The 72,089-nt window shown below is 41.4% G+C and overlaps 1 long non-coding RNA gene across 1 annotated transcript; it reads left to right on the plus strand.

The window, feature by feature from the left end:
* Positions 1-20,483: 20,483 nt before the first annotated feature.
* On the plus strand, positions 20,484-29,751 carry LOC103677314. The gene is made up of 4 exons (XR_572370.2): positions 20,484-20,886; positions 21,017-21,189; positions 26,970-27,137; positions 28,405-29,751. It is a non-coding gene; the product is annotated as an uncharacterized LOC103677314 (long non-coding RNA).
* The last annotated feature ends 42,338 nt before the right edge of the window (positions 29,752-72,089 follow it).

A 72,089-nucleotide genomic window follows, 5' to 3' on the forward strand; every position in this document is an offset into this window, starting at 1 on the left:
CGCCTCCAATTCCCTATCACCACCAAAACAGCTACAATAAATCTTTATGGACCTGTGTAGACTCCGAGATGTACACCCACAATCCAGATCTTTGGGTTCTCGACAAATACGTATGATCTGACTGGGAGCTGCCCCTTTGCTCCGCAGCGTGACCGCACCCACGGCAGCAGTGGCGTTACCGCACTCCATAGCACACATCACGGTCAGAAGCCCCAGCCCATTACCTCTTCACAATGATGCTCATGAAATGGCATTGACCCCCTTGTGCTGAATGTCAGGTTCTATTAGTTTGCACCCAATCTCTATGCATTGGGATCCAGAATAAGGCAGGACCATAAATTCGCTTGTTGATTCTCTTCCCTGTTATTTACACTTTGCTATGGTTCCTCCAATGTCCTGTCAGTTAATCACCAAACTTTTAGAGATTTATCTATGCTTTTTCGTTGCTCACTCTCGTTCATATTTCAGATAAAATCCCTTTGGAACAGGTTAGGAATTCTCCTGTCAAACACAGTTTTCCTTTTTTCATGGGCTGCCCTTTATCCCTTGCCAAGGCTCAGATGTTCTGGCATGAGAAGCCATGGTCTCAAACACTTTAAAACCATTTCTGTGGCCAATGGTTCACTTCCCCCATGCCTTTTTTCTTGTCCAAATTCTCCAAATGCTTCAATTTGTAGCCTGGGCTTCAAAATCGCCAGTGATACATTCCAGATTTCTTTGGCTCCTATATAATTAATTCCCAAAGAGATCAACAAAACAGTCAGTCAGTAGTCGGTGGGTTTGCGGAGAGAGTCAATTGCTGCTACTTTTTCAGAAGACTCACTCACCCCTTCCTCTGAGTCACTTTTTCTACACATCAACTTCTTGATGTTGGCTTCAATTCCCTTCATTCGCTTGGGATAACTTTTCCTCCTGACTTCTCTCTTGGATAACTTTCTCCATCCTGTTGAAACTGATATGGTGTTTCCCTGTTACAACTGTCCACCTAACTCAGGAGTTTAAACACATAGTTTGTTTCATAACTTCACATGAATCTTATGATTCCAAGTCCCTATTTGTGATGATGGCAGAAAATTAATCCAGTCACTTTCAAAAACTTCCTCTCATCCAGTCAAATTCAAAATTATTATCTCATTAACAGTCCAGTTCACATAAATGCATCTTTCTCTTCTTCTCCAAGCCAGTTTGGCATCGACTGCTCTGGGGAGAACAAAGGGTAAGAGTACCTCACCTCCTCAGTATCTGTCCCGTACTCTCTGTTCACAGGTTCTCCGGTTTCACACAGCCTGGTCCCAGGATCAGGTGGGTAAAAATTGGCTGGTCTCTGGCAACCATTCTGTCTCAGAGAAGATCCGTGGTTCAGTTGATTCCAGGAAGCTGTAGCCACTTCTGCCTCTTACCTCAGGTCGAAATCAGTGAGTATCCCCTGGTGTCTCTCTGTCCCCTTGGTTGGCCAGATGGGCTCTCAGAGTGGGTGAATAAATGAATACTACCAGCCAACATCAAAGGCTCTCTGGAGCCACGAGGAAATTACGAAGTCCCACAATTGCCAACCTTGAAGGTAAATTGGAGGTGGCAAGTTGGGGAATCTTTGCTCCCTTTGAGCCTAGCTGCCCTGTTTCCACGTAGCCCTGTAATCCTAGGGCTGTGCTCAGTACAATTCATTTAAGGCAATGGTATTGTTTTATCCACTGCTGTTCACAGAGGGACCTATCTAGTAACTTTCTCACCCCACCACACCCCCTTTAACATAGCACCACCACCTCCATCACCACCACCCCCTCCCCTCCCTGTTTTGCATTTTAAAGCATTTTTTTCTGGGGCACCTGGGTGGCTTAGTTGTTAAGCGTCTGCCTTTGGCTCAGGGCATGATCCTGAGGTCCTGGGATCGAGCCCCACCTCAGGCTCCTCTGCTGGGAGCCTGCTTCTTCCTCTCCCACTCCCCCTGCTTGTGTTCTGTCTCTCTCTGTCAAATAAATAAATAAAATCTTTAATAAATAAATAAATAAAGCATTTTTTCTTTGTTAGCCTTCGTCCGCAGCTTGTCAGTGTCTCCTCCCAGGGCAGGGGTTGGAGGTGCAGCAGGCATTTAGAGGATTTCTTTGAATTAGGTAATGACCCAGGATTCTGGGTCATTATCTTTGAGGTAGCTTGTATCCAGAGCAACCATTTCCAAACAAACCTCCCGGTGGTGGAGAATGGACCTGATAGGGGCACATTCCACTACTCATTTACAGATCACCCTGCTGCTGCATGTCTTCTCCATAAAGCCAGCCGGGAGAAAGACCTTCTGCAAGCAACGGTTAGGACAACTTCTCATATACTGCAAAGCGAGCTCTTGAAAAGTTCACACTGAGTTAAATCTCCTGTGGTGAAAAACTCACATGCTCCTGAAATATGGTGATTTGCCCTAGTACAAAAACTCCATCAGGCTGGTGCAGAAGGGCAGGACTAGGTGGGACACACTCTGGGCGAAGAGCATGAAACCCCAGGCCTGGCTCAGCCCTCTACAGGTTGCTGTTCCGCAGGCCTTTGTAGTATGATTGGTGTTTACTGATTTGAAACAAGAGTAAGGAACTTTCATTTCTATTAAGAGCCTGAAAAAACTTCCAGATTCTTCATAATGCAGTCCAAGTAATTTGAATTACTTCTTTTTACTGTACTTGTCATTTCCTATATATATATAAAATATCTATATCACCATGCACTGTTAATGTATAATAAAGTATCAGCATTGAAGGAACCATTTGTGGGGCTTATTTATTACAAAATATGATACTTCCCCTTATTAGGAAACTTTGTAAAAGACTTAGAATGGACAGAAATTACTAGACGTCCCCACTGTTTTTCTCTTACCATTGTAACAAATCACCAAAACCTAGTGGATTAAAACAACACAAATTTATCATCTTGTATTTAGGGAAGTCCGAAGTCTGAAATGGGTCAAAATCCAAGTGTCAGCAGAGTTGCAGTGCTTCTGGAGGACAGAGGGGAGAATCTGTTTCTTTCCCTTTTCCAGGTTCTGGGAGCCCCCTGCATTTCTCGGCCAGTGGACTGTTCCTCCAACGTCAAAGGCACCAGTGCAGTATCTCCAAGCCTCTGACTATGACCTACTCCTCTCACTCCTTTTTTTACTTTGAAGGACCTTGTAGTTACCTTGGGCCCACCTGGATAACTCAGGACAATTTCCTTATCCTAAAGCCATCTCATTAACGAACAGTTCCATCTGCAATCTTCACACCCCTCTTCCACATGACAGTTTCTGGAACTAGGAGTGGCCGTGGGGGTGGGGGAGCCTCATTCTGCCGGGCACAGTGCTCCTTCAATGGAACGCTCATTGTTATCTATGCAGCGGGAGTATCGGACTTGACGTGGATGTCCTCCTTGTCTTTGACAAGTCTCTTTTACAACTCTGTAGACTGAAGACACTGAGAGCAATGCAAATAATTCTTCTCTATAGAAATACGAATACATTGTGCTAATAAACATATAATGTATTTCTGCCCTATAGAAAAGATAATTCTAAACTATATCTTTTGCTGTATTAATGTTAAGTAGTTCTACATCAATTAGTAAATGTATTTCATCACTGCTGATTATCTGTATGTGTATCTGTTCTTCAGACTCTCACCTGAATCAGTTTCAACATCACATTGATTCCTTCACTAATTAAATTATATAAAAACTTGATGTGTTCTTTTTAGATCTGTATTACAGTGATGATTTTATTTTTAAAAACTGAATTTCAACACCCTTGGAATCACCCAGTAGCCAAGAATTAGCCTCCTGGAAAATATACCAAGAGCTGACACTCTCTAGAGCAGTATTTCCCAAAGGGCACTCCATCTAACACTAATTCTGAGGATGTTAATAAAGATTCCCTGAAAGAAGGGTTTTATTTTAAAATAATTTGAGGAAACGTTTTATTCACAGAACCTCTCACAGAGCTGGTGTTCCATGTAAACATTTTAGAAAATTCTACTCTGGATGACTGGATTTTTGCCACACTGGGAACCAACAACAACAAACCAGTAGCCAAGACTCATAAAATTATTATGTTCGTGACAAAAAAAAATTAATTCTCCATATAGTTGTGGGTCCATGTCTATGTTTTGTATTCTGTTCCATTGATCTATGAGTCTGTTTTTGTGCCAGTACCATGCTGTCTTCATGACTACAGCTTCGTAGAACAGCCTGAAGTCCAGAATCGTGATGCCTCCCGCTTTGTTTTTCTTTTTCAAAATTGTTTTGGCTTCTTGGGGTCTTTTGTGGTTCTATACAAATTTTAGGATTGTTTGTTCTAGCTCTTGTGGAAAATACTGGTGATATTTTGGTAGGGATTGCATTAAATGTGTAGATTGCTTTGGGACCCCAATGTTTACAGCAGCATTATCAACAATAGCCAAATTCTGGAACGAGCCCAAATGTCAACTCAACTGATGAATGGATAAAGAAGATGTGCCATAATACAGAGTGGGATATTACTTTGTCATAAAAAGAATGAAATCTTGTCATTTGCAATGACTCGGATGAAGCTAGAGTGTATAAAGCTAAGAGAAAATAGTCAGAGAAAGACAGATACCATATGATTTCATTCGTATGTGGAATATGTATATATTTTTAAAAATTTCGTTCTCTCAGTTCCTTTGTCTCAATCCTCCCCGCTTCAAAATGCTCTTGGGTGTCTTTAATTAAAACCTGCTTGCAACCAGGAAGGTTGTAGATATATTGGTATATTTCAGAAGTGAGTCTATCTCTAATTTCTATTTTATTTATTTATTTATTTTTTAGATATTCAAAAGGTGAGATTGGATTCAGTACACCGAATTATTGACTTATAACAGATCATCAGTGACCCCAAACTCATGTCCACCATCTAAGTTTCCACCTTCCTGGTCACAGAGGGCATGGTAGCTGGTAGACAGATGACTCCTTGGTGATTATGAATCAAAGAAAAAGGAGGTATGCCTTCTTTCAGATCAAGGAAGATAATAAACACTAATATTATTATATGTTTACCATTTCTAGGCACTGTGCTGAACACTGTGCATGACTTCGTTCGATACCTAAACTAGCAATATCCTCATCTTACTAAAAAAGAAACCAAACCATAGATCCAGTAAGTGGTTTGTTCAAAGTCACACGGTGTGTGAGTGGCTGAGCTGGCACTGAGACCCACACGGTAGTAGTGTCATGATACACAGGCCCACAGGCCCATAGCCAATGGGGCCAGCTATATTTCACATTTCATAATTTTTACAATTTTAGAGAGGCAAACAGTTTACATAGTGTACATTACAACACCCCCAGGAGGATTGGGGTAGCATCTCACGATCAAACACATGAATAAATCTGGAACCAAAAATAGTCACAGTGAGGTAAACGAAGACTATAAATTGTCTCATATCCATTCAGATCACATTTTGTTGCCAAATGAATCAGAAAACAGTTTCCACTTTCAGTGTTTGGGATTTGGGAACTGTTCATAAAGGATTCTTTTTTTTAATAATATTTTTTATTATATTATGTTAGTCACCATACAGTACATCCCTGGTTTTTGATGTAAAGTTCGATGATTCATTAGTTGCGTATAACACCCAGTGCACCATGCAATATGTGCCCTCCTTACTACCCATCACCAGTCTATCCCATTCCCCCACCCCCCTCCCATCTGTAGCCCTCAGTTTGTTTCCCAGAGTCCATAGTCTCTCATGCTTCATTCCCCCTTCTGATTACCCCCCCTTCTTCTTCTCCTACCGATCTTCCTACTTCTTATGTTCCATAAATGAGTGAAACCATATGATGTTCATAAAGGATTCTGGACCGACGCTTCCTTTTACGTACCCAGCTCTGTTCACTAAATTTAGTACCTCCCTGTTTCCTGGATAGCGCAAACAGAATGCTGCTGATTTACTTTTACTTCCGGTCTTACCAGCCACCAGCCTTCTGATACAGGTTCCTTTTTCAGTCAGGGCGAAATACAATTAGCCTCCAGGGGGAGCTCCAGGCCTCGGGTTTCATCCCCCTCTTGTCCAGCCACTTTGCACACCCCAGTGCACACACATCTGGACATGTCAAGAAAGACTTTTATTGAGGCACCAGACTAAGGGTGTGGTCCCTTTTCCCCATTATTGTCTTTCTTGGGAGTCCGTCTTTCCTCTCCATACCTGCTACAATAGATGATCAGAAGCAGCTGCTGGCCATGGCCTACCCTACCCTGACACAGCGTGGGGCGGGCAGTCTAGATAGACCAGTGTCCTCTAGCCCTGAGGAAGATGCAGGCTGTGCTTCCATTTTCCGCGGCAAGCTTTTGTACTGCTTTTCCTTACCGTCAGTGTGGTGTAATGGAGAAGACGGAGGCTTTGGTCTGAGCACAAACAAAAATGAGAAAACTAGGTCTTCCTTAGACGTATCACGGGGAGGTCTCTGCATCCTCGGTCTGGTTTACCAGGCCACCCCATTGGAATGTGGGATAAAAGTTCTCAGACGGAAGCACACGCGTTCTTGTCCCTGATGCCTATGTCCCACAGGAACCTCAGAGGGACGCAGCTGTCAGGAGACTGTTAGCTAGGTCCCTGGACAAACACTGTGTCATATCCATTTAGCCACAATTTATAAATCTAATTGCCTAGATGTAGGCTTTCTTAGTTTCTGTCACATTCCAGGCCTGCTTCCTTCTGTCTACACCTTGCACTTGGGTGCTTTTATGCCCACATTTGTGGGAACTCTTTTGGGTATTTCTGAAAATTGCCCTGAAGATGGATGCATTTGTGTGTTATGCTTTACCAGCTTAGCTCTCAGAGGGTAATTGTGCACCCAGAGTTGGTATTCAAAACCCTGAACAACTAGAACGACACAAGCAGCAGCCAATCAGAGCAGATGCTAGCTATGAGCACCCAAAGGGCTGTGCTGGTCAATGCTGGTGGCCCCTCAGCCTGGCTGGCCTATATCCATCTAAGAAATTAGCCTATGATTCTAGTCTAGTTCTTCCTCCTTTTTTATTTTATTTATTTATTTATTTGAGAGGGAAAGNNNNAGAGAATCTTAAGCAGGCTCCACACCCAGGGCAGAGCCCAACGTGGGGCTTGACATGAGGCTCCGCACGGTGCTTTATCTCACAACCCTGAAATCATGACCTGAGCTGAAATCAAGAGTCAGACGCTTAACTGACTGAGCCACCCAGGTGCCCCAAGGTCCTTCCTTTTTTGGCCCACTTGTGAAATGTGTCTTCATGTAACATTAAGGAAGAAGTCAGAAATTTTCTATTGCAGTAAAACCATTATAATACATGCTTCAGTGGGAAGAAACCAGTACACGAAAAACCAGGGGTGATGCTAATTATTCTTACCACTATTTATGCGTAGTGTGAAAGGAGAAGCTGATGTCTTTACCTAGAAGGCAGGATGTGGCCTCAACAAATCTGCTTTTACTTCTAAATGGACAGGTCCTAAGAGGCAAGCTTCAGCTCATAAAGAATTGCTGCTAGAGCCATTCGGATTACTCACTGTAGAAAGCTCCAAAAATGTATTTCTTAAACCTGCTGACTATAACCTTCTGCTCAGCAACCAAGACTACCAGAAGCCAAAAATATACATTTGTGTCTCAACAGCTTTGAACTTCTGAAGCATTAATAAGCTACCCATTGTGCATGACCTAAATGTCTAATTCAGGGTCTTTTCCACACACATTAGTCAATGACACCTCCTGACAAAGTATGCCACTCAACACTTGGGGCTCTACTAGACATTCTAAACAGCAGGAAAATAAAAAAGATGAGAACTAAGGTATGGGAGTTATTGCAAATAATTGTGAGTAATAGCAAGTATCAGAAGAAGCAAGCCAAGGGCTTCTACCAGAGAGATTTCTCTGGTTCATGACAATATCCAGGCATGGAGTAGGCTTCCAAAGCAAAAGCACAAAACAGTAACATTGGAACAAACATTAATATAACTTACCATTCTGCAAAGGAGAAAACAAAATCTTTCAACTTTATCTCAACTTTAGTTAAATCCTTTAGAGTCTTCTGATGAATACGCATACACCCTTTCTAAAAATCAGTTATATCCCCTTTGTGTTGGGATATTTCTGTTGCGTAAAGCATGGATGACTGCTATTGGACAAAATTTCTCCTTTATCCTTCTAGATAACATAAAGTATAGAGTAGAAGACCCTTTTCTCCTTTCCCATCCTGTCTCTCCTTCAGATGCTCATTTTCGGCCATCTTTGTAGTTTCAAGGACAGCTCTGCCCAGAAGTTTGAAAAATCCAACTCCCATCAATTCCAGATCTCCTGACCCAGCATTATTCAAAGTATGTTCACACACCACTGCTGAGTTTTTCTTATCAGTCCAGGACAGAATTATAAAGAAATTGCGAGTAGCATTCAGAAATTTTTCATCAGTTTTTCATAACAATTTTAAATCTCTTAAAGCGAATCATAGAAAAGACGGGTTTATGCTTTGTGTATTCATCCATTAAGAATCTCACCAATTTCATTCCCTACTACTGTATCCCTTAGAATTTCATGGTTTGTGTTCAACTATACATAGATTTTTAGATACTCAGTTCAGAGATCTTCCAACTCATTTTAAAGAACCCTTCTCTCCAAACAAAGTTTTACACAGAGGTCCATTGTTTAAAACAAAAGAACAAACAAATGTCCAGGTCACAGGAACAAGGCAATCTGGTTCCTAACACACTCAAGGCTTGCCCGCCCCCACACACACCCCAGAAGAGCCCCTAAAGCACTTCCTCAGACCCCTGGAGATCCATAGTGCACAATGTGAAAAACACTGTCTTTCTAATAGTGGGCAATGTGAACACCTGGCAGTAGGAACAGGTTTAACCAAAGTGACCAGAACTGACAAAAAAAATTGTAAGTTAGAAAAAATAAAAGGCAAGCATACAGACTTTTAGGAGCATAACTACTTCTGAAAATTTCCAAGAAGTGATGGCCAAAGGTTGTTACATTTATCTTTGAAAGTCTGACTTGTAGTGAGTTATCCATAACCTTCCATTGTTTTTACCCAATTATGCTTTTGACATGCTTTGAGAAAAATGCAGAATTTCCTGCTAGGGACTGTGGTTTTAGTTGGTTGTTGATTTGGTGATCATCCAAGGTCAACTTTCCTCAAGTTCAAAGACAGGAAAACACAAGAAACCAATGAAGAAGTCATACATTTCTTGATAATCTTTTGACCCTTACAGGGATCCGGTAGTTGGAAACACTAATCTGATTAGTCCCAAGACGTGCACTTCTGGAGAAGTAGAAAGACACCTCTTCAGCAAAAATATTTGAAAGAACAGGCTGCAACCTCAGGTCAGGTGTCCACTCGCTCCTCCCACCCCCATCTGAAAGGAGCGTGTTCCTGGGAAAACTTGGCATAAAGGAAAGAAGCAATTACCATCACTTTATATGGGAAAATTTTTGAGCATTCCCAGACCAAAAAAGCAACCTCTCTTAGGCTTTTCTGTTACCTTAGGACAAAACTTGCCAACAAATGCATAAAATGTCAAGATAAAGCAGAGATGCTCACAGACACAGTTCAAAGTTCTGGTGGCTTGACGCTGAGATACTGAGTGCAGTTCCTGGGACAGGAGCTTGGTGGGGTCCCTGGCACTGCTCAGGGTACACATCGCCCCTACAGAGGCTCACTGCAACATGAACACTGAACACTATTTTCTCTTTCCATCTGTTTTTATAAAAACAATACACGTCTTTGGATTTCATTCAGTTAGCAAAGCAGGTACAAATGTAGGTCTTTCATAAAAGCCAAGTGGCATAATGCAAATGTTTGAAAAGCAGGGGATACCTGTACTGGGCAAAATATTGGAGCCCCAAGAAATTTGTCCTGGTTACAGTGCTTTACGCTGCATGGGGAGCTTAGGAAAATGAAGACCCTGAAAAGGCAGAATCCCAGGGGCCCGTCCACAATTGAAAGTGGGTTCATATTTCCCTTGGGTCAACTGTCAAGATGAGAAGTTCAGCGTTAGCCTTGAATTCCTGGAGAAGATGGAGCATGCATTTCATTCATAAAAGTTCCAAAATAGTGAAAAGATGACAGCCTTTTGTTCTGACCTTCCTGATCCAGTTCTCTTGTCTATGTGGCAGACAAATGCCCCTTATGACCTGCCAACCTCAGTATAGTTCGGAATTAGCAACCACTACTTCAACGTACTGTCATTTCATTTGCTCTCCCTCACAGATTTCTCAATTTTTTTAAATTGAGGAAGCTTTAATATATAGGTTGGAGGATTTTTGTCACTCTACAGACAATGTTTTGGGTCTGGAGAAAATGGAAGAGGTGAATAAGAAGGCACAAAATACCTAAAAGCATCTGAGAGGACATCTCTTCAATGTCTAAGATAGCAGTTATGTTTGACATCATTTTTCCTCTGCTCCAAATGACCTTCTCTTCTCAAATCATGTAGACTTGTACATCTTAGAGCAAAGCCGTACAAAGTGACTTGTGAGATAGTGACAGATAATACAGGAGTTCGTGATTTCTGCATGATTTCATCTAGAATGATCTCAGTGTGGTTTGCAAGATTTGTATCAACTCCCAGCCATGAATTATAAATTAAACAATCATATTTTGCAATAACAATTTAAGGGCAGATAACTTCAATATTTCACTTTGCTTTAAAATCATATGTTTGAACATCAACTCTGATGTTGATAAAGAAACCTGGAAAATGTGTCTTTAAATTGAAGCTACAGAATATTTCATTAAGACTCGGACTGGCTGGAAGCTATTACTTTTTCCCTTTCTACATATAGACAAAATTTAGACCCGATAATGTTAAGGGCTTTCATAAATTCCATGACTAGACCCCAGATTTCCACATTATTGACTCTTAACCTGGCCATTAAGTCAAGCCTTCATTCTAATAGGATTCTTTGCAGAAGTAAGATATTTTTCATAGTTTTTCATAACATTTAATTTTCTGTGCCCACATAGATAATCAAAAAACAAATCTGACATATTCTAGAACTGGGAAAATTTAACCATCTTCCAGGATATTTGGGGATTTCCAAACTAAGTCTATGCTATTAACAAATTTTCGGCTACCCACAGTATTATTTTGAGGGCAAGAGCTCTTTAAATATTAGCTATTATTTTGAATTATTCTCCTTTCAACAAAAAGACCTAAAAACTGCACGTGGACTTAGTAAGGACTCCAGATGCTGGTAGCCATATAACCGGTGTGTTCAAGTCTTAAAAAACATTTGATTTTAAGTATCTCCTGGGAGAGATGACAGGGTGAAATAGAGAGGAGTGCAGGTCATGATAAAACGTCCATTTCCATATGGACATCCAGAAACATGAGAGTGGGAGGAAGTCATGAACTGCATGATGGAACATCTTCCATGGAAGTAGAGTGTCTGTTGGGCAGTAGGTAACCTGAGAGGAAGTACACCGGGTTCAGTGCAGAAGAATTCCATGGAGATGTTGCCAGATTTCATTCATTCTCCCAGAGCAGGAGGAAAGGAATCAGGAAGGGAAGAGGCAAGCTGAAGTTTCCTCCTCTACAGTGAAGCAACTCGTTGATCATACAAACTCTTGATACCATCATATAAAAGGATTTACGTACTTTCGATGAAAGCCTATGTTAGCTTGAGATCAAAGGCAGGTGAAAGCTTTGGGATTCTAATCGACCTTTATCCCCCCTCCTTTGATGCCACAAAGATGGACTGCAATCCCTAGAGCCAAGAAGATGCATTTTGCTAAAGCTAACTCATCTTGAATGATAATAGGTATGAAACCCTGCAATTATGATTTTCTAATGGCTTTCCACAGCCATTATGAAAAATATGGCAGTTATACCATGTAAGCCAACCAACCAGGGTTTATTCTGTTAGGTTTCAGTTTGTAATGCAAACATTATGATCAGGAGTCTTTTCATAAAAGACAATATTCTTCCTATTGAATTGCTTTATAAGTATTCAGATATCACAGTTGTCTGTGTCGAGTTACTTCAGTGGTGTGGGGCCAGGGACTAATTAGGACAAGGTCAAAAGTTTGACCTCAGAAGGTCAGCTGGCCTTTCTTCATTGTGTGTCACTGTCAGGATGAGTAAGAGCTGCTGCCCCTAAAAGATTTGTCATTTTGGAAGTCTTCTTACAGATGCTAACGACTGTGGTCAGCATTCTCATAATCAAAACGCATAATTCTAGAAGGAGGTCTTGCTTATGGATTCACTCAACAAATATTTATTGAGCAATATGCTAGGCACTGTGCCCAGTACTGGGAATTAGGAGATAAATAAGAGAAAAGGGAACAAACATTTGAGAGCCTCAGCTGTCCCAAGTATTATGCCAACCAACTGACACGCAAGAGGTCTTTTTATTCTTAATTAACCACACAATGTACACATCATTTTCCCATTGATCCTTAAAAAAAATTAAAAATTCCCTATTTTAGAAGTTATAAAAGTATTATATGATCACTAGAGAGAATATGGAAAGATACAAAGGAGAAAATCAATAGCATTCTTAATAGCAACCCCCACAGATAAGTACTATTAACTTGGGGGATCTTTTCTGTATGTGAATTAACACTGTTCTGTGCCTGAAAGGTGTCATGTGTCTCGAGGAGATGCAGTCTTTGTAGAGATGCTGATGGGGGTTAGAAACTGGAGGTCCTAGAGCTGACTTTGCTATTAATATGAGACTTTGGGAGATTCGTTCTCCCCACTTCCATGCCTACCCCACTTCATCCTCCTTTAAACCTAAGGAAATGTCTTTCCCTCTGGCAGCTCTTCCCTGACATTCCTCCCATACATTCACCCACTAGTTACCGTTCCCCAGTCTGTGCTCCCTGGGCACCCTGACTTCTGTGTAGCTTGAATTGTAACAAAGTACTAGCTCCTGTTGGCTTCCTGTTCACTTCTCCCACAATCCTGTGGGGGAGCTTGAGTCGTGCCCTTCTCTCTTACTTACTGTTGTGTCTTCACTATATAACAAAGTATCAGGCATAGAAAATATTGTTTGGATTAACTGAATAAATAAAAAGTTATGTAAAAGACCTAAGATTCTACAGGAATTCTGTCAGAACCAGAGGCCAAGAAGTGGGCTAGCAGCTGGTGGTGCATGCATTGAGAGGGCAGAGGAGGGAGAGAAGGGCATGCCAAGGTGAGGGCAAGGTGACACGGAAACTCAATGTGGAACTTGGGGAGGAGACTAAAGCGTATATTGGTGGACTTGATTTACACAATAAACTTCTGAAGTTCCACTGTTTTGGGAAATGGATTCATTCTCCTGTTGATGTACGTCCAAGTCGTGGGTACACACACACAAACACACACAAATCTAAAATTAGCATTTAAAAATCATATTTAAGAAAACCTAATGGTTTCTAAGTAAAAGAATATCTGAAAATAACTCTATAATAGTCATAATCTCATGTAATAACTCAAATACATTATCAAATATTCAGCAGCATAGAGAATAGAGAAACCCTGGAATCAGGAGATTGGGAAAGAATAAATCTCTTATTTCTGGAGAAGCACTTGGGACTTTTTTTTTTAAAGGAATTCATTAAAAGGAGCACTTTTGAGCAAGTGTTTTCTTATGATATCTTTTACTTCCTGGCTTCTTTCCAAACCAGATGAGAAGTATCAACTGAGAAGTCTAAAGTCTGCTGCTTGGAATTTTCTTACATTCATACAGATGCAGTTGTTTTATGAGTTCTGTCCTCCTTACTGTTCCTCCCTTAGCGTTCTCCAGGCGTTGTGGGTGTAAGCGGTGGCAGAGCTGGCAGAGCTTTAGCGATTACCTAATCCAGCTCCATCACTTTGTAGTTGATGAAAACAAAGAGGCGAAGAGCCTTGCTAAACACACATGCTAGTTGCTGGCAACCCTGGACACCCTGCCCCTCCAGTGTCCTTGGCCTGGACCATTTGGTCTCCCAGAATGAGCCATGGTCGTCTGTGTGTTGACAGGAGGGTGAGGCAATGCTTAGGATTCAAGGGTGACCTATCACTTATGTGACCATGGCCACCATCAGGCTGTGCACCCTCATGAGCCGGAGGAGCGCCCTGTTCTAGTACAGACGTGAGGGCCTTGAGATGCTACCTACCGCTCTCGGCGAAAGAGCTGTGACAGCTGGAAGGAGCTCAGATCTGGATTCACTATCCTAAGTGATTATCCTAAAAAGGAAGAAAAGAAAAGTGACAGAGAAGCGATTTGGAATGATATTAATTCATTCTTTAAATTGATTTTACATTGGCTCTGCATCAAATCAACATTTGGAAGAGTATATTTACCACTTTCTTTAGAGTGCATTTTGAGAATGTCAGTAATAACAGAAAAAGTAATATCAGACCAAAAAAGGGAAGACCTCCCAAACCTCTCCACATATACACAACTCCTATTAAATTAAAAGAAGATAAGATACAGAAGTCAGACTTGGAAAAGAAATAGCCAGGGCCATTTTACCACCTCAAGTCCATTCTCTGGATATTGAGTCACACACAGAACTTGAAAAACATGCAAATGAATAGAGGCCCACCATATCTGTCCTATGAGTGTAAGTGTATGTGAAACCACCTAAGGGGAGATAGCATGCAATGAACCAAGCACCAAGCCAGCTCTTCTGTGTTGAGTGAATGCAGAGAGCAGACTTTCACCCTTCTGCGAAGTAAAAATAGAGCTGAGATGGGGCCATGTGCCTGGCTAGCTCACCCCTGGAGCTCAGCACATCTGGGCTCTGGCTTTACAGAGAAAAGCAAGAACAATATAATCCTCATGGTCTTTTGGCCACAAAGATCCTCAAACCCGTTCCCAATCTGTCAGGGTGCTAATCTGTTTTGAACATTCAGTCTTTCTTTCCAGAAAGTCTTCCCAGAGTAACCCAGCCCTTCCAGCAAGCTGCCAATACGGCCTGCCTTCTGCGTTCCTTCCTTTGGAATTCTACTCCACGTACATCTGGCTGGCTGCTCTGTTTCCCTAGTAATGCAGATGCTGCTTGACAAAAATCTGACTCGTGATGGATGTATTGGTCAGCGGCCTGCAGGACTCGGTTTCTGAATGTCCATAAAAAGATGCAGCTTTATCACGATACCCATTAGGGAAAAGCGGCTCCTACAGGATGAAGGGTCATTGTGCTCTCTCTAAACTCTCCCAAACTCTGGCTGCAATACAGACTTTGAGGTGGTGAGAGTCGTGGGGAACAGAGGGTTAAAGAGAAGATGATTATTATTTAAAGGATCCTAAGAAACTAATTTACATGATCTATTTTTAATCTCTCATATGTTTGCCACCCATGTAAAGTGAGGCCTGCTTACTCTTGTTTTGAAGCCAGGTGCAGCCAAGACATTTAAACCACATCACTCTGACTCAGAAGGCTTTCAAAACCTTACTAGATTGTTGTAATTTCCTTAAAACTTTCTAAAAATCCTCTCTAGACATCTTTTCTTCTCCCCAAGTTTCATATTGACAAGGGCACCTTCTCTCAATTTTTGGTGAATAGAATCCTCCATCTAGTTATATACTGATGTGTTGAAGAACAGATTAAATCTACAAAGAGAACCCATGTAAATTATCTCACTGTTTAGCTCAATGAACATGTATTGAGCGCCTGCTGTGTACCAGTCACTATTAATCTAATAACACAATCCCTGCCTATCGATGATGAAAATAGCACAGCAGACAACACAACTGTCTCATCTTATATAGGAGAGTCTACACTCAGAGATTAAGAAGGACATTTTGCTGTTAGTAGTGGTAACATCTGACCTAGACCCAGGACCATATAACTTTTAGATCATTATTCTCTGGTTGTCTATCCAAGAGTGTGTTTTTTGCGGATTGAAAAACATGCGCTATTAAAAAACAAAAACAACAAAATCCTTTTGGTTATACTCAATTAGAATTCTTAAACTGGCCTAAAAATGATTGCTACAGCCAACCAGATTTTGAAATGGTTTTCTAGAGAAAGAAAAAAAGAAAAGAAAAGAAAAGAAAGAAAGAAATGGTTTTCCATATGGCATCTTCGCTCCATTGACCCTCTGTACCAGCGCTATCCAATAGAACTTTCTGAAAAGATGGAAATATTTTGTGTTGTCTGTTACACTGGTCACTAGCCACAGGCAAATGTTGAGCCCTTGAAATCTGGTTAGTTGCAACTGAAGAATGGAAGCAATACATTGTATTCTATTCTATTGTATCGAATTTAAATGTAAATAGCCACAGGAGGCGGTATAGTGTGCGGATTACGGCAACACTGAGGATAACCAGGGAATTTTATATCTTCTACAGGAGACTATTTCCCTTTACAGATAGAAGGGATATTGAACAGATAGTTAACCTGTTTTATTATTTCGTGGGGTGAGGTAAAGGGCAATAGAAAAAGAAATGGACAGGTAAAGATGCCGACAGGCAGAGCCCAAAAGGATGCAGCCTTTCACAAAACAAAAAATGTAAATAGAGATGGTGACTGTCCTCCCACATGCTGACCACTGGTCGGAAAAAGATCATCTCTCTGCAAAGACAGTTTTACACTTGCAGTGTTGGGGAAAATAAGCTTGTGCTTACAGAAGCTTGCAGAAGCCTCTTTCTAAATGAATTGGCTTGGCTATTTTTATCCATTCAAGCCTACACATATTACTTAAATATTAATGAATTCTGTGGCCTAAAATGAACTGGATGAATGTGGAAGGGAGAGAATTTTTGCTTTTTTCCTCTTAATAAGAGACACACAAACCTGAAACTGTAGTTCTGACCTGTGCCCACCAAGTTAGGGTTTCAGACCTTAAAGATTCAGGTGTCAGTTCAACAGATGACAAAACGTTCTTTTTCTGTCACTAATTCTCATAATCTCCTGGCTTGCACATGTGGTATCTGAGGACTTTTCTAATAAAAGCACACCTGCTTTTCCTCATTCCTTTGTGCATATCCACACTAGAAAGACCTTCACGCTGCTCAATGTGACAAAGTTCCACCATTAGCTCTGTTCCGGAGCTGAGGCTACCCCAGAGATACGGTGACCGGGGTCCAGATAACTTAATACAAGAGAGAAGTTTATAATGGAATCACTGATACCAGTTCAGTTCCAACAACCCACATGGATGCCATCACGCCGAGGGCAAACAGAAGCCAAGACTCACAGAGCTCTCCCGGCACCATAATTTTCTTCCCTTAATTATAAGGAATTATTATAGGCTCCAAGACACAATATATAATAATATGAAGGTAGCAGGATGGGAATTTTTAACTTGTTTTAATTCAGAAACACCACTACCTGTTTTCTGTTTGTCTTTGCTTCCCTGCATTTGGAGGAGTGATTAGACCCATTCCAGAAGAGAGTGAACTTTCTCTGCCCTTTCCCCATTCCCATCACTCTCCAACCCAGGAAGGAAAGCAAACACTTCTCCTTCCCCCTAGCAAGTGTCTAATGAGTGAGCCTCCCTGCTCTGGAAAGTGAAAGTAGCGAAATTGCTGACAATTTTGACTCCGAACTTCGTAGCCATTGAAGATTATTGCATGAAAGAAAAGTACATAGTGTGGGGCTTTGGATAGAGGGTCCATCCTGTGCAGCTGTAGAAAATACTAACATTTGGGGGCAGTGGGAAAGACAATAGGGGAGTCACTAGATGGGGAGAATTATCTAGGAAAAAGAAACGGGGTGGAAGGGGTGAGGAAAGGGCACACTGGCATGGAAATACAGGTGAGTAATTAGAAAACCGTCTTGAATTTGAGAAGGAACATACTGCTCTTCCCCTACTACCCAGTGTGGACGTGACAGTCATCCCAAAATCTGTACCTGGAACTTCAGAGGGAAGTTTTCTCCATCTGTATCAACACCTCACTAAACTGGCTGCACAATGGACACAACAATACCCCTGCCACAGAGCTTTGCCCTGTTATTCGCAGGGCTCCTGTGCAGACCATATTGTTACTCTATCAATCCCAGGGCATGTTAAGCTCAAGGGCTCCCTAGACCCTTCTATGAATCCTGGGGAGGTGCTTCTCTAACTTTACTTGAGAGGACTGAGTTGAGCAAGCTTACATCCTGAGCTAAGACAGGGGCCTTTAAGTGCAAGTGCTATATGTTAGTGGATCACTGATTGCCTCTCTGTATCCATTTCTTCTCTGACCTTCTACAAACAGATTGCAAATATTTTTTTACCTCTTTTACACCTCTTTTCTTTTCATCTGTTATTTAGGAGACCCTGACCCTATCTCTGTTTTCAGTTGATGGACATATGGTAATCCTACCCCATTGTCAGTGATATGTCCAGAACGCAGGCTTAACCCATTAGCCCATGGGATTCCCCCTTGTGACAGGTACTGGTCCAGGGTTGGGGTGTGTGATCGCTCTGGACCCAGTCAGACAGAAAGAAAGGATTTTCATTTTATGATTGGAAAAGATGCTATTCCTCTCACCTGCTGGACATGAGCAAGTCACTTTGGTGCCTAATGACAGCCATTTTAGAAACACAAGAGAAACCAATCTTAAATTGATGCAAAACCTTTGACACAGAAAGAGATGGAAAATATGTTCATGTTTGAAGACATTGTTGAACCACTGAATTAGCTATTCCTGAAGCCCATCCTACCTAAAGATATATCCATTTCCTTGTTTAGATCAATTTACTTGGAGTTGTCCATTAATTGCTGCTGAAAACTAGCTTTAAATACTTATTAGAAGTACCCAGGAAGCTGATAGGGAACACTGCTTCTCTGCTCTTTCAACGATTAGCCAGAAAGGAAAACCATTTAGTGTAAAAGAGGTAGGAAGTTACTTAAGTAGCCATCGCCCCTAAAGGCATGTAAATTTCCTCTTAAGACCAAATGTAGACAATATCAAACTGTAACTTGATTGATTGATTGATTGATTTTTTAAAAAAAGAACTTTAAGCAGACTCCGTGCTGAGCACAGAGCCCAACACAGGGTTCGATCATGACCTGAGCAGAAACCAAGAGTCAGATGTCTAACTGAATGAGCCACCCAGGTGACCCTGAAACTGTAACTTTAAAAAGATTTTGTTATATGGCAAAGGGGAGCAATAAGGGCATGAACACAGAACATACCAATAAATAAACTTCATCTGACTTTCAAAGTACGTAACTCTGCCGTAGCAAGCTGGTGTCTAGGTTTACAGATCTTACTCTGCTTTTTTTGTCCTAAAATTTGTGCCCTTTACCAAAGGCTGATCCAGCTACCCATGTGATCCTGTTCAGGCTTCTAAATTCCCCCTAACTGACCTCAACATGGCTACCCCATTTTAAACTTGGCCCCCGTGGAATTCCATCTTAGGCCTTTGATAAATTTCAACCTAAGAGTTCTATTCAAGTTCTATTTAAGAGAGCCCATCTCTGGATGTGTTTTTCAAAGTCTAACCCAAAAGTCCTCCACACTGGAGTCACCAGGACTGACTACTTAAAATGTAAATTCCTGGGTTTTGCTCAAGGGGATTATGATTCACCAAGTCTGGAGTAGCACCCAAGGACCTGCATTTAAACCAACTCCCCCAGTGACTATGATCAAAATAAAAATGGAAAACAGTGTTCTAGGAATATATTTAACGTTTTCAAAACTAGTAATTAGGATAGCCTATCACTTATACTGTCATGAAAAGAACATCATGCAAATACAATTCCTCACTATTTATGCATAAATGCATATATAGCACTTATTGCAGACTTGCAAATCTGGTTTGTCACTACAATTCTACAAGCCACTTTCCATACCCCCTCTTTTTCTTAACCAATACAAACATCCACTTTTCTTTTACCCAGTAGAATAGGTACAATGCTGAAGAATGTTGTATCCTTGCCTTCAAAGAATTCTAGTTGAAGCCCAAACACACATTTGCTTGCAAAAAGAGAATGTCACAAGAACAATGGAAAGATATCTGACCCTGAACATAGACTTCTAGTGAAAATCTATTTTTCCAATAAATTCTAAAAATTTCTAAACATGCTCAGAATCAGGATGCTAACACATTTGAATTCAAAGGTGACTAAAAATAAAAAGGAGAAGTATTTCAAGAAGTGACCATCCATATGCCAGGGTCACTCCTACCCATAATAGAATAAGAAAGTCCCTCCTATTCCAGAATATCTTCCCCACCCATTTAGTCACCCACTGCCTTCCGTTTTCACATCACATTTCTTTTATTTATTATATTTAGGGCTGCTGTAACTTTGAACCATGCTGGGGGAAGGAATCGTGTATCAACCAACTGTAAACACTTTTGCCAGAGTGTATGTAACAATCCCTTGGGATAACTGATGTGATAGCACTCAGGTCAGACAAGTTTCGGTGGATAGGAGGTTGTCTTAAATTGGGTTCTCCCAGAAGCAGTTACTGAGACAAAGATTTAAGTAATGGTCATTTATTGGAGATCAGATCAAAGAAATCACGAGTAGGGAAATGGGGAAGTGAAACAGGGAAAAGAGAAAAGCAATAGAGGGTGTGATCATGAGCAATGAACAGCTATGGCAACTGGGGCTTGTGCCGCAGGGTACCTGCAGGACCTTGCATAGCACATCTCAGAGTTTTCTCAGCCAAGGCATAAGGAGCTGGGGTATTTATTCACCATTGCTTGAGGGATGCTCCAGGACACAATGTCCCCTAAGCACCGTGAGTGTTCCACTTGTATGGAGCGGAGTGACCTGAGTCTCAGGGGCTTGAAGAAGAAAGCTGTCAGCACGTAAGAGACTGACGAGCGCTGAGGGAACATAGATTGGTTCCAACAGGGTCTACGGCAGCTTCCCTCAGATCCCCTTGGGCCCTGTGTTATGCTGACTCAGTCCTGTTGCTGATCTTCAAGGAGGTGATTCATTAGAACTTCAAACGAGAAAAGAAACAAGACAACAGACAGGTTGATGGGGCAGAAACAGTGTCCAGTGGTGCAGTTGGCCCCAAAGTCGTAACTGGTAATTATCCTCCCCATCCTCTACCGCTTGTTTGGCTGTCCATCTGGCCTTAGCTGCTTGCTTGGCGCGGTAAACTAGACCCTCAGCCCTGAGGGGTCTGAGCCATGACTGCCTTGCTCTCGTCAAACAGAGACTGCTTGAATTGGCTGTTCGTGACTATCGTCATGTATGAAATCAGTAAAAGTGCCCTGGTGGATTTCCTGGGTTCCAGAGATCTTCTTATTCACATCTTCAAAATGACATTGCAAAAGAAACAACGAACAAAACCCCTAAGCAATGGGATGGGATTGGAAGAACTTCCAGGTTGGTACACTCGTTGAAGGTGGAAGGGTGGCATGAGTGGAGAAGGTGGGGAAGCTCCATCCCTCCCCTCCCCCAGCCCCAAGGCTTCACCCCACGCATCTCTACCAATCGGCTGTTCCTGAGTTGGATGCTTTATAACAAACCGAGAATACTAAGTAAAGCACTTTCCGAGTTCTGTGAGGCATTCTAGCAAATTATTAAATGTGAGGAGGTGTATAGCCAGTTGCTCAGAAGTATAGGTGGCGATCGGGACTTGGGACAGGCATCTGGAGTTCGGGCAGTCTTGCGGGACTGAGCCCTCGAGACTGGGGAACCGGACACTAACTCTGGGTGAATCGTAACACACAGAGCTGGGAACCAAAGAGCTGGAGAACTGGTAGGTAGTGTGGGAAAACCCACACGTTTGGTGTCAGAAGTATTTATGAGTAAAAATAGCGCAGATCAGATATTTTGGCAACAAGTCCTTTATCAGAGATATGTGTTGCAGGCATTTTATCCAACTTGGTAGCTTGCCTTTTTGCTACCTTTTGAAGAACAGATGTTTTTAATTTTGATGAAGCCCAACTTTATAAATTTTTAAAAATTGTTTATGCTCCCTGGAGTCTGAGAACTCTTTGCCCACCCCAAAGTAGCAAAACTTTTCTCCTGTCTTTCTTCCTGAGGTTTTGTAATTTTCGTTCTATACTTAGGCCTTTGATCCATTTCAGATTTATTTTTGTATATGTTGCGAAGAGTTGATGTTTATTAACTTTTCTCATATTGATATCTGGCAACAACTTTTTTAACAGATTTTTTTTTCCTTGTTGAGTCACCTTGGCACCTTTGTAATAAAGCAATTGACCGTATATGTGCGGGGTCCATTTCTAGTCTCTATTCTGCTCTCTGTTTCTCTCTCTCTCTCCCCATATATGTATGTATATCCATAGATGTATTCGTCCATATCCATATATGTATACATATACCCATATATACATAGATATATATTAAGTCTTGAAATCAAGTAGGATACGTCCCATAACTTTGTTCTCTCTTTTTGTAAATTGCTTAGGTTACATCCATATATAATTTTGAATCAGCTCTCCAGTTTCTACAAAAATAGTTTGTTGGAATTTTTATTGATATTTTATTGATATTTTATTGAAAAATTTGGGGATATGAAATCTTAATGATATCAAGTCTTCTAACCCATAATCATGGTGTGTTCCTCCATTTATTTAGGTCTTCTCAAATTTCTCCTAGTGGTATACCACGTGCACTTAAAAATAATATGTATATTGTAGCCGTCTGTAGTGCTTTACAAATGTCAGTTAGGTCTAGTTGGTTTATAGAGTTTGTTATGATCTACCATGTTTTCATTAGTTTTTTGTGGTCTAGAGTCCTTAGTAATTGTTGACGGAAGGGAGTTGAAATTGGGTATGACGTGTTGAGTTGTCTATTTCTCTTTTATTCTTTCAATATTTCTTTCACATATTTTAAGTCTTATGACTGTTATATCTTTCTGAGGAATGGTCCTTCTAGTTATTATTAAATGTCCCTGGTAACTGATTACTGGTAATATTCTTTGGTTTGAAATCTATTTTATTACCTGGCACTAATATAGTCACTCTAGCCCTCGTATGCTTATTGTTTGCATGGTTTATCTTTTTTCTAATTATTTGCTTTTAACCTGTGTCTTTATATTTTAAATGTATCTCTTGTAGGAAACATTTAGTAAGGTCTTGCTTTTTAAAATCTATTCTGTTCATCTCTGCCTTTTAACTGGAACATTTGGACATTAGCATTATCCTCTGTCTCCTGTTAGTGGTCCAGGACTAGGGGTTCGTAGGGTCATTCACTCACTGACATTCTTGGTCTGTCCGTCCTGCCAGGCTGAGCACGGTCTTGCAGTAAGAGGCTGTCAGCATGTAGAGTGGGGGTGAGGGCCAAAGAGATGTAGGGAGGGCCTTGACAATGTCTTCTTCAGAGGAAATGAAGAAGAAAAAAAAGGAAGCATATTTTATTTCTTTGTCCGAGGCACGCAATGGTGTTAGGGGAAATAAGTTTGGGGATATCAGAAATGTGTGGGTTGAAAGGTTGAGGACAATGAGCCATTAGGAAGACACCAAAAAGGAAGCACAAAGGACACAGAAATCAGTCTTAAAAAAAAAAAAAAAAGCTAACTTCTTCAAGTGTTGGTTACGTTTTACGCCTTTACTTCCAGTGCTAAGTTACTCATTTTTATCATTAGATTTAATGTTTACAACAATCCTATGTGTTAGGTGCTATGATTTTACAAATGAGGAAACTGAGACTTAGAAAAGTAACATCCCACAGTGAATAAAGACAGAACCAAGATTCCAAGTAGACTATCAGAGGCTAGATCTTGTGCTAGGAGGGGCTGGGTGGGATAAGCTTTGCCCGTTTCACAGACATCTGTCTGTTTGCCATGGGTGCTCTGTGGAAAGCAGCCTTCAGAAACCTAAATTCTGTGAACAGACTCTGACCGAGGACGTGCTGCTCAGTTCATGTGAACAACACCCCGGCACCCAGACAAGAGCCAGAACAGGGATCGCAGGAGAATTCAGAGTCATCTTCTGCTGTGGGCCCTCAAGGGCAGGCTCCTGCACCTGTCCCAGGTGCTCCCGTGCCCCACCCTTAGGATGATTAAGGGGAGGCCGTGCAGAATCCCTATCGCTTCAGCGTGGGGGCTAGGGTCCAAGCTAGCTGTGGAACTTCAAGGATGGCTCAGTTCATGGGGCCCAGGTGGGAGCTCTATCCTTCCATGCGAAAGCTCAAGGCCCCAGGTGGTGTCTCTTGGGACTGATGTTCTTTCAGGGTAGACCATTTTTCTGGCTTACAATATTCTTGGTTATAATTTATATTGACTCAGGTGCAGGCACTCTAGCTGACACAGCTGTGTCATCAGCTGAAGACTGTGAATTCCTCATATAAATGGAATCTATCAGCTCTGGTCTGGGTCTGTCTGGAAAATAAGTGACCAAGATCCCCCCTCCCCAAAATTACATAGGAGTCGCAAACCCACTGGCAGGAGGCTACCACATAATCTAAACATCTTATACTGTTCACTGCTTTACTAGCCAACCTTCAAATTGTGCCACTCGGGTGGTTTTCTCTCATATACACTCCTTCTACCAACTCCTGGCCCTCCACCCTGCCCCAGACGTTTCTGTAAAATATGTGGGATACAGAAAGAGCACCTCCATTTTGTAACAAGGAAATTGAAGTCCAGGAAGAAAGAGAATCTAGCCCAAGGTGAAGCAGGACCAGAACTCTGAAGCAAGAAGTCCTTACTTAGTGAACTTTGCAGTAGAGTACTGCCTGGGGTGAGCACCGGAAATATTTTGAGGGACCACGATTCACACCCTAAAGATACCCCATGGCCTATTCCTTCAGATTTATTTGAGTCATCTTGGGCTTGGTACACGTTGGAGTCAAGTAGAATACCGGAGTCCATCCTAATTGAAGTAAGAAAATTAAGGAGTTTCTGCTACGTGAAAAGAATTGAGCCAGGAGATATAAAAACAAATGGCATCCTGCTGACCATCTACGTGTATAACTGTAATCTATTAACAGGTGCACGAGTAACTGACCCAGGACACTGGTGAGGTTCAAGTACAGCAGCAGACATGATGCCACCATCCTTTGGGAGATGTACTTAGCATATTTGAGCATTGTTAACAACAACAACATTAGTCTCTCCTAAAATCCCACTCATAGTTAAAGGAAATGGCATTATTTCCTTTGCCCTTGGTGTGGACTCTAATATCGGAGATGAGAGTAGCAGACTTAAGACGTGTCAAATTTGACCCTTTTGAAAAGATTTTATGTGATGTATATCAGAACTTGGGCCAATTTCATCTCCCTTTGATTCCTGTGGCCACTCTAAATTAAATGTGGGGCTCGGAAAACAAAATAACAAAAAACCAAAAACTTGTCACTATATCAAGTAATCAACATTGTAAATAATTCCCAAAGGCAATGAAGAATCCAAAGATGGGCCTCAGTAAATGAGCCCTATAAAAAAACTACCACTCCTATCTTTTTTCCTATGAAGCTAAAAAAGGAGTCCCTAGAAACCAGTACCAGATCCCCTCAGGCTCCACACTTTCTCCTGGTTAAGAGACTGCCCCATTTCACTAACATATTCTGTCAATATGGGTTTCAGGAGTAATTCACTAAGCAAGACCCTAAACCACCAGAATCTATAGGAATCAAGGTCAAGGAATGAATTATGTCTAAAAATTAAGAAGTGCCAATTGCTTTTAATCCCACCCCATATTCCGTTCCATTTCTCCAGATATGGCAGTTGATGTATTCCTCCTATTATTCTGAACCCTCGGCTCAGCAAAAGTGTGCCATTCTTATAAGCAGAGGCTGTTCGATTTTTCTTGATGCAACAACTTCTGAAAGATAGTGTTTGTGTGGAGAGAAGAGGAGAAATAAGTCTATACCTTTATGTATGCATATTCTTCAATTTTGCAAGAAACATTAGAAAAAGTTCAACCCTCTATAATTCTAACAGAGTGAAACTTAAAAGCAAGACTTGAGCAGAGCAGTGAATTTTACCACTATTTTGTTGGCATGAATTACAATTGAGATCAGAGCCCAAGACACCTTGGATTGGGCTTCCCAAGGGGAGAGAGAGAGAGAGAGAATTGGTGGTGGGCGGGGAGAGAGTAAAACAATACTTTCTGAATTGGGTAAATGTCTGCCCTGATCAAAGGCCCTACTTGCCAAAGCATCTGGCAAGGGCAGGTGTTTCAGAGAAAGGAATTAGGATGGAGGCACCCTCAACAAGGGACTTGATTCAGATTCTAACTTAAAATTGCATTTTCAGACCCAAGAGAAAGATGCTTTCCTGATTGATTCTCCCTGCTATTGCCATGACCAGAATTCTTCTGATCCACATCCATGCTTAATTGGTTGGTTGCATTTCATCTAGGACCATGAATCCCACTAGATGATTATAGCCTTTAAGAATGGTTCCCTGTGGGAACTCCAGTCTGGCTTTATAGATGGGAAGCTGCCTTGTGGCTTTTGGTCCTTTTACAGCAATGCATTTCTTCCCCCCAAAGTAAGTCTCTGTATGCCCTTCCCAGTCCCCCTTATGGTTCTCCTTTGGCCTTCTGTCATACTGCAGAAATTTTCTAAGTTGTCACCTGGAGATTTCTTTACTTAGAATTGCTTATCCCCAAGGTCACAAGACTATGGGAGATTCACCCAGTCCCCGACCACGTTTCCCTTCTAGGATGCATGCTAGACACCTTCATCATAGCTGCAGCTACAGCAGCATTTCTTGTATATGTAGCCTTGTATCTTTGATATTTAATGAAATAGGCAATATGTATTCCCAAATGCTGCATTTTCTTGGCACACTTTCCAAGTGCTATGTTCCTTCAGATATGGTTACTCAGTCCACAAAAGTTGTGCTCCTTAGACTCTCTGGTCCTTTGCTTTCAGTCTCTATTGTCTGTGGGAAAACCAGGAAAGCCCCGGGTCACAAGGGCTACTCTCCTTTGCCCATCACTTCATGATGCCAAATATCATCCAGCAAAAATTGGAAAAAGGCTATACTACTTCTCTTCCTATTGTGCCTCGAGGGCCAAACTAGCACATACAGAAAAAAAAAAAAAAAGCAAGCTATAAAGTACAAACGCTATTGGAGGAGAACTAGAGAGGGGTAGAAGGTAGTGGTTTTATTTGACCAAATGATCATGCTCATATGTTCGGTTAAGGCACATTTGCTTTTTTTGTTCCTCCTGTGTGTTCACTTTAATGAGTTTGTCTCCGAGTGCGAGATTTAAAGAGTCCAGGCACACAGTGTCTTCTTGGAGAACCTATGGATCCCAAGAGCATGAAGTCATGGTTGCTCAGTTCACATGTGAAGATGATCGTAATGAGAGGAATCGCCTGGAGCTGATGCCAGTTAAAAAGAAAAGTTAAAGAAGGTAAGTGTTTGTTTTTCAAATTTTTATTTAAATTCTAGTTAGTTAACATGTAGTGTAATATTAGTTCAGAAGTAGAATTCAGTGACTCATCACTTACATACAACACCCGGTGCTCATCACGGGTGCCTTCCTAAATGCCCATCACCCATCTAGCACATCTCCCACCCACCCCCTCCACCAACCCTCAGTTTGTTCTCTGTCTGTAAGAGTCTCTTATGGTTTGCTTCCCCCTCTCTCTCTTTTTTCCTGAAGAAGGTAAGTTTTGAGGTCAAGCCTGGCTTCTCTGTTTTCTCTCTTCCTGAATTTACTTAGGTCTCCTTTATTATAGTGCCTTTTTAAGACAAAGAGAAAGCTTCTCTATGGACATAAACTTTCAAAGATCAGAACTCTTCAGTCATTGCTGTGACCACTCTCTAACCTCAATAATTAAGTCTTTCACTCTGGTCACATTCTTTCACTGGGAAATTTATGTAAATTCAAGAAAAAAAGAAAAGAGCTAGAAAGTTCAGCTGTGTTTTACCTACCAGGGACAAAAAAGAAACTAGAACTGAGCCTAAAAAGATGGCTCCACTACAACAGAATGCAGGTGCTTATCAGAGTAAGGCCCTTCTCAGATATGAAATGCATTCCAATCTGAAGAAATATTTAAAGGTAGAATAAACCAGCACTGGCAAAAATAGTTTGAGATATTTGGAATGTTGTTTCTATCTGAGACTGGAAATAATTCCCTGGTGAGTACTTTTTTTTAAAAATAGAGTTTATTGAGTTTGCTTTTTATGATAAAACCAATTCATAATCACCAGAAAAAAAATGGAAAAAATACAAAAAATGAGGGAGGAAAAAAACCTACCTATGGTTCCCACTAGATTGGAAATCATTTGGGGCATCAGTGGGATTTGTGAAAAGGACACAGCCTTTGGGATCAGAAAGATCTGGATATAATTGCAGTTCTAAGTTGTGTGACCTTGTGCAAATTCCTGCAATTTGAGCAGATGCTTAATAAATGAAAGTCGAACTAAAATAAATAGATAAATAAATAAAAAGCCTGAGTATTTTTACATTCCAGAGTCATTAGAGAGGAATACTTCCCTTTCTTCATCATGTACGGCAGTGTTTTATGATCAGTGTTTAACCATCTTTAATGTTCTTCTTTGGACTTGTTTATTCTTCATTGTTGTGAGCGAAACTCAGCATTCCTGGCTTTCTCACTTGGCACTCCCATTACAACCTTATTTTAGCTTTTTTCTTTTCTTTTTTTTTTTTTAAGTAATCTCTACACCAAACTTGGGGCTCAAACTCACAACCTCAAGATCAAGAGTCATATGCTCTTCTGACTGAGCCAGCCAGACGTCCCTATTTTAGCTTTTGCCATGACTCTCATTGTAGCTCTTGCTTTCCTCCCTCGAATCCCTCCTTTAACCCTATCCACGACACCTTCAGTCTCTACCTACCAGCCTCAGCCATACCAATGATGTCTCACTGTCCATCTAGAAAGAGGATGGGCAACCCATGAACTTGAGTCTGCAAGTCCTTCTTCATTCTTAAAATAAATGAAGGTGAAAATAAAAATGGCTGTGATAAACCATATTGATGCTGTGTTTCAAAGAACTTACCATCGTATTATATTAACCTGATAAAGTAATGCAGAATTCAAACACTGGAAAAGCTACTCCCTCTCATGCGTACTGTACTGTGTCATCTGACTTCCGTGTGTGCTTCGGGAGAGCACCCACTGCTCCACGAGTCTCCTCACACTGCTTGCAAAGCAGCACCCAAGAGTCCTGGACACCACTCTCCTGGGCAGGAAGAAATTGAGGGTCTACATACAACCTCTTTCCTTTACCCAGGCTACGGAGAGAGCCTTCTGGAGCTCATGGGCAAAATTCAAAAGGCTCATGCAGTGGTGAAACCTTAATGCTTATCAAAAACCAAAGCCAAACAAAAATTGACCTTACTTATCAATATGTTTCTTGGGATGAGATGAAGGAATACTTTATGAAAAACTACAGGTTGTGAAAATTAATTTGGTGGGCGGAGTTCAGCATTTTTTTTAAATGAAAGAACATAATAAAACAGAAAAGTCAAGGTATTAAGTAGATGGTATATGTTTCATGAACTTTATAAAAAATGTGTGTGTGTGTGTGTGTGTGTGTGTGTGTAAGGCAAAACATTTTTTCCATGGCCACAATCAGAAATGTTTAAAAAACCCTGTGATAAGAACGTGGTCCAGGGTAGAGTGGAAGTGATTCTAGAGGCTTGAAAGAGGCAGGTTGGGAAAAGCAGGGCAGTGATGGGGTTAGGTGGGCACCAGGACAGGTACCAGAAACAACCCAGTCCCCCCTTTACAGTTCTGTCAAACTCACACACACCACACCATACCATACCCTACATACACATCTGCACATCCCTAACACCACTCTCCTAAATTCCTAAGTCCCACCCCTGTCATTGTTGCCTCTGGCATAAATGCCATAGACTCCTGTCTTGATCCAAAGGAGTCTTCTTGGAAAACATCGGTCCGGAAGGATGTCCACAGGAAGAAGTTCAAGAACAACCAGAGACTTCTGTTTCCTTCCTGGATTGCGTGTCATGAAGGGGGGACGGACCCATTTGTTTTTTACATGGCTTCCTATTTTAGAGTTTCAGCTTTGGAATATTTTTTTTAAGAATATCTTTTTAAGTAACCTCTACACTCAACATGGGGATCAACCCACAACCCTGAGATCAAGAGCCACGTGCTCCAGTGACCCAGCCAGCCAGGTGCCCCTGCTTTTGAATATTTAGATTAATGATTACATGCATAGACGGAGCCCCCGTGCTAGGTTACATGATAAGCAGCCATGATTCAAACATGAGAAAGCCTGAAGCTTTACGTTCTTAGTCGCCTGTATCACGTGCCCTACAAATGCTGCAAGCGTCTTTCCTGAGGAAGTGTCCAGCTAACCCTCGCACACCCTGGGTTCTCTCTGAATTGCACAAGGAGAGGCACGCGGTTCGCTCATCCTGTGTTTGATCTCAGGCAGAACCTTCGAAAGCTGCAGTCCAGGCAGTTGAGCTAAAGCCACAGGTCTCTTTACCTCCCTTCATCTGGGGAACTGACATTTTCTCACCTTTCTTGCCAAAATGTAAACCTCACAGAGAGAGTGTGAGAATGAGGTTGAGAGGGTCCGGCCGCGGGAACTGAGAAGCACTCAGCAGCTCCCCAGGTCTCCTCAGGTGCGGCTGCGGCTGCAGGGGGTGGGGGGGTGGAGGGAGGCTCCCAGCCCCCAGTGGGCTGTGAGGTGTGGGGTGTGGGATGCTCAGACCTGCCCAGCCCTCTTCCTCCTCCTATGGGGCCGAGAGGCAGCCTCCTCCCTGCTCTTTGAGCTCCTGTCCTGCCATGACTCCCACTCCCCGCCCTGTGACACACACGGCTACAGGCAGGAGGCTCCTGAGAAAACCAACCTGTGATCTTGACTTCATTTATTAGCCTCTGAAAATTTAATTTCTACAACTATTTCCCTTAACTTTGGTCTGTCCTGTAGGGTATTTAATCGTTAGTGCTCCTAACCCAAGGTCATGAAGGGGATTGCTGGGGTGCCAGTCTTGTTCCATTTCTTGATCTAAGTGGTGATTTCATGCGTGTGTTCACTCCGGTGTTGGTCCAGTAAGCTGAATACTTGTGATTTGTGTGCTTTCCTGTATATATGTCGTGTTTCAATAAAATGGTTATTCCTATCTTGACTATTCCCTGAGAACCTTAATTTCTGTATGTCTCTTAACATACAGCAAAATGCCTGGCACTTAAAGACTTATCAGGAGGCAGTGATTGAAATGTTAGTCACCCTTGGGGTGTCTGGATTGCACACAGTAGGTTAAGTGGCCTACTCTTGGTTTCGGCTCAAGTCGTGATTTCAGGGTTGTGGGATCAAGTCCTGTGTCAGGCTCTATGCTCAGTGTGGAATCTGCTTAAGACTCTCTCTCTCTTTCTCTCTCTCTCTCTCACTTTCTCTCTCTCTTTAAAACAAATAAATAAATCTTTTTAAAAAATGTTAGTCACCCTGCTATAGAGGTAGCAAGGTCCAGTGGGAAAACACTGGGCTAGAAATATGAAGACCTGAGTTCTAGTCCTGGGCTGGATGTCATTTACTTGAACTAATCTAGGCAAGTTATCAGCCTCCCAAAGGTCAGCTTGTACATCTATAAAATGCACCCCCCGCACCTGCCTTCTTGACCTCGCAAGGAACCCTCTAGGGATTGGATGAGGTCATGGCATAAAAGTATGTAAAAATAAGACCCGCAGGACAAATGTTAGATCAGTTTTCTCAGGAGCCTCCTGCCTGTAGCCATGTTCCTTGGTCCAGACCGGATTGCAGGAAGCCAGGGATGGGGCCTTTGCACCTCTCTTCATGTAGGAGCAATAATGAAGAATTATTTTAAAAGAATGTCCCCACATACCCCAGGATGGCTCTCTAGGTCACCTCAGAGAGCCTCCCCCTGCTCTCGCCGAGTCTCTGTTTGCAATTTTCCATGAGGTGTGACTCATGAGGAGCCCTTCTGCCCTCCCCCTGGGGCCACGCACTGGACTGGCTCGCTGCCCGCCCTGCCCTGCAGCATGCAGACAGCTGGAGCTGGGCAGGAAGCAGCTGTGGTGGACCTAACTAGTGGAAGGAGGGGGGGCAGGAGGGAGGAACACGGGGTGTGTTAGAGGGAAGAGGAGCATGCAAAGAGCAGGGCCGTCTCAGCTCCACCTCCGGCCCGAGTGAAAAGGAGGGGCTCCCCTTGGACCGGAGGCTACTGAACTTCTGCTCAGAAGCTGACTGCTCAGTCAAAAATAATTCTAAATGGCCATTCTATTCCGAGTGAAGATGAGGGGCCTCATCAGGACTGAAAATCTAATCTAAGGGCTGGGAGGGGCAGCATGATGTGAAGGCTCAGGGACCTCAGTGATCAAGTGGACCTCAGCCTGAAGCTTGGCTCCGTAGCTTCTAGCTTTCTAGCTTTTCTAGCTAGAGACCTTGACCTTGACCTTCCTAAACCTCACTTTTCTTCATCTGAACACGTGTTAGTAGGTATCTGATGAATTTTTCATGACATAAAATGAGAAAACACAGGGACTCAGCACATAGTAAGCTCTCAGTAACTAGTAATAATTCTTGTTACTATTAAATACAAAGGAGAGCCGCCTGAGTGTTTGACATAGAACACAAAGGTAGCCCTGGAGGATGGAAGGACAAATAGGGAAAAACCCCACAGAGCCAGCATGTGAATCTGGGTGTGAGATTTGGGGGAGTGGAGAAATTGAATCAAGGTACAGAACTTATGCCATGTCGAAGGATAACACAGATGGTTTGGTTTGTCAGATGGTTTCCAGAATTGTTAGATGGCAAGTCCTTGTTAGCTTTTAGGCTCCAGCACTGTGGAATGACATTCCCTAACTTTAAACTGGCTGGATCCGGTAGGCAAAGTATCTTAAACAGATCGCAAAAACAGCTAACTCTTACAGGAAAAGATGAATTAGACTTCATTAAATTTAAGAACTGCTCCTAAGGAGACACCATTAAGAGCACAGAAAGATAAGGTATGGACTGGGAAAAGATATTTGCAACCCAAGTATAATCCAAATTAATAAAATTTTAAGGGGGAGGGGCAAGTGGCAAAAGACTTGAACTACGCAAGGAAGATATCCAAATGGCCAGTAAGCAGATGAAAAGGAGCACAGTCACCGGGGAAATGCAAATTAAAACCACTCCTTGTCCTATAAATGGGGGGAAAAAGATATTGGCAAAGATATGGAACACCTGGAACTCTCGTACATTGCTGCTGGGACTGGAAATTGGTATTAAACCCTTTGAAAATGGGTAAAAGTATCTACCGCAGCTGTGCACGTGCATTTCCTAGAATCCCAAATTCCACTCCTTAGTGTGCGGGTTAGTCAGAACGGCGTTGTTCGCAATAGTCCCAAATTAAAACAGTCCGAATACCCATTAACAATAGAATGAACAAGCCAATTGCGATACATTTATAGAGATGGAATATTATTCCTCATTGAAAGCGAACAGAGAACTGCTAACGTAACAACATGGACGAACCTTACAAACATAGTGCTGAGCGAGGAGTCCAACACAGGGTGCAATTTCAGGTACATAGAGTTGAAATGGCCAAAGCGGTCTATGACGACCAACGGCAAGGCAGTGGTCATCTTTGGGGGAGGGGAGACGAGTGAGAGGAGCAACAAGGCGGCTGCCGGAAAGATTTTCATGATCTATTTCTTGATTTTATGAAGGTTGTAAAAATTTTACAAACTCACTGATTTGTCCACTTGTGTATTATGTATTTTTCCAAATGTATTATATGTAGATCAATACAAAATAAGTTTACTTATAAACCAAGGAGAACCTGCCCCTTCCCCCCCCAAGTAACCCCTAAAAGAAAACTGCATCGCTGTGACCTGTGAGATGCGGCCCTGTGCGTCCAGACTTTGCCAGATGACGTGAAACTCTGCAGCCCTTGTGGGAAGGGACCCATCGTCCCCTCCACCACGCCTGGGTATTGGCAGAAAGATCAGGACTGCAATGAGGAGTTAATCGGGCACAACTCCATAGGGAGCTCTGTGAATTAATGAAATGACTTACACACATTGAGCCCAAGTATGCTCAGCTCCAGCAGACAGCCAGGGCCCTGTGTCCTGCTAGGAGGAAGAACATGGTGCAGGGGAGGGCCTCAAGGAGGCAGCAGAGACTCATCTGAGCCTTGCTCTTCCCCAAGAGGCAAGTACACTTGTGAGAGAGAAGACAATGGAGGCATGGAGTGATTAAGTACCCAGCCCCAGGCACCTGCCAGGAAGTGGCAACGCCTGAACCCAGCACTTGAACTCTAACCGCCGGGCTCCAGAACTTGAAAACTTGGCCACTATGCTGTGCAGCCTCTTGAAGTATCCATGAAATCTAAGGCAGAGCTGTCAGCAGACATGCAAGGGGAGCCACATAGGTGTTTTTAAAGTTTCTAGTAGCTGCATATGAAAAAGAAAGAAGAAAGAGATGAACTAATTTTAATATTATATTTTATTTAAGTTGATAGGTCCAAAAAATTATCATTTCCACATGTCATAAATATAAAAATAATTCTTGATGAGATCATTATTCTAACACTAAGTCTTTGAAGTCCTGCATGGATTCCACACTTATGGTACATCTGCATTTCAAGTCCCCATGTGGCTAGGAACCCCGTTCTGGACAGCCCAGATCTAGGAGGAGACCTGGAGACCTTTCCTCACCACTGCAGAGGAAAGAGGACGACCATCCTGGTGAGTGGAATGATTTGTGCAGAGGCTCACAGCTGGGGCGTCTGTCCGTGAACTGCCCGAGTCTGAGCATCCTGACAGCGGCTCCCAGGGAAAGTTGCTCTGCCACCTCCCTCCTTCCTCACTTCTGACTTCACGACTCAGGGGCTGCTACTCTGCCTTCTTGCCTCTTCTCTCTTCCTCTCCAAACCCCAGGCTCCCTTTGCTGAAGCCCCTGACGCAGGCTCTTCACATAATTGATGAAGAGCCCTGCTCTAACCAGCAACCACAGTTTGGGCTGCCCAATTCTACAGGCACGTCCTCGCGTACCTTTGTCCGGTCAATTTCATAGCCAACTGATCCCCCAATCAGAGCTGTGTCCTCTGTCAAAGTCAGATAGACTGTGGGCAACTTACAAATAAGTGTTGTGAGAATAAAACATTCGGGGGTTGAAAGAAGTTGAATTCCCGTGCCAGTGTGACTCTCTAAACAGGACGAACGAGGTAACTGCACTTTATGGTCACTGTGCATTTGCCAAATAACAGCCTGTTGAATCATTCCCTGAAGCCTGCCTGATTACAACATTAACTATGAATTAATTCTCCATCTGTATAGGAAATAATGATATGCGGTAATGTGAGCTATGCACATGTTAACTCGCTTGGAAACACTGGAATTCACATTTCTAGATGCTCCAGCAAGAGCGGGCGGAGACGTTCATTTACAGACAAGCGTGCCGCGGCGTGTGCGCAGGTCCTAAACAATGTTAGGTCAGCTGCTTCCAGAGATACGTGAAATGTAAATAAATAATTTTCTCAAAAGGTTTGCAATAATACCTTATTCCTATGTTACCCTAGGAAAAATTTACTTAAAATAATTTTATTATCGGGGCATCTGGGTGGCTCAGTCGTTAAACATCTGCCTTTGGCTCAGGTCATGATCCCGGGGTCCTGGGATCAAACCCCACATCAGGCTCTCTGCTCAGCGGGCGTCTGCTTCTCTCTCAGCCCCTCTCTCTGCCAGTGCTCTCTCTCTCTCTCTCACAAATAAATAAATAAAATATTAAAAAAAAATAATTTCATTATCATCCTTGAATGTATAGACCTTGCTTTGAGGCCTTCATCCAACAATGCCACGGAAATTCCTCTGATTCACTGAAACAGTGGTTATTTCTACAGAGGAAACCAGCGGGTGAGTTATAAACCGCAGGACCACGCCTCCACACTAGGGACTTGGGTCACGTGACAGTTCTGCTGATAGTTGCAAGGTCACTACCTCTCTGAACTGCTTTTCTTCGCATCTGTAAAATGGAAGGAAGCAGACTTAGATTTTTAGGTGAAGTAAAACACCAGCTAGAACGCACCCACATTGCAGAGTTCTGCTACATGCTGGAGGGAGCCCTGAGGAAGAGAAGGAGCGAGATCTTGTCTCCCTTGACCCTCCCTAAAGGTGGGAAGGAGCTTTGCATCTAGTTGCATGAAGGGAATTATGGGGGAGGGGGGCATAGGAACGCCAGGAGAAGAGAGCAGAGTTAAGCACCTCCTCGACTCATAGCCCCCAATCATTACCATCCATCCAGGCAAGGCCTTTCCTTGGTTTGTTTGGTTTTATCTTACACGTTTCCTCCACTTGCCCTCACCCCAGACACTCACTAATATGGGCTTGGATGTGTGTGTGTATTTATACACTTGCAATTTTATGATGTTATGTTGTCTTTGTATGCATTTTAAATACGTATGTACATATGTGTGTATCAACATACATGGAGAACGGGAGAGAGCAAGTAGTGGATAGGGAACTCATTCTTTTTTTCACTTCTTTTTCTCACTCGGCTCTATATTTTTAAGATTTCCACGTGTGCGATGAACAGTATCCCACATTCACTTATTCATTCATCAGTAACGACACAGAGGCAGATCGTAAAACACCATGATTAGGGGTGCTTGGGAGCCAGACTGGCTGGCATCATTCCCATTCCCCAACAGTGTGAACTGAGCCCATTCACTCAACCTCCCATATTTCAGCTTCCCGTTTGTAAAACAGAGAGAGTCGTAGTAGCTGCCCCATGCAGAGTGCTGAGAAACTGTGACGTGCTGGGCGCACACAAGCCCCCAGCAAGTGTTCCCCGTCATTATCAGCACCATCACGATTATTATTCCTGCACCCAGCACTGCACGGAGCACCCTCCTACACGTCTCTTCTTGGACCCGGGCCCGAGTTGCTCTGGGGCGTAGACTCCAGAGACGGATGGCTGGGTCATGGGGTGTGCACTTACTTTCACTAAGCACTGCCAAATGGCTGTCCGGAATGACTGCCCCAGTCTATTCCCACCATCAGTTCCTGAGGTTCCGGGAAAAGTTTTCCCAGCCAGTGAGAGCACAGATTTTAACAAGTCTTCTCTCTGGTTGCACTGACATCATCTGTCTGGGACACTTCTGTCCAAGTTGGGTGGAGAAACAGCTCTAAGACACGTGGCTGATTTAAGAGGCTCTGCTAGTCCACACCAAGTCCTACAGTGATCATCAAATAGTGGGCCCACAACCGTGGGGGACATCGGAATCCCCCTGGAGGGGGGTGTTCAAAGTGCTTCCCTATGGGATTCTGGCCTGCACACCCCAGGAGAGCATGTACCTCCCTCTCCCTAACCCCAGTAAGAGTCCCTGCCTCTGGGAGGCACTGCGGCTGAGGGACAGATGTTTTCAGCACAGGACAAAAGGTGGAGAACCACTGGGAGAAGCGTAGGCCTGCCGTGGCCCTGGGCCCTGGAGCTGCTGGAGGTTATCAATGCAACCTGATGGAGTTGGAAGATCCCCTTGTCCAGAAAGTTCTCCTATAGTCAAAGATCTCTCTATAGCCTGGATAATACAGGAAATGTCACTACTTAATTCAGGCTTTTAATTAGGCCCGTATTTTCTCTGGAAGGTGGTGCCCTATCAACGTGTAACCTGGGCTCTCTATCACGTGGCCTCTATTGCCTCTGGCTCAGTGCCTGTCAGAGCTAGAAGGTGTAAGCATCTGAGCAGGAGTCCCTGAGGGGCTTGGAGGCTTGGCAGGCAAAGTGTGGTAGGTTTGATAAATTTAGGAGAGGTGTCTCCGGCTTCACAGGGTAGTGAGTACAGCTCCAGAGGAGATCCTGAGGCCCATTTAAGGGTGTCACGTAGATCCAGCCTGACACCCCCATCATCATAAAGATGCTGAACAGTATACGTTCAATAGCTCGCTGCCAGCAATCCCAGATCTACATCTGGAATCCAGTAACTCCCCAAATACCCCTTTTTATAAGAGGCCAGTCGGTAAATTTTGTTCCCTCCGTGTCTAATGAGAGTTCATTAAACTTCAAAAGCAGAAAGCAGGTAATTCACCCATTGCCTCCCCCACTGGTGAGCTATTTCTTACCCAGGGTTCCTTTCTCCCTCTGAAAAGAGACCACAAGCCTCCAATTTCACTGAATCTGTTAGAAAGTAAAATTAGCACTTGGGTGTGTGCAGGTGTGCAGCCCTCAGGGACAAGAGAGGCAGAGAAGGAGGCTCTGCTCCAGGTGAAAGGCCGGCCGCTCCCTGCCTCGTGAAGTGACGGTCAGCGATGCCCTTTGGCTGGACGCTCGCACGCGGGTCCCCGCGGCGTCTGCTGGCGTGTTCAGACGTAGAAGCACGTTTGTGGGTGCCGGAGAAGGCACAGTAGTATTTCAATTGCCATAGGAATAGGTAACTAATTTTTAAATATTGTTCCTACCTTTCTTATGACTCTTTCCTCTAAGTAATGTTTTTGTATGGATCGATAGCCGGCATCCAGTAGGTTCTCAGTAACTCTTATTGCACGAGTGGCTCGTCACTGCACGGCACAGCTCTTCTGTGCTCCAGATCTCACTCAGGCTGAGACGACCCTCCCCTTTCCACATCATCTCTCGATACTATAAGGCACATACTGGTTAAAATAAAAAAAAAAAAAATACTGGACTATGATATAAAAATGCCAAGTGAAGTTTGGTCTAGCCCCAGCTGAAAAGCTAGCAGGAGGCATGCCGGAATGAGGGGTGGGGGGGACCTGAAGGCCAGGTCATCAGCTGGTTCAAGAGGAAGAGAGGCCAAGACCCTGTGGGGTCCACTGTTAGGAAATGGATCAGCCTGAGGAATGAAGATGCTTACAATGAACCCTCAAAAGGCAAGGACTAATGTTGCAAGGGCAAGGATGAATTAAACAGGAAGCATCTGTTGGAAGAGCCAGGTTGGGAGCTGATATTGGGGGTGGGGTTCCGGCACAGGAGGCAAGGGCAGGGACCAGATGTCCAAGGTTGGGAGAGGGTGGGATGCATAAAATAGCAAAGAATAAAAGAGGTCATGTCTTGAGAACTGGACCTAGAGGCCAGAGAGGGATGTTCTGTTAGTTTCCCCGTATCCGAGTTTTCTCCCTTACAACATGTTCTGTCTCTACCCCACCCCCCACTTCCATACGCAGAGATCAGGGCTGACGCTGGACCCCACTGCAGCCAAGGGAGGAGATACATCTTCTGAGATTTTGTCTTTCTAATTTGGTGTCAGATTGTTATTGGTTAGTGTCTCTGTTTTCTGGAATCGGCCCTTCTGGGTCCCAGCTTCTATGGCCCCCCAAGTGAGGTCCCTCAATCCCCATGCAAAGGTTTGCCCTGTCCTAAAAGGAGAAATTTAAGCCAGTCCTGCCCTGCCATCATCTGGGTTCTGGCCCCAATTACTGGGGCCTCTAAACTCTCCCTGACTTTGACCTTCAATTCTGAAAACTGGACCCCAGCCTTAGCTCAAAAACGTTTACAGAACCCCTGCTTTGAATCAGGCACTCTGGCCTTCATTGGAGATACAGTTACAAATAAGTTACTGGCCTAGCTTCATGGTGACTACAGGCTAGTGAGAGACAGAGTCCAGTAGACAGGAAGTTGCAGTAAGCTGTGATAAGTACTGGGATGGAGAAATAGAAACATGTAGGAGGGCAGCTAACCCCAGCTGCAGGAGGGAGGGTGGGGCAGGAAAGACTTCCTAGAGGAAGTGATAACTGAACCCTCATGCAAAGACAAGTAGACCTGTGCCCAGCAAAGAAGAGGGCCACGGGTGTGGGTGGGGCAGTGATGTTAGGCGAAGGAACAGTAAGTTCAATGGCCTAGAGATTAAAGAAAGCAGAACAGGTTTCAGGATCTGAACATGATTCAATAGGGCTGACGCCACAGAGGACCACGGAGGAAGGGCGAAAGACGAGACTCTAGTTGTTAAGAGCCAGATAACGACTGGCCTTCCAAGTAGGGTGAACACATGCATTTATTGTCCAAATTGAGGACTCGGCCATTGTAAAACTTACAAAGTTTTATAGCTTTATAAACTTATAAAACAAGTTAACGATTTGGCTCTAACTGAATCCAGATCTCTGTCTCACTATACCAAGCCTGCCTCAGTGGCCTGCCCGAAATGTAAGTTCCTCCTGTACAGAGGTCCTGACTTGCTCTTGCTTGACTTCTCCTATATATGCCCTACACATGTCTAGTCAGTCTTATCCCAGGGCAGTCAACCAGGGAGCGTCAGAGGAAATTATATATAGAATCTGCAAAAAGCATCTTCTTGGGTCATGTACTTTCCAATAAAACAAGCCAATTTTTCACACTAGTTTGTGTCATTTTTTTACCAACACCTACATAGGTACTGAGGTAGCATCAGAAGGTTAGAGTTCACTTTCTAGGCCACGCACTTACCAGCTCTACGAACTCCCGCTACCTGACTTCTGTGAGACCCATGCTCCCATTTGCAAAGTACCAGCTTCCCGGAGCTGTTAGGGGTAAATGAGGGAACACAGGTGTTAGAACCTAGCTCAGTGTCTGATTTGTGGTAGATGCTTAATATAACTTCTCTTTTTTAAAAGAATCTGAGCTTAGCAGCTGTCATGAGCAAGTACTACAGAGGAAAGAGCCTTAAAAGATTAACTGCATTTTCTAGGTTCCAAGGTACAATAACAATTATTCACGTTCTCCAGATTCAGCCATGCTTACTCTGACCCTGTTCCCCGTAATTGCAGGTGGGAACCCCACCTCTGTATTTCCTGTGGGTACTAGCTCTGGATGCTTCCATTAGGTGGGGCTGTGATAGGTACGTAGAACATCTCTTCTTCTTGATTGCTTAGCAGGATTCACGCCTAAAGCCTAGTAACCAAAGCTGAGACCTAGAACCCTGACTCCCAGTGGGTGGCAGGTACACAGAGATGAAAAGCACTAGTAGCCTGATTCTCCTCACATCTATTGGCTGATGTCCTGTTTCACTGATACAGATACTTTCAGTTCTCCCTCTGACCACCCCCATGCCACGCTGCCCTGAGCCACTGGGCTCTACATGTCCCCTCCGCTAATCTAGCTCCCTAGGTGAGGAACCCAGGATCATAACCCATTTCCCTTTGCTCCGTATGTCTTTGTCATAGCACCACCGCACCGTGGCTGATGATCACTGCCTTTACTGTTAACTTGGAAGTACTACAGCTGCTCAAGGGAAATTTCATCTCCAGAGAACCTTGGCTTCTCTGATACACCTCAAGATAGAAAACAATCCATTGTTACAGTGACCTTACTTCCTCTCCCCTGTAGCCTGATAACCGTTCAATCTCAGTCCACAAATGCTGCTTCACACTTTGGAGCCCACTTTGTCCCTGGGCGGTACCGTGGTGGTGAGGAGTGTGGTTTATAATGAGCACTAACCACACAGCTGATTGGTCTTTCTGAAGGTTCTGTTCTCACCTTGGGGTTCCCAGGACTACAATAGACGGGATGGATTTTGAAAGAGAGTTAATAAAAACAGAACTCAACTGTTATGTGGGTGTAAACATTGAATGGTTCCAATGAGTCACTTATCCCCATCCAAGGCATTCTACACCCTCCAATGCGTCATTCCTTGCCTGCCTGGCCGAGGACCCACGTTCACCACATTGACTAACGGAAGCATCAGTGACCCCGAAACACCTTCCTCACAAAGAGTGCACAGCAGTGTTTTACATTACCTGGACTTGTCTCCGTCTTCACAATCTATGGGCTGGCTTTTCACCTACATGAGACCTTTAATCTGATTCTACTCTTATTTGTTAGGCATCAGAAGAATACTTTACTTACTTCTAGGCCATTCGCATTTAGAATGTCAGGAAACTATTAAGCTCGTCTCAGGAGAAGCTGTTTTTACTGGTTTTTAAGCCTGCTGGTCACTTTTAGTCTTCTGAGACAGCTGTCTTTAGTACCTCCTATTTCATACATATGAATCTAGGAACATAAGAACTTACGTACATATTCATGCTTTTTTTTTTACATAAAAAATGTTTTACGTACATATTCAATGCTTTTGGTTGGTCTTTCCCAAATTTCATAATACCCATGCTCCCAGGGAGCTGAACCACAAAAGGTAACCAGATTTTTCCCTTGTTCTCCAGAAGACAAAATCTATAACGGCTTCCCTAAGAGGCAGGAGTTGCTTACTTAAGAACCCCTTGTCACATGGTTCAGTTATTGTATCCGATGCCCCACTCACTATCTGCCTACCTGCCTAGAAAACTTCCTTTCTGTTTCACTGAGGTTCACAGTGACCTCATGGACTGTAGAATCAGTTTGGGTCTACGATATTAGTTGTGGCCTGAAACTCCTAGCTTCGGACTCTAGAACTTGCAGGTGTCTCCTTCTAAGGACTTGTTCTTGTCTTAAAGTTCCAATACCCAGTATTTGTGATATCCCAAATAACAACCTGATCCACAATCATGATGGCTAAAGCCAGCTTCTCTTTGAGGATGTGGGACATGGCATCTGGCACAATGAGTGGTGGGCACATACCTGGGTCCTGCTGCAGCAAGTCCCCGGCAACCAGTGTTCCTGGGACACACCTGCTCCTAAATTTCACAGAATAAAGTGTCCAGGACAGAGTTCTAGAGTGAAAGAACAGGATGCTCATTCAGGCAGGTACAGAATATCTGGTCCACATGGTGGGAAACTCCTTCACCTTATTCACTGCTGTTTATCAACATCTAGCCCAGGGTTTGGAACTTAATGTTTGCTTGGCAATTCTTGCATGTGCGAATAAAAAGAATATCTAACAGGGGCACCTGGGTCAGTCAAGCACCAGACTCTTGGTTTTGGCTCAGGTCATGATCTCAGGGTCATGAGGTTGAGCCCCACATCAGGCTCCACACTCAGCGTGGAATCTGCTTGGGATTCTTTCTCTCTCTACCCCTCCCGCTCATGCTCTCTCTCTCTTTCTCTCTAAAATAAATAAATCTTTAAAAAAAGAATATCTAACGGACTTCTAGATTTGAAAAAGAAAATCTAAAAAGCTACGTAGAACAGAGAGAGTTTCTTCTGTTTCAAGAAGAGAAAAATATAAGAGGATTTAATATTAAAACAGTTGATGGACTTAATCAGAGATGGAATATAACAGGCAGTATTGGATAGTATGAACATTTGATTCTGACTGCCTGGGTTCAGATGGTGACTTTGATGTTTACCAGCCATGTCAATGTGGCAAATTAGTCTCTCTAAGCCTCAATTTTCTTATCTGTAAAATGGGAATAATAATAATAATAATAGCTACCTATTGGAACTGTTGCGGAAATACCATAAGGTAATACATGGACATGGCATAGAGCCCTGGCTATCGAGTCAGTCCTCATGATTATTAGCTCTTATTAGTAATGAAATAGTATTGATATCATCTCACATGCAAACACCAGTAATTTGGTGATGGTTTCCTGGAGGGCTGTGTGGAAGAGTGTGTCCGCTGAGCAGCTAGGCTTGGAAGGAAAAGAGTGTCATATCTGCTTCAGATGCTACACGAAGGAGCAGTGGAACACGTGTCCTCTGCATGTAATTTCTGGCCTGGACTGCAAATCTCCCCCCAAAATAGGAAGTGTGTTTATTCATATCTATATCCCTGGCACCTGGCAAAGTATTTGACACGCAGTAGTTTTGTCAATAAACATTTGTTCAGGTGTTCAACCTTCTCATTGGCTGGCTAATAGCTTTTCTCTGCTATAAATCCATATGATGGTTCGTTGCATTGATAATATTGTAGTCTCACAGTAAATACTGAAGCAAACTCTAGTCTCAGACAGGTGGTGGTGGTATATTAAGAACGAATACTCAGACTCCAACAAAAATGTTCCGCATTCCACAAATTCAGTACATTCCAATAGGGATTAATGCTATACCAGGACTCCCCCCGCCCCCTGCATGGCACCACATACCAACTCTCTGTTGATTTATGTGTATCTTTCTCTTAGAAGTCTGTTGTTTACAACCCCATTTGACATCTTATATAAAAATTCTTTGAGATTATTTCAGTCTTGTAGCAATAATCTGACAATGAATCATCTACGTTTCACAATTAAATACTGTAAAAAGCAACACCCAAAGCTTGCCAGTGAATTCCTCAACTGTCTTCCCTATGACCTATTGAAATAGCAAAGGCCTTTTCTATCATCAGCACATAGATGATTGAAGACTCAGGGGGCAGTCCAATTGTTTAAAAATTACCCAGCACCAGAATAATAGAATAGTAACTTGAATTACTTTGGTTTTTACCTCTAACACAAATTGCAGATGACTAAAAACATACAAGTTTTCCTAATTTACTATTAGGGTTATAGAAGGAGGCATATTCCTAGAAGAAGTCCTGGGAAAGAGAGTGTATTTAGAAATGAGACTGCGTTTGGCAAATAGAGCACAAAGCCAATTGGGATAACACTATGGCATTGGATTTGTATGAAAATTGCCCTTGATGTTCTAAGAGAAAAAGGCATTCCTGCAAACCTGGGCTACCCTGCTCCAGCGGGGCAGGCAGCTGGTCACTTATTCAGGGTAGAACAGGTAGGGCAGATCTAGGAACCTAGCTCTGGACCCAACTGTGTGATTCCTAGGTAGGATAGGAATAGGATGCCAGGTGAGAGCTGGCTCAGTATGAGTTGATGAAAGGAAGTGGAATAGAACAGGTAAGGGATGGAGAGCCATATAAAACTCAGTCTCGCGACTGAGTGATCATCTCTATACCACCTTCCTGGGAAAACATCTGCACTCTAAAGATCAAAATTCTAGGGCACCTGGGTGGCTCAGGAGATTAAGCATCTGCCTTCTGCTCAGGTCATGATCTCAGGGTCCTGGGATCGAGTCCCACATCTGGCTCTCTGCTCAGTGGGAAGCCTGCTTCTCCCTCTCACTCTCCTTCTGTGCGCTCTCTCTGTCTCTCTCAAATAAATAAATAAAATCTTAAAAAATATAAAGATCAAAATTCTGAATCAGAAAAATTATGTGGTTAAGCATAAAATTAGTGTGGAGTCAGTGGTTGGAAATTCTTAAGGTGCATCTCTATTTCACACTGGCATATCTATTTTTAAAAACTAATTCAGAAATGTTTCAATAAAGTACATGTTAATAGAAACTAATCAAACCCTAAAGCTGCTGGCGGAAGCAGATTTATTTTTTCAAATCTTGAATGATTTAGTTTTTAATACGCTCTCTTCCGCAATCGGGAACAAAATAGCACAAATTCTAGCTTCAAAGAACAGAGAATTATTACTTATAAAGATAGAGAAACTCTGAAGCAAACACTCTAATGGCTTTTACCTAGATCCAGGGGAAGTATGAGGGTCCCACAGAATGACAAAGGCCAGCCTGATTTTTTCAAGAAGAAATAGAACCATGCTAGGAAATTGAGATGTGGGTACAGCATGAAAGAGTCCTACCCCAGGACATCCTACTTAAAATTGCAAATACTTCTGCCCTGAAACTTCCAATCCCTTCACTTTACGCTGTTTGCTTTTTCCCATAGCACTTATCTCCTTCTAGTAACTGTTTACTTTTTATTGTCTGTCTTTTCTCAGCAGAACGTAAGCTCTATGAGGGTTAACAATGTTCGTTGCCAGTTTTGTTCACTGAGGTATCTCAACATCTTAGAACAGTGCCTGGTACAGGATAGATGCTGAAAAATATGTGCTGGATGTTTATTCAGTGGGTCCTATGTAAACAGAACCAGATGACAGACCAAGTAGGGAAGGTCAGTGTGTTAAGGGGAAGAGTGATTCAAACTAACTTATGAGCAAGTAGTGAAATATCCAACAGGGATGAACCAAGGGTTCACATTTAGTGAGCCCCAAGATTACAAGCTGCTCTGAAGGTTTATTTACTTTTTATTTATTTTTATTTTCTAGAACTATGTAATGTATAGTATTGTTTTTTACTCTTTTTAAATTCAATTAATTAATATATAACGTATTATTGGTTTCAGAGGTACAGGCCTGTGATTCATCAGTCTTATATAAAACCCAGTGCTCATTACATCACATGCCCTCCTTAATGTCCATCACCCAGTTACTCCATCTCCCCACCCTCCTCCCCTCAGTAACCCTCAGTTTGTTTCCTATGATTAAGAGTCTCTTATGGTTTTTCTCTCTCTCTAGTTTCATCTTGTTTTATGTTTTCCTGTCTTCCCTTATGATCCTCCGTTTCGTTTCTTAAATTCCACTCACATATCAGTGAGATCATATGATAATTGCCTTTCTCTGATTGACTTATTTCGCTTAGCATAATACTGTCTAGTTCCATCCACGTCATTGCAAATGACAAAATTTCATTTCTTTGATAGCTGCATAATATAATATTCCATTTTATATATATATATATTCCATTTATATATATATATATATATCACATCTTCTTTATCCATTCTTCTGTCAATGGACATCTCAGCTCTTTCCATAGTTTGGCCATTGTGGACATTGCTGCCATAAACATTGAGGTTGTGGTGCCCCTTCAGATCACTGTGTTTATATTTTAGGGTAAATACCCAGTAGTGCAATTGCTGGGTTGTAGGGTAGCTCTATTTTCAATTTTTTGAGGAACCGTCATACTGTTTTCCAGAGTGGCTGCACCAGCTTGCATTCCCACCAACAGTGTAGGAGGGTTCCCCTTTCTCCACATCCTCACCAACATCTGTCTTTCCTGACTTGTTAATTTTAGCAATTCTGACTGGTCTGAGGTCGTATCACATTGTGATTTTGATTTATATTTCCCTGATGCTGAGTGATGTTTAGCATCTTTTCATGTGTCTGTTGGCCATTTGTAGGTCTTCTGTCCATGTCTTCTGCTCATTTCCTTATTGGATTATTTGTTCTTTGGTGTTGAGTTCGATAAGTTCTTTACAGATTTTGGATACTAGCCCTTTATCTGATGTCATTTGCAAATATCTTCTCCTGTTCTGTCAGTTGCCTTTTCCTTTTGTCGACTGTTTCCTTTGCTTTTTATCCTTTGCAAAAGCTTTTTATCTTGATGAAGTCCCAATAGTTCATTTTTGCTTTTGTTTCCCTTGCCTTTGGATACTTGTCTAGCAAGAATTGAGGGTCCATTTCTGGGTTTTCTATTCTGTTCCATTGATCTATGTATGTTTTTGTACCAGTACCATACTGTCTTGATTACAGTTTTGTAATAGAGTTTAAAGTCTGGAATTGTGATGCCACCAGTTTTGGTTTTCTTTTTTAACATTCCTTTGACTAGTCAGGGTCTTTTCTGGTTCCATACAAATTTTAGGATTATTTGTTCCAGCTCTGTGAAAAATGTTGATGGTATTTTGATAGGGATTGCTTTGAACGTGTAGATTGTTCTAGGTAGCACAGACATTTTAACAATATTTGCTCTTCTGATCCATGAGCAGGGAATATTTTTCCATTTCTTTGTGTCTTCTTCAATTTCTTTCATGAGTGTTCTATAGTTTTCTGAGTACAGATCCTTTGCCTCTTTGGTAAGATTTATTCCTAGGTATTTTATGGTTTTGGGTGCACTTGTAAATGGGAGCAACTCCTTGATTTCTCTTTCTTCTGTCTCATTGTTAGTGTATAGAGATGCAACTGATTTCTGTGCATTGATTTTATATCCTGCCACTTTACTGAATTCCTGTATGAGTTCTAGCAGTTTTGGGGTGGAGTCTTTTGGGTTTTCCACATAGAGTATCATGTCATCTGCAAAGAGTGAGAGTTTGACTTCTTCTTTGCTAATTCAGATGTCTTTTATTTCTTTTTGTTACCTGGTTGCTGAGGCTAGGCCTTCTAGTACTATGTTGAACATCAGTGACGAGAGTGGACATCTATGCCATGTTCCTGACCTTGAAGGAAAAGCTCTCAGTTTTTCCCCATTGAGAATGATATTTGCTGTGAGCTTTTCATAGATGGCTTTTATGATATTGAGGTATGTTCCCTCTATCCCTACACTCTGAAGTGTTTTAATCAAGAAAGGATGTTGTACGTTGTCAAATACATTTATTGAGAGGATCATATGGTTCTTGTCCTCTCTTTTATTTATGTGGTGTATCACATTGATTGATTTGTGGATGTTGAGCCAACCTTGCAGCCAAGGAATAAATCCCACTTGTAGTGGTGGGATTAATGTACTGTTGGATCCTATTGGCTAGTATGTTGGTGAGAATTATTCCATCCCATGCTCATCAGGGATATCTGTCTGTAATTCTCCTTTTTGGTGGGGTCTTTGTCTGGTTTGGGGATCAAGGTAATGCTGGCCTCATAGAAAGAGTTTGGAAGTTTTCTTTTCATTTCTATTTTTTTGAAACAGCTCCAGAAGCATAGGTATTAATTCTTCTTTAAATGTTTGGTAGAATTCCCCTGGGAAGCTATCCAGCCCTGGGCTTTTGTTTGTTTGGGAGATTTTTTTCTTACTGCTTCAATTTCCTTGCTGGTTATTAATCTGTTCAGGTTTTCTATTGCTTCCTGTTTTAGTTTTGGTAGTTTACATGTCTCTAGAAATGCATCCATTTCTTCCAGATTGCCTAATTTGATGGCATATAGTTGCTCACAAAATGTTCTTACAGTTGTTTGTATTTCTTCAGTGTTGGTTGTGATCTCTCTTCTTTCATTCATGATTTTATTTATTTGGGGCCTTTCTCTTTCCTCTTTGATAAGTCTGGCCAGGGGTTTATCAATCTTATTAATTCTTTCAAAGAACCAGCTCCTGATTTTGTTGATTTGTTCTACTGTTTTTTTGGGTTCTGTCATTTTCTGCTCTAATCTTTATTATTTCTCTTCTCCTGCTGGGTTTAGAATTTATTTGCTGTTCTTTCTCCAGCTCCTTTAGGTGTAAGGTTAGGTTGTGTATTTGAGAGCTTTCTTGTTTCTTGAGAAAGGCTTGTTTTGGTTTTTACTTCCCTCTTAGGACCACCTTTGCTGCATCCCAAAGATTTTGAACAGTTGTGTTTTCATTTTCATTTTCCATGAATTTTTTAAATCCTTCTTTAATTTCCTGGTTGACTCATTCATTCATTAGTAGGATGCTCTTTAGCCTCCATGTATTTGAGTTCTTTCCAAACTTCTTCTTGTGACTGAGTTCCAGTTTCAAAGCATTGTGGTCTGAAAATATGCAGGGAATTATCTCAATCTTTCGCTACCAGTTGAGACCTGATTTGTGACCCGGTATGTGATTTATTCTGGAGAATGTTCCATGTGCACTAGAGAAGAATGTGTGTTCTGTTGCTTTAGGATGGAATGTTCTGAATATATCTGTGAAGTCCATCGGGTCCAGTGTGTCATTCAAAGCTCTTATTTCCTTGTTGATCTTCTGCTTAAATGATCTGCCCATTTTAGTGAGGGGGGCATTAAAGTTCCCTATTATTATTGATGTGTTTCTTTGATTTTGTTATTAACTGGCTTGTGTATTTGGCTGCTCCCATGTTGGGAGCATAAATATTTACAATTGTTAGATCTTCTTGTTGGAAAGACCCTTTAATCATGACATAGTATCCTTCCTCATCTCTTATTACAGGCTTTGATTTAAAGTCTAATTTGTCTAATATAAGGATTGCCACCCCAGCTTCCTTTTGATGTCCATTAACATGATAAATGGTTTTCCACCCTCTCACTTTAAATCTGGAGAGGTCTTTGGGTCTAAAATGGGTCTCTGGCAGACAGCATATCAATGGGGTTTGCTTTTTTATCCAATCTGATACCCTGTGTCTTTTGATTGGGGCATTTAGTTCATTTATATTCAGAGTAACTATTGAAAGATATGAATTTAGTTCCATTGTATTATCTGTAACGTGACTGTTAATTTATATTGTCTCTGTTCCTTTCTGGTTTATGTTACTTTTGGGCTCTCTCTTCACTTAGAGGATTCCTTTTAATATTTCTTATAGGGCTCGTTTGAGGATCACAAATTCTTTAAGTTTCTGTTTGTCCTGGAATCTTTTTATCACTCCTTCTATTTTGAAAGATGTTCTAGCTAGATAAAGTATTCTTGGCTGGGTATTTTTCTAATTTAGCACCCTGAATATATCATGCCATTCCTTTCTGGCCTGCCAGGTCTCTGTGGATAGGTCTGCTGCCAGTCTAATGTTTTTATGCCTGTAGGTTACCAACCTCTTGTCCCGAGCTGCTTTCAGGATTTTCTCTTTGTCTCTGCGATTTGTAAGTTACGTCATCATATGTCGGGTGTTGACTTGTTTTCATTGATTTTGAGGGGGGTTCTCTGTGCCCCCTGGGTATTGATGCCTGTTCCCTTCCCCAGATTAGGGAAGTTCTCTTCTATAATTTGTCTCAATATACCTTCTGCCCCCCTCTCTCTTTCCTCTTCTTCTGGGATCCCAATTATTCTAATATTGTTTTGCTTTATGGTATTACTTATCTCTCAAATTCTCCCCTTGTGATCCAGTAGTTGTTTATCTCTCTTTTTCTCAGCTTCTTTATTCTCCACCATCTGGTCTTCTGTATCACCAATTCTCTCTTCTGTCTCATTTATCCTGCAGTTAGAGCCTCCATTTTTTATGCATATCATTAACAGCCTTTTTGATTTTGACTTGGTTAGATTGGGTTAGACTTGATTAGAAAGTGATTCTCTAGTGTCTTTTATGCTTTTTTCAAGCCCACCTAGTATCTTTATAATCATTATTCCAAACTCTAGTTCTGACATCTTACTTATGTCCATATTGATTAGGTCCCTGGAAGTCAGTACTGTCTCTTGTTCTGTTTTTTGAGATGAGTTTTTCCATCTTGTCATTCTGTCCAGAGAATAATAGATAAATGAGAGAACAAAATACTAAAATGGTAACAATGACCCCAGGGAAATATACACTAATCAAATCAGACGAGACATGAAACTGGGAAAGAAAAAAAAAGAATATAATCAGACAGGTGAGCAGAATAGAGCAATACACTGGATTCTGTGTGTATTTTGGTCTGTTTTTTAGAAAACTAGACCCCAAAATTGTAAAGAAAGAAAAATTTATAAAAAAAAATAATGAGAGAATGGAACGTAACTGTAAAAATGGAAATTAAAAGACAAGAAAAAAACAAAAGAGAAAAAACAATAAGGATAGAAAAAAGGAAGGGATATAAATAGTAGGTGAACAGAACAGAGCAATACGCTATCTCCTGAGTGTATTTTGGTCAGTTTGCTAGAAGAAACTACATGTCAAAATTGTAAAGAAAGAAAAACTTATATATACAAAAATAAAATTAAATATATTGAAAGGATAGAATGCAACCGTAAAGGTGAAAGATATAAAGATAAAAAAGTCTTGGGGCGCCTGGGTGGCTCAGTTGTTAAGCATCTGCCTTCGGCTCAGGGCATGATCCCAGGGTTCTGAGATCGAGCCCCGCATCGGGCTCCCTACTCTGCTGGGAGCCTGCTTCTTCCTCTCCCACTCCCCCTGCTTGTGTTCCCTCTCTCGCTGGCTGTCTCTCTCTCTGTCAAATAAATGCATAAAATCTTTTTTAAAAAAAAGATTAAAAGTCTTTAACAACAACAAAAAAAGAGGAAGATGAAAAAGAAAAAAGAAGAAGAAAAAAACAACAAAAAAGAGAATATGATCAGACAGGTGAATAGAACAGAGCCATATACTAGATTTTGGGTGTAGTTTGGTCTGTTAGAAGAAACTGCATTACAAAATTGCAAAGAAAGGAAAACTTACATATATACAAAAATAAGATTAAATACAATAAAAGGACAGAGTTTCACTGTAAAAACGAAAATTAAAAAAGATTTTAAAAAGGATTTGATAAAATAATAAGTTGGTTGAAAAAAGAAAGAAAAAAATTTTTTTTAATTAAAGTTGAAAGACTAAAGAATCATGGGGAAAAAACCATGAATTCTACGTGCTGTATTCTGCTAGCGCTGGAGTTTTGCAGTTCTCATTGATTGGTAAACTTGGTCTTGGCTGGATATTCTTGCTCATCTTCTGGGGGAGGGGCCTGTTGCATTGAGTCTCACGTGTATTTGCTCCGGGCAGGAGTGTACCACCCTTGCTAGGGGCCTGGCTAAATAATCTGCTCCAGGTTGCTCTCTGTGGCTTTTGTTCCCTGACGGCTTTCCATGCCGCTTTAGAGAATGAGAATGAAAACAGTGGCCTCCCGATCGCCAGCCCTGGAGCGGAGACCTCAGCCCCCTACTCCTCAGTGCACCCTCAGGGAAAACCATTCAGTCATTGTTCTCCAGCCGCATTCAGTGCTCACCTAGCTTGTGACCAAGTGTTTCTATCTCAAGTACAGGACCCCATTTTGAGTCTCCAAAACCTGCAGACTCCAGCAGTGTGCTCCCACCCCACTCCTCCCGGGAGAGGAAGGGGTGTCTTGTGGGTTCTACTGCTTGCTGGGCCCCTGCTTGGCGGTGAGCAGTTGGCTGACCATGCCATGGTTCACGGTATATGGCAGCCCCAAGCTGAGAGCCCACTCCTGGGTTCTCTTTGCAGCTGGCTTCTCCGCTCTGGTGCCTGGGCGCTCTGCCACAGTCAGGCACCCCCGGTCTTCCTGTGACCCCAAGGGTCCTGAGACCACACTGTCCCGGTTAGGGTTCTGTCCCCGCTGAGACCCCTGAGTGATGTTCCTCACTAGACCCAACTTCTAGAAGTTCTGATTTTGTGCTCCGTGCTGTATCACCTCCCAGCAGCCCGCTGATGGAGGCCCCCTCCCCACCGTGGTCTCTCTTCCCGGATATCGCCCCAGATTCACTTCTCCGCACCTCCTACCTTGCAGAAGGAGGCCACTTTTCTATTCGTAGAGTTGCAGCTGTTCTTTTCTCCAATCCCTGGTTGAGTTCACAGGTGTTCAGAATGATTTGATAGTTATCTAGCTGAATTCCTGGGACCAGATGAAATTCAGGTCTCCTAGTCCTCTGCCATTTTAGACTCCACCCCCCCCACCCCCCACCCTCGGTTCTGAAGCTTAAAAGCCAGAAGCAAGTCAGTAACAACTGGAAGTCAAGTCAGGTCTTTGACTCTGGCAGACCCTGTTAGCCACCCACCCACTTTCCATTCTCCACTCTTAATTGCCATCTGAGATCTTGCTTTGTTTATACTGACATTCTGCACAACCTCAGGGGGAACCACAGTTGGTCTAAGCCAATTATGACCATCCTTCTCTCAGTTTCTCAGCCTTTCAGTCTGATCAGCGAGAACTCACGTGGAGGTCAACCAGGCATATTCTAGAAAATGAAAATTAATTTTTCTGATAAATAGAGACATCAATGATTGCATGGCCTTTCCCTCTCCTTCCTGTCTTGCACATAGGACATAAGAAATGGAGCTGCACCAGCCATCTCAAGTGACTAAGGGAAGGTCAGGAGAATTTCAGATTCATCTGCTTTTACCTCATAGACACAGAATCAACACTAATAAGTATCTATCTCAGGACCTCTTACTAAATAGAAAAAATAAGTTGTCTTTATTCAATCCACTGTACTAGTCACTTACCTTTTATTCTCAAATTTATTTTACATCCTTCCCTGTGAGTGGCATTTCCAAACTCTCTTGCCAGCTGATGTTAAACTAGATACAGTCCATTGGCAGACTAGCAGGGGATGGGAAAATTAGAAGAAAGGAGAAGCCAGAGAATTTCTCCTCCTGTTCCTCTGCTTTGCACTATATCTCCAGCATTGGCTGTATCTCCTCCATCATCTTAACTCCTGATGATCATTCCTCTTCCGTGGTCCCATCTTCCCTCCAGCAGCCATCTTGTAAATCCAGCTCCGGTTGGCAATGACCTCTAAGTTTTAATAAGCATCTGCTCCTTCTTTTGTCCCTGCATCCCTGTGAGTGGTGGTGTCTTCCCACTTTTACCAATCTTTGAGTTTTACTCTTTGAAATACCTTATTTGATTTCTTAGCTTTTCCAGCCCCTTTGTAACTAGCTCTCTGTATTAAATTATTATGATTGTATTACCTTTTTTATTGAAGTATAATTGACATATAATATCATATTAGTTTCAAGTATACAACACAGTGATTTGTCATTTACATACACGTTATGAAATGTTCACTATGCTAAGTGTAATTACCATCTGTCACCATGCAAACTTATTATAATATTATTGACTATATTCCCCATGTTGTATATTACATCCCCATGACTTATTTATCTTATGACTGGAAGTTTGTATCTCTTAATCTTATTCACCAATTTCATCCATCCTCCCACCCTCCATCCCTCTGGAGACCACCAGTTTGATCTTTGTATTTATGAGTCTGTTTCTATTTTGTTTTGTTTGTTCATTTGGGTTTTTTTTGGCTTTGTTGTTGTTGTTTTAGATTTCACACTTGTAAGTGAAATCGTACAGTAGTTGCTTTTCTCTGACTTATTTCACTTAGGATAATACCCTTTAGGTCCATCCATGTTGTTGCAAATGGCTAGATTTCATACATTTTTATGGCTGAGTAATATTCCAGTGTGTGTGTGTGTGTGTGTGTGTGTGTGTATCACATCTCTTGTACCCACTCATATAAATTATTAATACTGTATTACCTGGCATGGACTGGGTTTTCCTGACTGGATCCTGAGTGATACAGAAAAATCACTTTCTTAATTGATTCAAATCTTAAGAAATAATTAAAGCTCCTTTACCTTGCCGATGTGTATATTTTAGTGAAAAGCACCCTCCTTTTTAATGTATCTAACCGTACCAGATCATTGCCTTTGCTCTCTCTTCACCCACACTGAGGTCACAGTCACCTTGTAAAAGTCATGGTTGCTCCCTACCAGGAATCTGAGAATTATTCCAAAATTTGACTTTCCCATACTATATTTGGAACATTCTTTCTTGTTTGATCTCTAACTCACTCTATCCTAGTGGCTCTACCCTGATTCACCCTCTCTACCAAGATTATAACATATATACATATATAACCTCCCCAGTCGCTTTCTTGGGTTTGCTCACCTTCAGCCACAAAGCAAATGAGGTGCTGTTCTGCCCCTAAACAATGGTCCGCGGAACCAAAAGCAGTCTGGACCTGAGAACCTCTGGCCCACTACCCCTGCAAAGAAAGATCCAAACTGTGCTCTGTGCTCTGTGTGTGTGCATGTATGTATGCGAGCATGTACATGGATGTGTGTGTGTGCATATGTATTACAGGATGAATTTAGAAGTCCCTTCCTCTAATGGGTGTCAGGCAGGATAGGAAGTTTGGACCATAAATAAATTCATTATTTCAACCAATATATATTGAGCTCTTTTTGTGCTCAGCCCTATGCTATTTGCAAATGATATGGCAGGTAACACAGCAGAAAAATCCCTACTCTCTGACCTCCTAGCGTTATTTCTGACTCTCCAGAATGGCAAAGAGGACCCCTTACAGCCAGAAGATCATGTTATTAAGGTTATTAAAGTAATGTTTTCACAAAAGGCAGAGTCAAAGCCTTGATATCAAAAGGAATATTTTCATCCTATGATATTAGATTATGTTTGTTGTCTTCTCCTAAAACGAAAGTTCATCCTGGCAAGGTATGTTTGCTTCCAGGGCAAATCAGCAAGAAAATAAACCAGAACTCTAGATGATAGGTGGACCAAAATCAAATGGAGCCCCCACTTTTGCTTTCTCTCACTGCCTGGAATCCAAACCTTCCCCCAACCATAGTCAGCAACACCTAGCTGAAGAGTCCCCATCACCAACCAGCCCAGACGGAGGCACCGAGAGCATGCGGGATGCAAAAAGTGGTAGGGAGGAGGAAGACAGAATCTCTTATTTTGGAAGAGTGGAATTGTCAGAGAAGAGACAGACAGAGACACAGAGAGAGAGAGAGAGAGAGACAGAGATTGAGGGTGGTGGCAAGAGAGATCATGTCTTCATGGGTCGCCTTCCTTTTGAAGGCTTAAATGTGTCAGACTCTGCAGCTACACGTGAATAAAAGAAATGCTTTGAAGTTTCCATTTAGCATTAATACCCCAGGATTCTAAGATTTTTTAAAGCAAGATTTTTAAAAATCTTTAGTTGGATTATATTACAGTTGATAAGACTCAATTTTTCTTAAGGAAGATGTGCTATATTTTTATTAGTGCTCACAAAGAAATAAAAGGTAAATTCTAATTTTCAAAAACTGTCGTCAGTTTTAATGTATTATGTTCAAGAAAAATCCAAGCTCAGTTAACACCACAATGGTCTTTATAATCAAGATCAAAATTCTTTCTAAAAGTAAAAAGTAGTTTCTGCATTAAACTGAAGTTGAGATCCTTAAACTATTCTAACAATACTAACTTAACTTTCATGATCTGGCTTAATCTTCACATCCACCCTACAAGGTAAGTACTACTTTAAATCCCACTTACAGATGTGCAGATTGGGATGTGGAAAAGCTGAATAACCTATGCAAAGTCACCTGGCCAGTTAAATGACAGAGCCAGGATTGGAACTTCCAAATCTTGTAGCTATTTAGTTCACTATCTTACAGCTCATCAGATTGACTAGGATGTTACAGGAACAAAAGACTAAGAAAAATCTTGAACTCTGCTTGCTTTAATAATCTTCCCTAAGAAATTCCAAACAAAAATGCTTTCTGTCTTTTTTCTTAATAAGTACATATTGTCCTCCTTTGTAAAATTCATACTTGTGATACATATACCAATCCATTTTCATCAAGTGATTGCAATCATTGCACATAAGAAACTTTTCCTAAACACACAAAAAATAAATTTGAACAAACAATTGTAAAGCTAAGCACAACTCAAGAAATTGTTTCCCCAAACGGACGTCACACCCCACATAGGCCTCGACCATATACAAAAACAGCAATGTGTGTAAGTTTTCCAAGAACAGGATCACAGTTTTGTGCTTTTAGCACTATCATTGGGAGAGTTAAAAACGGAGTAGAATGCCTTCTCCAGGCTTCTGAGGCTTTAGAATCCTAGCAATTACTTCACTTGAAACTCCTGCCTAGCTTGCTTAGCGTAGGGTTTTCAGCATGTGTGGCATATAAACTTTTTGGATGTTGAGTGGTTTACTATTTCTCCCTCTGTAAGTGAAAAAGATGATTTCCTGGGTTAAATAGATGGGAAGATAACAGATGTGTTCCAGGACCTACTGCAAAGGCACTCGAAGACTGGAGTTCAGCCCATTATTGAGTTTATCAGGGGCCAGCCTCAAGGAACTAGTCTGAGAGGACACCAAAGAGCTTCTAACTCCAAAGGCCCTTGTTTTCCAAGCTTGTTATCTTCGATTTAGGAGATAAGTAGCAACAAAACTGTGTATATGACTTCCTACAGCATCCTTGTTCCCTTTCCTCACATCCCTTCATCCAGTTTCAAAAAGAAAATACAATGGACTTTATCACCCTCACCTGGTGACCTCTTTACAGCTCAAAGCATGATTGTCCTCGATTGACTATTGGAACAGATTCACGTTCCACATCTTCGTGATCACAGCTGCTGACTGCCTTATCAGAGGGGAAAAGAATAGTCAGCACAGTCCACACATTTATTTTTCTTAGTTAAAAATAAGAGCACAGCCAGACAGCAATCTGGGGCTGGACAGTGAATGGAAGGATGTAGAACACCACCATGGAAAGGGAGGAGAAAAATGGTAACACTCGGCTCTATGGAGCCTGGCTTTTTTTGTAATTTTTTTAATGTCTGTGAACTGATAGCTATTGATGGAGTTTGTGGGTTCAGCTGATTCCAGCTGTATTGAATTTATAGTGAAGGCCAGTCCTATCCTAAGTTCCCAAACTCCTATGTATATAGCACATTACCCCAGACCTTACTGGGCCTTCCAAAAAAGTCCACATGATGCAGGTTAGGAGATCGAGAGTGTTGATTCTCCAACATTGAATGTAGAACTTGAAAACAGTGTTCTCAACTTGAGTTTCATATTGCAACCCCTTGACGGCTTTAAAAACTACTAGTGCCTGAGCCCTGGTCCTCAGAATTTCTGATTTAATAGAGTTAGGTAAGCCTAGGCATCAGAATTTTCTTGTTCATCATTTTCTCGTTCATCGGCTTTTCTCATTGTAGACAAGACCGAGACCCACTGCTGTGGAATGCCACACCTGAGGTCCTGCCTGCACACCAGAAGATTCTGGAGGATGGGGAAGCAGAATTTGATGGAGTGCCAGTGAATATGGTCTTGGCCATGTGAGGCTGTCTGTGGCCCTACCAATCACTTCTTTAAATGATGACTACAGCTCAAGGATGGAAGCCTACCTTAGCACATGCCCATGCCACACTTCCCAACAATACAAAACCTCACAGATCTGAGTCAAAACTACAAAGACTGATCAGAACTTCTCTATCCTCCTACTGACCACCAATACATGGGATTAGGGGCCAAGGATGAATCCCTCTAATCTGCTATTTGCTTCCTGGATATGATTTTCAGTCCAACTGAACTTAAACTCAGAACTAAATCATGAGAGTACATCTTTGCCCCATAAGTCAGGTTGGGCTGGAAGATATCCTACCTCTTCCCTTATTGCTGTGCCAACCACACGTATTTGTCCCTCAGAGGACTAGGAATAGCACAAGGTCGTCAGAATTCTCAGAATTAGAGGTACATCCAATTTGACTTTAAAGATTTGCTGAAATCATGCATTGAACAAAGGCCTTAACATCTCTCCCTCTGGTGCCCTTCTGAATATGTGAGTAATAAATTTATTACCCATGTTACATGAAAGTCCTTTGTGGACTTTTCCAGAATCTCAAATCTAATCACGGTTAAGCCAACAAAGGGATTATAGCCTTATCCGGAGCTTATTTTGCAAAACTGCCACATAGCTTTGCCAGAGAGAGTATCCTGTTTTTCCCACTATGCTGAGCTCAAAGATCCCATTAAATAAAGTTGAACTCTTCAGTTATGCAGAAATATAAACAGACTGCTCAGTGTGATTTGGAGTTATATTTTCATTTAGGAAAAAATAATGTCCAAATACTAAACAGCGTTGACCTCCATAATTCAGAAATCTATATATGATAGAAAAAGAAATTCTAAAATTTCTCCACTGGAAAAAAGGCATTACACACTCAAAGCATGCACACACACACACACACACACACACACACATTTTGCCATGTTCTGTATCCTAACCATGGAGTGAACTTGATAATTAATGATGCCTAGAGAGTTTTTCAATGGATAAACTATTAAGGACAGTGTATATTCCTTTGTATCATGGACAAGCTGGGTAGAAAGCTTTGTAAAACCAAGTCTAAACCTTTCTTTTTAAAAAAAGATGTTATTTACTTATTTGAGAAAGAGAGAGTGAGAGAAAGCACAAGAGAGGGGAGGGTCAGATGGAGAAACAGACTCCCCACTGAGCAGGGAGCCCAACGTGGGACTCAATCTTAGGGCTCCAGGATCATGACCTGAGCTGAAGGCAGACACTTAACCAATTGAGCCACCCAGGAGCCCTAAACTAGTCTTCTGATATACAATTAGTTTAGCCGAATCCGAGCATATGGTATTTTGTGGGCTTGGTGACAGGTAGCTTGAGAAAAATATTATAGATAGGGTGAGGTGGCTGTATTGTGTAGATTTCCATAGACTAAAGATCTAATACTGCCTTGGTTGTAGGTAGGACAAACTGGTGGAGTACAAGGTCCATGCCCACACAGGACTACATCCAATCAATCACTTTAACTAAAACAGAATAATTCCCATTTATATATAAAATTATGAACTTAAATTGCAAGGAAGAAATCTATTGCATATCCTCAGATGTCTATACTATCTTTCTACTGACAGATGAAACTCAAGCCACATCTCCTCAGGTGCATTTCTGACAGTGCAGTGATGAGTGATTTGGTACAAGATGGTGGCAATGGAAGAGAGTTACGGAATTGGCTCTTCTGAAAGGACATTGATAACCCAATTCCACATTGCATTTTTGTCCACTCACATTGTGGCTATAAAAGAAGCATGGGTGAGCCTCTGGCTGTGACCCCCATGTCATCAGAGAGATTGCACTTTCAAAAATGGCTACAACAGTATCCCTCATTCTTCCTGCTCTTCTAGTATATGACCTTGCCACTCCGCCATCAAGAAGGGAGTCTAATTCCTCTTGGTGTGAATCTGGGCAGGGCTTGTGGCTGTTTCTACTAGTAAAGTATGGTAGAAGTGATGCTGCGTGAGTTCCAAGATGGGTCATAAAAGGTAATGTAGCTTTGTCTTGTTCATTAGAATACTTAGACTTGGAGCCTGGAGCTATCATGGAAGAAGTCTAACTACCACGAGTTCACCATGCCGTCAGGAAGCCAAACCACGTGGAAAAGCCACAGGTAGGTGCTGCGCCCAACAGGCCCAGTGACACTCCCAGCAAACAGTCGATACCAACTGCCAACCCTAAGAATGAGTCATCTTGAACATCCAGGCCCGTCTAGCCTTCAGATGATAACAGCCAATGATATCTGATTCCAACTGCTTGAGAGACCCCAAACCAGAACCACCTAGCCAACCTCTTCCCAAGTTCCTGACTCAAAAAAAAAAAAAAAAAGAGCAAAATCAAACTGCTGCTTTAAGCTACTGAATTTTGGGGGTAATTTATTGTGCAACAATAGCAGCCAGAACAGAATCATTTCAGAATTACTTTACTTTCTACTACTCAGACTATTCTAGAATGTAAGAAAATCAGAAGTTTCTGGCCACCTTCAAGAAAGGAGCACCGTTTTGACACATTAACCCTGAACTTTCCAATGCCCTGCTGTTCCTAGAATTTTCTAACAGCTAATGGCCCTGACAAGCAGTCATAATATGTAATCAGGTAGAGAAAACTCTATTTATCCCAGCTCCTCTAAAAGAGATTGCTCTATATATTTGGGAAAATGCACTTTGATCACTGAATTGTGGGAATGAGATGAGAGTAGGGCAGAGGGAGACATTTAAGTTCATGTTCAAGTAGTAATAAATAGTTGCTAAACTTCCTTCTATGGGGGCGAGTCCTATTCACTGCAGTAGATGTTTTTGCTTTCTTAAGCACCTAGCTGAGAAGGGATTTCAAGTTTAGGAAAAGAACTGAATTGCTCAGCAAAATAGAGGAAACTGGACCGTGTTTGGGAAAATGAAAAGAACACCCCACTTGCTGAGTAACCAAAATGAAAACTTTGGGGGACAGAGATATTTAACAATGTGTTAAGGAGTTTGCTATTGAATGTATAAAGAAAGCTTTATCCCCTTTCAACCTTACCAGAACTTTTGTAAATAATATATTGCTCAATAATTCTCTTGTTGCTAGTGGTTTAGAGAAATAAAGAGAAGTTCAGGTTAGCAAGAGGATGAAAAATAGAGTCCATATAGCACCAGCTGATAGCTAGGGTACCCACATATTGGTAAGGATGTAGCAGGGAAAAATTATTTTTTGAAAAGGGAAAGAAAACTGCCAAGAAATAATTTACCCTAGCTAATACCCGGTCATGGAAAGCCCATATTATTTAATTTTTTTGAAGATTTTATTTATTTATTTGAGAGAGAGACAGTGTTAGTAGGAGCAGGGGAAGGGGGAGGGGGAGAAGCAGACTCCCCGCTGAGCAGGGAGACCCACAGGGTGTTTGATCCCAGGATCCCCAGGGACCCTGGAATCATGACCTGAGCCAAAGGCAGACTGTTAACCTACTGAGCCACCCAGGTGCCCCGGAAGTCCCATTTTAAAGGAAGAGTTTTACACATACTCTTGTTCCCTAAAGATTGGGAAAAAGGACAGGTACACAAAGGAATTTTGGAGCATTGTTCAGTGTTTGTTTTGCTTTGTTTTTTCCCCAATGTTAACAGTTGTTTAGTTTTGAAGAAGAAACTTGTGGGAAAAGTTGAGCTGTGGATATACAGAAAGGGTCATTTACGAGAGTCCCATAAAAATGGCCCAATGTTTTTACCAAGGGCTGGCAGTGAGCTTTGTCTCTTGCTATCAGTTTCAACCCTTTAAAAATTTTCCTCTCATCTGTCCCATTTTTTGAGAACAAGTTCTAACGTGTTCTATTCTGATAAACAAATCACTGATAATTAATAACTGACAATGAGTGCATTTTATGTAATTTATTTCCCTGAGTCATTTGCATTTTTAGCCTATGTGAACTTTGCCCCACAAAGTTGGGCATGAAGAAAGGGTACCATTTCTTTACTTTCTTCAAATTAAATCCTAGTTTGAGTCTCTTCCCTCCTGAAATTGTAGAAAATTCTACTTCTGTCATTATTTTTATTGGTGGAGAGAAGTCTTTTCCTTCTTAGGCTCCAATTATAATCTAGGGGCTTGATGTGGTTCCTCAAAATAGAGGGAAAAGTATGAGCCTTCTGTCCCTCCTAACCTTCTGATACACACTGTTCAGGTTCCGTTGCTCTCTGCAGTCTAGTGATCCCATAGTTCCCGCCACCGTGTATGGATATTGTAGTGGAGACAGAAGCCCTGTACTAGGGTCCAGCCTCCTCGGGTGCGNCATTCCTGCATCCTGCCTCCAGCCTGAGTCTCTTTCGCGGGGCACGATTCTCCATGGAGAGTTTCATTCCCTCCAATCTTGTGAAGTCTGTTTTCCCAAAGGAAATTCACTTCTCTCCCATCTCCCTAGCACAATCCTCTCAAGGTTTGGTCTCTGGGGACATAAAAGCCAGGAAGCTCTTCTACTATTGTCTTTGTGTCATTTTTCCTTCCTGAACCCATAACACAAACCTCCCCTGGAGGCAAGGGAGGGGCTCAGAGAGTAAAGCTACCTTCTGGAGAGGGAGAGGAAAACATACTGCAAAAAGAAAACACAAATTGATGTTTCAACAAAACACTCCAACATGTATTTAACAAGACAGTAGCAGAAAACAGTAATATTTTTACTCAATGGAAGGGTACCTTTTACATGGGTCCTCTAGTACTCCTCAGGGCTGGGCAGTGGTCCCCTTCCAGACGGGGTCCACTAAAGTTCAAAGCACAATGCTTTTAAGAAAAGCCTGAGTTTAGGGATATCGTTCTTGGGGTTGCCCCTTGGGAGAGGAGACATGCCTGCAAGGACACAGTCCTGCCCCAGCCCCTGCCCTCCACGAGAACGTCAGCAACAGTTCTGGCTTAGTTAGCCAAAAGGCAGACTCTGCCCTACCTGACTCCGGCCACAAGCAACTCCCTTTGAAAATAGCTTTCTGTGTCAGGACGAAGCAATAGGACCCTGGCACCGAGCAGACCTCATACCTCCCTCACACCGCTTGTTTACAGGCAGCACAGAGAAGGGAAAACAAGGTCAAGGAGCTGCTGCTCTGTCCCTCTTTTCTGAGGGAGGGGCCCCGGATCATCAGCAGCAGACACCTCGATCCACCGCCCTGGTGCCCATGAGACTGTTAAACCTGACATGTGACTTTGGAGAAGCTCTACTGAAACCCCGTGTTACTCTTCTGAGAATGGCAAACTTAGAAGTCTAAAGGGATATAGATCTTCATATCCAAACTAAGAGAGGTATTCTAGAAAATCACAGGTTATATTTTTCATAGGACATTTTTTTTTTTGCCTTTTGCTTTGATTAAGCAACCATCAGCCCAAGCCCTTACTCCCCAGTTTCTTATTTCTTTTAGCAGCCTTGCTTTACAGATCAGGTAAACTGAGGCTCAGAGGGATCAAATGACTCATTTCAGGTCCCACATCTAGTAAATAATATACTCCAGGACTGCGGCTAAGATTTCTGGTTGTCTCTACTCATTTGTGATCTTTTTGGGTGAATATTTCACCAAAACATTTTTAGGTTTATTTGTTCTTTTAAGATAGATGCTTGAAGAAGACTGAAACTTCCTAACATTAAGAGAGGTTGAATCCCTGTTAGGAAAACCAGACAAGTATTTACGAAATTCTAAGTAAATTGTCTCTGGCAGAGAACGAGTAGATCACAATTGGCAAGGGAAGTCTAAACAGTTCTGTCAATTACTTTACAAAAAGTTGCTTTCTGTTTATGAACAGTTAGCTTAATTTAAGCATTAGTGTGTATATTGCGTGTGTGTGTGTGTGTGTGTGTGTGCGCGTATTAGAAGTATCCAGGGGGTAGACAAATAAGCTCTAATAGAGAGCAGGAAAAAGCCAAAGAATAAGCACATTGTATACAACAGAACAACTAGAGTGTTCCGTAGTTTTGAAAAACATTGTGGCCAAACAAAATGTTCTGCCAGCGGCAACATGGTTAGCTTTCTATCATTTCAGTACAAAAAGGTTATATTTTCAGGTTCTATTGACCTTCAAGGCCCAGCCTAATAAACCTCGTTCTTGGTTTGTTCAGTTAAGACCAATAGTTGCACTTGGGGAGCTGAGAAAGGAGGAGCTAATGTTCAGTTCCCTACATAGAATTGTACCTTTTCCAGAAAGATTCTTAGTCCTCAAAGTACCCTCTAAAGGGGGGGGTATATTTCCTTTAAGAAATTATGACATTTTTAAAGCACTTTTTTCAATTAAATGAGGGCTTCATTAAGACCATGTAATAGTGACTAATTGAACATTAGTTAGTAAAGATTAATTGAATGTTTACTACATACAAGTACGATACTGACATGATCTCATTTAATCTCCAAGAAGGCTCAGGACAAAGGCAGCATTTGTCACACTTTCAGACACAGAAACTGGGGTTCAGAGATTTTAAATAATTTTCTTACAAAAGTGCTGTAGAAAGTGATGAAATTTCCTTATCTCAACTCAAGGCTTCCTGACAAAGTCTTAACCACTAAGCACATTGCCTCCCAACTTGACATAAGGGAAACGTTCCAGTTCTTTGAAAAATGTCATTGGTATTTTGATGGGGATAGCATTGAAAGTGTAGATTGCTCTGGGTAGCATGGACATTTTAACTATGTTAATTCTTCCAATCCATGAGCATGGAATATTTTTCCATTTACCCCACAGATACAGACATAGTGAAGAGAAGGGCCATATGCACCCCAATGTTCATAGCGGCATTGTCCACAATAGCTAAATCGTGGAAGGAGCCGAGATGCCCTTCAACAGATGACTGGATTAAGAAGATGTGGTCCATATATACAATGGAATATTACTCAGCTATCAAAAAGAACGATTTCTCAACATTTGCTGCAACATGGACAGCACTGGAGGAGATAATGCTAAGTGAAATAAGTCAAGCAGAGAAAGACAATTATCATATGGTTTCTCTCATCTATGGAACATAAGAACTAGGGAGATCGGTAGGAGAAGAAAGGGATAAAGAAAGGGGGGTAATCAGAAGGGGGAATGAAGCATGAGAGACTATGGACTCTGAGAAACAAACTGAGGGCTTCAGAGGGGAGGGGGTGAGGGAATAGGATAGGCTGGTGATGGGTAGTAAGGAGGGCACGTATAGCATGGTGCACTGGGTGTTATACGCAACTAATGAATCATGGAACATTGCATCAAGAACTGGGGATGTACTGTATGGTGACTAACATAATATAATAAAAAATATTATTATAAAAAAAGGGAAATAATACCCACATGGAAGAGGTAGGTGTAGGTATGAGATAACCAAGAACCAATCTGTGAGCAGCCGTCCTTCCAAATTAAAGGACATTTGTAATCTTGATGTTCACTTTGAAGGGAGCTCCTTTCCATAAGCATAGTCTGTATTCTTCCAACTTTCAGCTGGGTCTACTGGAGGAAGAAAAGATACTAAAGTTAATTGCCTTTCAGGAAACACTACTCTTTTCATCTTCTGGGGCATTAAAAAGAACAACCCAGCCACATAAAATTAGATCAAAATTATTCACATGTAAAAATTTCTGAGCTAATCACATAAAGATTATTTTGTCCTAAAGGAAAATTACATGGAAGTTTAAATGTGTCTAAAAGGAAGGTCAATATAGTAAATTTTGCTACAAGTACCAGTGACATTAATGGCTTTAAATCACAGTAGTCTTCATAGAGAGCTCATTTGAATGTTCTTGGAAAGTAAAAATGGTAGTACCAAAAGTTGTGAAATTGTGAATGGTTTTGTCTGCTTGGTATTACCAATGCTAAGGTCAAGTAGATAAATCACAGATAGGAGAAATTATCTGCAATGCATACATAGACAAAAATAATGTATATCCATAATACAGAAAATACCTATAAATCAACAGGGAAAAACAATAATGCAATAGAAATATAGACATAAATATGAACAAGCAGAAAAACAAATGGCTTATGAACATATGAAAAGTCATTCAACCTCACTAATAATCAAAGATATGCATTTTAAAATCATGAGATATTTCTTCAAACATTCAGATTAGCAGAAGGTGAAAAGCAACAATGGCAAGCATTGAGATAATTTAGAAAAATAAAACCCTTCGTGTGTAAATTGGCACAACATGTTAGAACAATTGGCTATATTTTACTAAAATTAAATACATAAACCTATAGCCTAACAATTTCATTTTGAAGATTATCCCCAGAAGAACTCTTAACATACACGTAATGAGACACATGGAAGACTTAGCAGCATAATTTGTCATAGTCAAAACGTGGGGAAATATATCAGTTGCAGAGTGTCTAAATAACTGTGATATATTCATATGATGGAATACTATTTAGCAGTGAAAATGAATGAACTAGAGCTAAACACATTAACATGGATGAATATTGTGGACATAATGGAAAGTAAAATAGAAATTTCATGAGAATACATAAATATGAGTCCATTTACATAAAACTAAAAATACGTAAAATTAAATAATATATTTTATAAGGATACAAATATATGTGAAAGCTATAGAGAATGTCATGACAATGATACACCCTAAATTCAGGACTGTGGTTATCTCTGAAGGGGAGGGAAGGAAATGAAATCAGGGTGGGGTATATAGTGGGCTTTAAGTGGGTTTGTCAGGTGTTATTTCTTAAGCTGGGAGGTGGCTGAGATGTTTCTCTTATACTGTTTACATCTTCTGGTTTTTTGAAACATTTCATACTTCTAAAAGCTCCTCACCGATCAGCATTCCCTTCCACGTGAGCAAAGCAAAGGCTTGCTCATCACCTTTGGAACACATTGCCTTCTATTGATCATGGCTGGGACTGAGTTTCCAAGAACATACATTTCAGATGAAATAATGAAGACTGCTCAGAAGATTCCATTGTTGAAAAATGTGAAGCTGCCCAAATTTACAATCTGGGGCCCTATTCAACAACACTCAAAAATTCACTCAGTATGGATTCCATGCTCTTGCCCTCTGCCTGGAGCCAGTGGAGCAGGGACACGGACTTTCAAAACAGAGCTAGATTTGGGTTTGAATTCTGCCCTTGCCACTTTCTGGCCTGGGTTTCCTCACCCGTAAAATGGAGCTAATAAGCTACTTCACTGAACTTTTATAAGGATGGAATTAATTACTACATGCAAAGTGCCCATTGTGCAATAAACACACATAAATAATGTCGTCATGATTTACACAAATTGCCAAGCTGGGAAAATCTGTTCTCATTCTCTTGCTTGCTCTCAGTTTCTCCCAGATGTCTGCCATTTTGAAATTTGCCATGTAAGTAAGTATTTTCATTCAAATCACTTTCCTGAGGCGTATGGTAACATGCATCCTAATTCATTGTTTGGATAGTTCGTTTTCTAGGTATTTTTGAACTTAAAATTAAAATGTTCCATTTATTCACATTTCTTTCTTCCTTAAAAGCACCAGTTGAGATCATGAGACCATTACCTCAGAGAGCTCAGACATTATTAAAACAAATTACTCTGGGTCAGTGTAAGGGGAGCCCTAACACTCATTCCTACCGAGGAGGCTGGGAGGCCCCTTGAGAAGGAGTGAAAGAATGGATCTCTTGTTGGCTCACACATGACATTATTTAGAAATAGCTTGTTTTGCTAATATCACCAGATGGTTCCCAGCCATGTATAAAAACATTCTAACCCACACTGATTTGCTTGACAAGTGTCCCACAACAAAAGTAGTTAACTGGACTGAAAAGCATGTGTCTATTTAGGGGCAAACTCTGTTCAAGGTTCATGTCTGCTGATGAGAGCTCTTTCTTGTGAATATTAAAATCCTAATGCTAATGAGAAAAGTACTTGCTTGAGCCAGAAATTACGCATTTAAAATTTTATTCTACTATTTCCTAGTGATGTGGCATGAGTAAACTGTTTAATTTCTAGGCTGCCATTTCTTCATTTGTAAAGCAGGGATAATAATATGTATCTCACAGAGTTCCGATAAGATTTAAGTGATTATTATGAAAGAATCTGGAACAGAGATGGATCCACAGCAAGCATCCAACAAATGTTAGGTGAAATATTAGTTGACTCAGCAGATCAATTTGAATATGTGTCTTCAAATTTCGAGAACCTGTTTCAAGAAGGTAAGGATGATAATGGAGTGGAAAAAGTGTTAAACTTTGAGTCAAGAAAAAAAAAAACTGTACTTACTACTCGCTGTGTGGCTTTGGGCAAATCGCTCAACTTTTCTGAGTCTTACTTTTTTTTAAAGACTTATTTATTTTAGAGAGAGAGCAAGAGAACAGTCGTGAGTGAGTGGGGGAGGGGCAGAAGGAGAGAGAGAATCTCAAGCCGACCGCACCAAGCACGGAGCCCAACATGGGGCTTGATCCCATGACCCTGACATCATGACCTGAGCAGAAACCAAGAGTCAGACACTTAACCAACTGAGCCACCCAGGTACCCCCCCCCCTTTTTTTTTTCTTTTTTGGCAGGGCAGAAGGAGAGGGAGAGAGAGAATTTTAAGCAGACTCCATGCCCAGTGTGAAACCCAATGCAGGGTTCAGTCTCCCAACCTCAAGATCATGACCTGAGCTGAAATCAGGAGTCAGAGGCTAGACTGAGCCACCCAGGCGCCTCCTTGAGTCTTATTTTTTTAATGTGCAAAATGGGGCATAATAATAATAATAATAATAATAGCTCCTCTCTGTAATTTCTAGGATTACTGAGGGGGCAAATTTTGTCTCTCTGTATCCCCAAACTTCAGATTCTTCATTCCCTTCTGTTCCTAAAGTAACAACCATTGTTAGGTGTGTATTTGTGTTTTCTCAAATTACTATCTTCTAATGGAATGAACAGCTTTCAAAAAAAAAAAAAATCCAGTGATAGAATTTTAGTTGAGTTCTGGAATTTAAGAGTTTTTTTCTGAGGGAGCCCTTTATATGCAAAGACAAATAGCAACTGCACAACAGAACACTAGTAACAGCAGTGATTAAGATACCCATCTCTGGAGAAACGCCAGCGCCTTCTGTGACCTTATACTTTCAAATTCAGTAAGATGGAGTAATTTCATGATAATTTCAATCTCAGAACTACCTTTACTAAGAGTATGAATATTCATTTCTGAGCACTCTACAAATCAAATTTTACAGCCAATTGGCTGCATTGTTGGATAAATCAAAGAATAAGGCTAATGCAGGTTGAGTTCATCAAGGATTCAGACCCAGTGAATTGGGTGGTATTCTAGAAAATAGGGTATGCATAACATTGCCCAGAGGATAATAACTTGAGTTTGATTTAATTTAGTTGAATAGAAAAATACTTAAGTTAATTTATCTTCTTTCATTGTGGGGAGAAAAAAAAAACTCTTAAATTTCTAAACAATACATGAATGTATTCTTACTTAAAAAAATGTAAATCCTTTAAAGTTTAAGTCTCTTTCATCACCACTTCCCTTCTCAAATGTAACTACTACCATCAGTTCATTGTATATCTTTTATTTATTATTTATTTATTTATTAGAGAGAGAGAGAGATCATGAGAGGGGTTGGAGAGGCAGAGGGAAAGAGAGAGAGAAAGAAAGAGAATCTTAAGCAGGCTCCACATCCAGCATGGAGCCTGACACAGGGCTTGATCTCGCAGTCCTGAATCAGGACATGAGCTGAAATCAAGAGTTGGATGCTTAACTGACTGAGTCACCCAGGTGCCCCTCATTATGTATCTTCTGCGGAGCCCAACACAGGGCTTGAACTCGTGACCCTGAGATAAGGATCTGAGCTGAGATCAAGAGTCAGACACTGACTGAGCCACCTAGGTGCCCCTGTGTATCCCTTTAAAGTCTTTTCTCTACCTTTTCTTTAATATGTAACATATTTATAGAAACATATAGTTTTATTAGTGTGTATTTGTACGTAAATAATATAAACTGTCCTATAACTAGCTTTTTACTCTACAATGTGTATTATAGATAGTTCCGTGTCAGTATGCAGATAACCACCTCATTCTTTTTAACTGTTACATAGTACCCTGTGGTATGAATGTGTTATCACTTGTTTAAACATTTAGCTATTGACTTACAAAGGAGTCATTTCAAACGTTTTGCTCTTATAGATATAACTGCAATAAATATATGTGACCGATTCTTAGGCATGTGAGTAAATATAAAAAAGTAATTTCTGATCATAGGATATATACATTTAAAATTATAACACTATCAACTTATCTTTCAAGATGTTTATGCCAGTTTATACTCTGACCAGCAGTGTTTCATGGTAACCACTTCCCTGTACTTTCACCAACATTTGATAAAAATATTTTGACATCTTGCTTAATGGCAGGAAAATGGTATCTCATTGTCTTTATTTGTATTTCCTTGGTTAGTAGTAATATTGAGCATTTTTAATGAATGTGTGGGTTGTTTGTACTTTCTCTTAAATAAACTACTGCCAAGGCACACATAAGCTTTTTCTGTACTTCATTCTTTTAATCTATTTTCATTTTCCTAGAGAGATGGCACATGTGTTGAATCTAGCTTTTTAATATGTTTTAAACCTTCAGGGGAGGGGTTTCTTTTCCACAGACATTTTTACTTGCAAACTTCTTATGCAAGGTGATAGCTAATCATGACTTGCACCTGTGACCAGCTGATAACTGTTACTCTTTATTTCTTAGAGATGAGGAAATAAAACCACAAAGTGTAGAAAGTCAGATCGAAACCCCAGATTTTGGGGTCCAGTGACTTTCCTTCTAAAGTTCTGCAATTATATCCAGGTGCCAGAGAAACCCAGGCTGGTAGAGGGGAAGTGGAATCATATATTTAAACCCCTTGTTTTACAGAAGAGCAAACTAAAAGCTAAATACCTATGACCTGATACTAGAACACAGGTCTACAGCCTCTCAGTTGGGATTCTTTCCACTAAACCATTTAGATTTATATAGTGGCAGCATTTCAAAAGCAAACTCTAATGTTTCAGCCCTACCAATCACCTGGAAGGGGAAAAGAATTGAGAACTCATTGCCAGACTGTTAATTTTGTTTCCATTCTCTTAACTCACAAAATAAAGGGAAATAAAATTGTTAAAGTTGAAACTGAACACATGAAAATTAAAGCTCAACAGTCAGACATGTTCACAGTGGCTCTGTGAAAAAGACAAAGAGGACAGGAACATCGTCAGTTACAACAATATGTTCTGTTTATCTGCTGTCTACCTACTGAGTGTCTCAAGTATTTCATGAATAGCGTTGCATCTCTAAGCAAAGATGGGCAAACATGTTTGGAATGAACAGTCGTAAGTTTCGTGAGGACTCCCCTGGAACAAAAGGTGATTCAAGCTCTTCCCTTGATTAGGATCTTTCACACCCTGGTTTTCAGTACTCTCAGCTTAGAAACACAGGAAACTGGATTTCAACAGCTCTCTGGTTTTACCTGATAGCACTTTTGTTTGCCTGGACAAAGGGCAAGAATAGATTGACCTGTGTCACAAACTTCAAAATTTTTGTAACTACTCTTGGAAAACCAGGTATTTAAGACTGCCCTTAAATAGACAGCAATACAGTAATACTAGAGGACTTCAATAACCCACCTTCAACATCAGATAGATTATCCAGACAGAAAGTCAACAAGAAGTTGGACCTAAACTACACATTAGATCAGATGGACCTAACAGACATTTATAGAACATTCCATCCAATAGAAGCAGAATATACATTCTTCCCAAGCCCACATGGGGTGCTTTCCACATATTAAGCTACAAACCAAATCTTAATAAATTTAAGAGCATTGAAATCATATCAAGTATCTTTTCTGATAGTGGTATGAAACTGGAAATCAAATAAAAAACAATAGGAAATTCACAAGTATATGGAAATTAAACAACATGCTCCTGAATAACCAATGAGTCAAAGATAAAATCAAAATAAAATTCAAAATAAAAAAAAATATCTTGAGAAAAATGAAAACTGAAACACAGCATACCAAAACATGAGATTCAGCAAAAGTGGTTGTAAGAGGGAAGCTTATAGTGATAAATGCCTACCATAAGGAAAAAGAGAGCTCTCAAACAGCTTAACTTTACACATCAAAGAACTAGAAAAAGAACAAATGAAGTCCAGTGTTAGTAGAAGGATGAAAAACTACAAAGATCAGAGCATAAATTAATGATATAGAGACCCAAAAGACAATAGAAAAGAATAATAAAACTAAGAGCTGTTTTTTTGAAAAGATAATCAAGATAGATAAACCTTTAGCTAGACCTACCAAGAAAAAAAGAAAGAAGACTTGAGTAAATAAAATTATAAGTGAAAGAGGAGACATTACAACTGAAACCACTGAAATACAAAGGATCACGAGA

Source organism: Ursus maritimus, unplaced genomic scaffold (assembly GCF_017311325.1).
Source record: "Ursus maritimus isolate PB19 unplaced genomic scaffold, ASM1731132v1 scaffold_4, whole genome shotgun sequence".
Lineage (NCBI taxonomy): Eukaryota > Metazoa > Chordata > Mammalia > Carnivora > Ursidae > Ursus > Ursus maritimus.